The sequence below is a fragment of the Manacus candei genome, unplaced genomic scaffold (genome assembly GCF_025592945.1).
Source record: "Manacus candei isolate 608988 ecotype Guabito, Panama unplaced genomic scaffold, ASM2559294v1 h1tg000046l, whole genome shotgun sequence".
NCBI lineage: Eukaryota > Metazoa > Chordata > Aves > Passeriformes > Pipridae > Manacus > Manacus candei.
The window spans coordinates 12,755,036-12,827,124 of NW_026138094.1; the positions used below are offsets into that span (position 1 = coordinate 12,755,036).

Genomic DNA, 72,089 nt, shown 5'->3' on the forward strand with positions numbered 1-72,089 from the left:
TTATAATTTTTAATAAAAACAGTAACACTTTATGATAACTGGACATCATTTAATACTCAATTACTATGAAATTCCTTTGGAAATATATATTAAGCACAGTAGCTCTGTATTTATATCAGGAGGGTTCCTGGAGATTGATTTTATTACAGGGAACACTAGAGGAATGTCAAGTCCAACACCAGTGCATTCAATATTCCTGCCCTCTGGGTCAGGTATCCTTTCCTCTCCCACCCTGACATTTGAGATGAGTCCTTATCTATGTGGAGAGGAACAACATAAATTACATACATCTTGTATTTAAAAAAAAAATAAAAAGGAATTTTGCAACACAGGCTGGCAAGGCCTTCTGCATTGATTAACTGAGACATTTTTTAATAACAATACAAAAAGGTACAGATCCTAAACAGGCAATTTTCTCTTGAATGCCAAGAGGTTTCTGAACCCCAGTGTTTATAAAACAAGCATTATCCCAGATAAAGCACAAAACCCTTACACCAGAACTAACCTCAACTTACTGAAGATTTCTCCTAGCAAGAAAAATACCATAAGCCTTTTTCCTCTACTTGCAGAAGCTTTTATACTGCAGCATCTTTAACCCTACCTTACCATTAGAGTTCACCACGTAGATCTGAGCCCTCTTAACACGCTCAGCACAGGTGGGCTTAGTTACCCTGGAAAGCAAATGGGATCTCCCTGATCCCCTACAGCTGTCTGCCTCTGTGCTTTCAGCCCCACGTGTTCAGCCTTGACTCTCCACTGCTCTTTCCCAGCAGGCTGTGGGAGAACTTGCTTATCTCAGAGGTATTTTGAGGAAAAGCAAGAGGATGTGACCAGCAGAGCAGACACTGAACCCTGGCAGGGTATGGCTGGGCCCCGCTGAAGTCTGAAACCAGAGACACACATTTTGTTTAGCTACACCCTCTCTGAGCAGCAGAGGCAACAAAAATGGCTGAATTTGGTTTGGAAAATACAGTTTGGGGAGGCAAATCTGAGAGGCCATCTCTTCTCTCTGGATGTATCCACAGCCAGGGCTCTTCCATGAACGTGATCCCTACCTCGACTGCACACAAAATCTGTCACCTGAGGGTGGGATTCACTTGCTTCTGTGCTGCCCTGCTTGCTCTGCAGTGAGGACTAACAAGACTAGGCAAGGTTTGAAGGATGGCAGGTACTAGACACAGGTCACCAGAGTCCTCAGTTTGCAACACCACTCAGATCCAAAGGCAAATTTAAAGGAGTACATCTCTTCCCAGACAATAAATACTATCGGTAGCTCCTTAAGCAGCTTAGGAAAAAGAAAGTTGGAGGAAAGGGGGCATCCTAAAGGCTCCACTACAACTAACATCATTCCATTTAATCATAAATCATGCTTTGCATCCTCTGCTGGAACACTGTTTATCCCAGACCTCTGAGCAGCTTAGACACCTGGCACAATAGCCCATTAATTACTTCAGCATGGGAAATATATTTTAATATCTTTCTCTTTGATGCTCATTACTAAACACTTCACGCATTCCCAAATGCACATCAATGGTTTATTCTTCTTCCTTTTAGATGTAAGAGGCTTTATTTTACAGTTTAACTTTAATCAACATCTCCCCCAACCCTGTGTGGCATGCCATAATGTTACACCCTCATTCTGGGTCACCAGTTCATTTAGGAACCCAGGACAAGGTATTTATATTTTGCTGCACTCATGTTCTCATCCTGTTAAAGGTAATTACAACATCAAGTTTTGTCCAGTGTTTCAGCCTCTGAAGATGAAAGGTGGCATGAGGTACAATGGTAGCAGGTCAGCATTTTCAATAAGCATCCATCCGTAAATAAGTCCCTTAAAATATTGCAGCAGTGTGAGGGGAAGCTGCACCCTAATTGGGCAGAGTGAAAAGCCACAGGGCTTATAAATATAACACGTAGGTGATCTGTCTTGCCAAAAAAGAGGAGGTTCGTTATATGAAGGACACATTATCCTTTTCTCTTCCTATGATTCAGCATGGTAAGTAGTCATTCCTAATTGGCTTACAGCTTAGTATGAAATATTAGGATGCCACACAATGTGATGACACAGCTGGATTCCTAAGGGAAGCCGAAGAGTGATCTGAGAACAGAAGAGGGACAAGAGCAGATGCGAGCCTGAAAAAAAATAGTTGTAACTTACAGAGTAGCATGTCATTCTTTATCCTCCTCCTCCTGCGTGCAGCATGCTGTGTACAGCACACTGCTTGCCTGCTAGAAAGGCAAGAGACCTGTCATTTCACAGTTCCTAAATAAAACGTGGGGGGGGGAGAAAATGTGATTGCTGGGCCTATTGAAACAGGAAGAGCCAAGCAGGCTGAATAAATCCGGGCAATAGCTGCCTCATCATGAAAAATACACAGCACAAATTTCACCTCTCTGTGCGTCAAATGATGATTTCCTCAAATTTATTCTCGACTGGAAAGGATTTGCCAAATTACCGAGTCAAACAATCCGTGGGTCACTCACAGAAGTCAGGCATTCGGGAGACAAGCTGTTCGAGCCGGCACCCAGGTCTGTGCTGGGAGCTTGTTTCCTGATCCTGGCCTTGATTCAGGAAGGTAATTAAACAGCTGCCTACCTGAAGTCAATAGGGCTATTCACATGCACTTAAGTGCTGCTGACGCCAGGCCGAGGGGAATAGACTTCTCAGGGGGAGATTTTTGCTGCAAATACCAGTGCTAATTCAAAATTCACTTTTTACAGAGTCCTTCCCCTGCAGTCAGCTGAAATTAGCTATATCCACTGTGGTGCTTGCCAGGAAACTTGATAGAATATCGCCTAAAGTGAACATAAAGGAGAAATAAACACAGCAGAAATTAATAACAGGAGTTCAGACCGGTAGGTTGCAGAAGATGTGTTATAAATTTCATCCAGCTGTAATGCAAATTCTGCCAAATGACTGGGAACATCTCCCTTTTTATATCACTGTTTCACTACATATTAATAGCAACCAGTTACTGATGCGGCACTAAAATATTAATGATATGGTCATAAACCTGAATCAGTGCCTAACTTGGCAGAACAACGTTGGGCAACTTTTCAATCATGTGTGAACAAACCCAGTTAGCAGAAACCATTTTGTTACCGTGGGACCATGTGAGCAGAAGTAATTGCAGGGCTATTTTAGGCACAAAAAAAATTGTTAGTCTTCCTTGGAAGATCGACAGCCCCGTTGAGGTGTGCAGCATGGGTGCCCAGGTCTCTATGCAAGGCTGAGGGAATCTCAAACCAGGCAGAAACAAAGTTCATGCAACTAATTAGCAAGATTTCTTCTGTGATTTCATCTGCAGCTGGTATGACTGACTTTTATCTGCACATTAGAGGCAGAAGCCTCCAGCCCCTGGGGACGGATTGTTTCAGCGGGATTTTGCCCTTTGTTCTGGACTCAGCTGGAATATGGTCACCAAGAGAGGCAAGAAATCCAAAGAAACTTTACAGAATTGCCTGATATAAGAGCAGGTGAATTTATCAACTCTGCATTGTATCATCTGTGACCACAACAGAAATTTGGGGATGTTAAAAGGCTTTAAAAGTCAGAGACTTCTCTTGCACCTTTTAATTCTTCCAGTCAGCTTCCCAAGCCTTGGAAACCTACTCTGATATTCAGGTACCCTTCTCAGGACAACCAGGGGCCACTTCCGGTTAAACAAGGCAGTCCTTGGGATGCTTGGTTGGGTCTGTAAAACAGAAGCACATCTAGAAGTTCTCCTTGCTCCTCACTTCAGTTATGTTCCAACAGAACCGGGCTGGTCCATTTTATTTTTCACTTTTGTCCCTTTTTATGAAGATGGAGCCATATATTTAAGCTCCTTTCACACAGTTGAAGCTACAAATCAAGGGGAGTAAGGACAGACACAGAAGGATTCTGTACAATTCCGAAGAGCAGCCAGCACCCCGGGAAGAGCTGGAATACCAAAAGAGTATTTTATTTCCACATTTCCACAGGACACAGCTAATGGCTCACTCTTCCTCCACCCCACCACAGTCCAAAGGAGGCTCTGGAGAAAACTTATATACAGCCAACATTTTGCATTGATCTATCAATACTAAACCAAGGTCTTTGTTTAAAGGTGTTTCACTGCTTCTTTAAGTCATCAGTGCAGAAATAAGCTGACTTTGGTCATGACTGAGTTTTCAGTTTAGAAGTGCAGGGAACGGCATGAAATTAATTATGTCTGGTTTTCTATTGCAGTTACATAAATGAGGACCCAAAATCCCACTGAGATATCACTTAACAGTGTTAGCACCTGGGAGGCAGGGCTGATCACTAAGACAATGTCTTTATTATTCACTGACCAGAGTCACTGCAGTCACTTACAGCAATGATAATCCTTCTTCATTATATCTCCAAGCAGATGCCGTGGAGGTGTGGCTGACAATCAGCCCTTCCAGAGTAAGTGATCAGAGGGTTTCCATTGCTCCCACATCTATTGGCTCCTTGTTTATTAAAAACACAGTTGAAATTTTAGTGTTGCTTCTGCTCAGGTGGAAGAAAACAAACATTTATTTGACTGACACCTGTCATTACAAAAGTTTCTCCTACAACTGAAGCAGCAAATAAATAATACAGTCTGACTGCAAATCAAGTTGCTAAAACAAAGACTTTTTTTTGGTTTACAAGTTACCAGAGCAGGAGGAAAACTGCCCATGTTTTGAAACTTGTTCTAGCAAGACAGTGGAAATCTCCCACATCTAAAGTCTACTCTAAAAACCAGAAAAAAATCATCTCTTGGAAGAAGACAAGTCAAACATAACTCATTCCTTTATTCTTTTTCTCTCTTACCATGCTTTACAGATAATTGTTTCATCTTGTTCTTCTGTTTCCAAGAAAGACCTTTCTAAATCCTCAGGCAATATTCAGAGCAGGCAGATTTTTCTTTGAGTGTTCAAGGCTGATCTGATCAATTTTAAAAAAGAAGAAGGTTACAGTACATTTTAAACCAAATACCCCATAGTATAAAATCTCAGAGGTCATTCTAAAGAAAAATATATTTTGTTAGCAAGTAAATGCAAAGAAATTATAAAAGGATTAGGTACAACCCCCTTTCTCATGTGTCCTCTGGGATTTTCTGCATTGTTCTCTCTGTTTAAAGGGTTTAAAATGCAAGGGTAAGGCTGCTGAAGTCCCGGACATGTGAGTTCTGTTCTCTGGATGGAAACATAGTGCCGTGGATCACACAAAATTCTTCCCAGCTGTTTTGTCCCACACACACATTTTTGTCCTTTTTCACTCAGAAAAGCTATGAATTCTCTCCAGTCACAGACTTTCTCCCAGCATGTGATGCACCACAACCTTCTCTGAGGCTGTTGGGGCCCAGCTGCAATATAAACAGTCTTCACCACTGGGACAGGGTTAAGAGTCTCTCTTTGCAACAGCAAATTTCCAGTGAAGTAGAACTCATTCCTCAAGGTGAGCGTTCCCCGAGGCCTCAGGAATCAGAGCTGGCATAACATGAAATTTGCTTCCCCCTTTACAAACTCTGGCTACATAAACTCGTCTTCCATACAGCAGGACACACTTCATTTTCCTGTCCTTCATTCTCTTCTCCCTCTTGTTGATTCCAAAAGGAGACCGCATAGACCAACCATCACGGCCAATTTGATTTCCAATTTTCTGAGTAGCTCAGCAATCACGTTCCCTTTGTCACCTGAATGCAGTATTGAATTTGCAGCCCAGGTGTGAATGACTTCTGGAATTATCTCCCCTGGACAAGACACCAAAGCAATTCAAAAGTAAGTAAACAGAATGCAGAAATACCTCTGAACACGATTATGTCAGGTTTCTAAATCCTAACCATGTTTCTTCAGTCCCATTCACTCTCTTCTTCCCTTCTGGTCAATGTTTTCCTACACAGAACTCAGTTCACATGGCCACAACAATCAAATATATTCTGTAAAGTTACTGGGTCTGTATGAACCTCTAGAGCTTGGCAAGCTGTGTTGTAACACCAAAATATGTTCTTGACAACCAGTGACCCCAAAAGCTGATGTGATCAAACACATCCCCCCATGAAAGAAAGAATAAGGCTGTAATCAGTTTTACAACTTTAGGGAAAATAAACCCTAATCCTTTGCCGTTCCGTGGTATTCCTCTAATTGCTGTTTCCTTACACATTCAAACATTCACAATTTGGTTCCGTTGTCTGAACGTCACTTGGAATCAAATCAGTGTTGCGGATACGACGTCTTTGAACCTTTTAGTCCAGCTGTGAACTTTGGGCTTAATTCTTTAGGGCGCCCCTGTCTAGCAAGCTTTAATGTATATTAAATTTTCTAAAAGGAGAGGGAAAGTGGTCAAAGCGAGATAGTGAAAGGTTCTGTGTTTCATAAATTAATAAGCATCACCAACTGCATTGCTTGACCCTTTAAACTCTGTGAAATTAATATAAGTAGACAACCAAAGTGCACTTGGCCCCCGAAGAGCCTTGGAAGTTCACTTAAGCAATCCAAGTTTCCTTAAAGTTTTATAAGCCAGCTTTTAAAGCAAGTCCTTTGTACTTATTACTGGTGACAGTGAGCATTACAACAGCCAATGAACCTTTGCTGACTTCCGACCCCAATATGGTAGAGCACGGTTATCAAGGGAAATATCAGAATCAAAGCTTGTATATTACATTGAGGTCCTGACTCCTGCAAGAGCCCCCCATAGACTCCTCAGAGTATGTCAGAGAAATAAACAGCTAATATTCTCAGACATCTACTTGTGATGTATGGATATGATTGTTTACTTAAGCACTTTTGGCATACTAACACCCCCACCACTCCCCAATAAAAACTAAAGCCTTTCACAATGAAAGATGTGTCCCTTGCAAGATGACAAAATTTTAAGATCTTTTATTTAACCTGGATAAACCCTCCTCTTGGTGGTGGTGAGTCAAGCAACACTAAGTGTTCATCTTAAGCGATTAATGGATTTAAATTATTAAGTGGCACTAGGTAGGCACGGTGAGGAATACACAGTCTTCTCTCAGCTCTCCACACAGGCTGAGACTGCCTTGAACAAAGAGGACAATGTGTATCCACACCTTCAGCGTTCTGGCATTAATTCTGCAGTCACTTGTAATACTTGAGTTAGCATCCTGTAGAAATAAGATATCTCAGTGCTGCCAGCTGATTATATTTTTCATAATGTAAAAGGTTCTTGCTGAATTATTCAGGTGTTTTTCCCACTGCTTAGAAGGAAAAGAAAAAAAAAAGAAAAAAGAGCAAGACAAAACCACTAAGGCAGACAAGTATCTGGGAATAAACAGGCTGACAGGCAGTGGTGCCCAGTATTAGTAGTTATTATTGGACTATAAAGCCCAATTAATGATGATGTTTGAGATAAACTTTTCAAAAGGGCAAGCAGATATTCAAAAACCAGACAGGTTTTTTGATGCAACGAGAAATCACAAGATTATCTGCTGAAGGACATCAAACTCTATTGCATGTGTCCCCCTCCAGCAGTGAAGTCAGGGAGGGCACATGTTATCTGTTCTCTCCACCTGCTTAGAACATTTGGGTGAAGCTTTTGGGAACATTTAATGACACTGGTTTCCATTTGTTCATCTCATTTTTCTGTCTAGATCTGGACGTGGACAGAGACAATAATACCACGGCATGAAGGAAATAAATATATAAACATAGATACATATTTTATATACACACCATGCTCTATCGTACATAAGAAATAAAACCCAAAGAAAAAGCAGAACTCAAGTACTAGGAAATAATTGACGAAATTTCTTAGCAGAAACACAGATAACAAGAGACAGATGGAAAAAGGAGGTGCTTTCGAGGAATGTGGCTCACAGCTTCCACGGAAAGCGAATGTTACCAGGGACAGGCTGGTGACAGGGTCACAGTCCCTGCCAGGCAGATTCTGCTCTGAGAACAGTGAAGTTCATTTAGCAACTGCCTGATTATTAAATGTAAATTGGACTATAAGTGAACCTTGAAATACTTTGGGTCTATTCTGACACATGTTGCTCCAATTTGGATTTTTTGTGAGTGTAACCAAGCAACAATTACTGAAAACGGAATCACATTAATTGATCATTATCAACAGAACAGCCAATTTGAGTGTGTGTGTGTGTGTATATATATATATATATATATATGCCTATGGCATCTACAGTGGTATTAGTGTATGGCTGCATGGGCCAATACTGGAGAAAATGAAAGTATGTTCAAATGAACCCCATGCACTGATGGACAGTGCCTAAGGGGCGACCCCCGAGCAGCATGAGGAAGCAAATAACAAAATTGCTGACATGAGAGAAAACAATTTCTACATTCAGGACTCCTTTATTTGGAAACCAGTCACTTGTGCCTGCTGGCTTTTCCTCAGAGCTATCCATCTTCCTACTCGTAAGTGGATCACCAGCTGGTGCCAGGAGGAGATGTCCACAAGGAATAGAACAGGACATTTTTTAAGGGGTGTTACAAAAGGGGTCTGCGTTTCCTTCCAGGAAAGGAAAGCCAACTTTTCAAATCCCAAATCTTCAACACCAACCTCAGAAGGCAGCTCTGGTAAATGCTCATTTAGCACTGGAAAAATAGGATCTACCTAAGAAAGGCAGACTCTAAGTCCTGACTACCTCTCCTTTTGAGAAAGCTCTGTGTAACAGAGTAGAAGCAAGGCAGATGTGTCCCAGAAATGAAAGTTGTTTTCCTTACTTGGAACAGTTCAGTCCTGGACAACCTATAGGAGCTTCAAGATGAGACACTAATTTGTTTTCCACCTTTCCCTGGGAGACTTCCAGGCTTCTTGATGAATGAGCTCTGTCTTCCCAGCTCTCATATCCAGTCAGGCTTGTGACACATCTTTGTTTTTTTTTGTTCCTTGGATCAGAAAAGTTTGCTGAGGCTGGGGGAGTCTCAGAACTGCCATCCAAGTCACTGAGGCCTTCTGCAGACCACTTTTGATTAGCCAGCTGGAAAAGAAAAGCGCCTTTTATCAAATCCCCTGGGGCTAACTCATATTGAAAATAACTTGTTCTTAACACTTTTAGAGGCCGGGCTTCAAATGATGAATGAAGAAGAATATTCTCTGTCACAGGATTTTCTTTGTTTTTTTAAGTCCTTAGAGGGAGTTTGTGATCTTTGAAACTCTGGGACTAAGAGCACTGTCGTTTTCCACTGAACTTGCCACCGCTTCCTTCTGGAGAAGGCTGGCTATGTCTTCCAAAATAAAAGAACATATTTATTTGTTATCCTGAGAACGTGGTCAGAAGATTTCCATAACTAAAGTAATTAATCTGGGGCAAAGATTCTACCTTTTTCTTTCTTTCTTTCTTCAGACAGCACCTAGTACCAAACATTCAATCCTGACTGTCTATGAACATTCCTGCCCTACAAATGGCTTTGATAACAATGGGAAATAGCCAGGGTATGTCTAACTTCACCAGGTGGTTTTCTGTTTTATTTTAAATTTCTGATACACTTGCTCTTTGAAACATCTGAGGGTTTTACTTTTTTAAAGTTTTGGTGTGTTTTTTCTTCTTTCAGTTAAGCAAATTTTCAAGTGCCCTTAGTTATTTCTCAGGACGAACAGAGTCAGGCTCTGAAATGTAATTAAAATTTTTATAGTTTCTAGGCAGATTTTCTTAAATACAAAAAAATTAAAATGGAAACATGAAAAGAGGTTTTGATCAAGTGCTCAAAAATTTTCAGTGGATAAAAAATGCCAGTGTTATTAACAGCTTTGAAGTTCTTGAAATCTTCAGCAGAATCCAGTATAACTTTTATAAAGCAACAAATGCTTTTCTGACAATTTTATCAGTGAAGCTTATAAAAGAAAAATCTAACAGACAATGCGTGAGAAAAATGCTCTAATGAGACTATCAATTAAAACCACAAATACTGTACTTGGCTCAGAAAATTCCATTTCCACAGCGAGTAGATATTAATTTCAAGGATACAACCTAGTAGCTACAAATAGCGTTATATGAATCATAGAATATCCAGAGTTGGAAGGGATCCACAAGGATCATCGAGTTCAACTCCTGGCCCTGCACTGTACAAACAAGTTCTAATGAGGACAAACACTGCTGGTCCAGTCCCACCAAGGCAACCAGACACAGAACTCTACTGATTTCCCTTGAACCACCTCCCTGAAAGGGGAAAGATTTAGATTCCCTCAAACTGAAAGAGTGTGGATTTAGAATGGATATTGGGAATAAATTCTTCCCTGTGAGAGTGGGGAGGCCCTGGCACGGGTTGCCCCATCCCTGGAAGTGTTCAAGGCCAGGATGGACAGGGCTTGGAGCAACCTGGGACAGTGGAAGGTGTCCCTGCCCATGGCAGGAGGTTGGAACTAGGAGATGATCTTTAGGTCACTTCCAACCCAAACCATTCCAGGATTCCTGCCTTGCAGCCAGAGGAAATTATGCTCCAACTTCTCCACCTACCAACGAAGATGATTCCAGCCTCCTGCCTCCAGAAGAGGCAAAAGGAGAAATCCTGCCTAACTATCTGTGACCACATTGGAAAGCAATGGCCATCTTTCACTCTTAACAAAAAAAGTGTTTCTCTTCATGTGGCTTTGGTTTGGGGGTGCATCTCCCTGAGGGAATGTTCTGGGACTTCAGCTTCCCTGTGTGTAGGGTGGAAATGACCTGGGGGTAACCTGGGTGATTCTTTTCCAGCAGGTAAGGGAAGGTTTAAAATGGGAAAAATTGAGATTGGACCTTAACATGTCCCTAAGTGTGGACACCAAAGCAAAAGAGACACACGGGGAAGATCACCGAGAGGCTAAAACTTCAATCACCAGAAGAAGGTCTGGCATTAGCTATAAACTCTGTCACACAACATCTAATTAACCCAATTCTGCCCAGGCAGGCATTCACCCCAGTGCTCCATTTGGCATACTGACACTGCAGCAAATTAAATACCGAGTTAGCCCCCAAAAGAAACCCCTCCCACACAGACCAAACACATGCTACATCCCCCACAAAGGAAGGATACTTTTCCACAGCTCCAGAAATATTCATTTGACAGTTTCTCCTTCCTTGGCTACAGCTCTAGTAATTGATCTGCTCTATTATTTTTTCCATTCTTTCTCTCTCACATTTAAATATGTCCTTCATACTTCTGGAGCTTTTTTTTTCCCCAGCCTGTATCTCCACTGTTACATTATTTTTTATCTCTCTCCTCCATTCTTCAAGTGTGAAAAGGGTGCTCTGTTCTCTAATATTCATTTTTCTTTTTTTATTCTCCAAGTACTTTCTTTCCCATCTGTAACAGCCCCTAATATGCACCTCCATTCGATTTTACTTACCCAGCTTGAAACCCTCTCATTCTAATTACCTTTTCAGTTTTCTTCTATTTCTCCCTTGAGATGTCTCAATTAGTGTACTTTTTCTTACTGGCTGTCACCTCTGAGCTACAAGGTGGGTCTAACTCCAACTTAAACCATGCAGAAAATAAATGAGGAGCTGTTCGTGGCGGCCCTGCTGAAGGTGGTGTTACTTTACAAACTAGTGCACCTTTAATAGATGATAAATGGGCAGAAAAGTGGCCTTGTTAATGCAGCAGCCCTTGATTTGGTTGCCATGCCGTGTCCTTTCATTACTCAAAGATACAGGAAAGGCAACCTATGCTAAGTCCTGGGTGATGTAATTCCATACAAAGGGAGTGAGTAGAGGCTAATTAACATAGTTCTGGTCAAAGCCTGAAATTAACTCTTGTCTTTAAAGACCAAAGCTAAAAATGTCATTTGTCTTGGCCATAATTATGTTTAGAGGTAATTATGGTAGCAGAATAACAGCAGGCAGAACGAGCCTAGGAGTGGGCTTTTCTGCCCTTTCTGTCGCTAGCAGAACTCTGAATTCTATTTCTGTCAAAGAGAACTGGATAAAAATGCAGGTGACATCCACAGTACATTTCTTTGATTAAAATTGCCACCGTCATATTGAAGTTCACACAGAGCTTTCAGAACCTGAGGAGTAAATTCTCCCTCCACTTGTTCCCACAGAATGGAGAAATGAGCACCCTCCCCACCACCACAGGTACTGTGCAGCAAAGGGGAGATGTGTGGCTGATTAAAGTGCCAGGCTTGGAGCCTAAAACCACATCCACAGGGAAGTGTTCTGCCGTATATTAAAGTACCAGGCCCCTTCAAACGACCCAAGATATATCCACAGAGATGCTCTTGTCCTGTATTAGCACAGTGTTACCTCTCAACTGAAGCATTTACTTCCTGCCCATATCATCATTTGTCCAGAGCCAGGATAACTCTCTCAGTGTTCTGCAGAACAGATATGCCCCACACATTTGAACCCACTTATTTAAATTATATTTATGTTAAAATAGATGTTATTGTTATTATTACTGCTGCTATTATTAAAATCCCAATGGCATATGCTGCTGTCACCATTCAGTTGTCCTGAAATCCATCTACCTGCAGTGTCTGCTTCACCACCACCCTCGAAATTTAGGAGCACATTAGCCATCAGTGACTTGGAGGAATTATTTGTGAGGTATATAATGCTAATTTAAAGACTTCAAACTAAACTTCTTTAAACTTGGTATATCCACTTGGATCAAAGCTTGACACTGAAGTGAAACTTCTCCCAAGGGTTTATTACTGAAAGAAAATTCAAATATCTGGTAGACCTAGAGCTATATATATGTATACACTCATATTTCCAATTACTGCATTTATCTAGGGTGGCAAAAACATTTAGATTTCTACTGCACTGAGCCTGAAGGGGATGTACAAACACTGGGTGTGCATTACTGGATGGGCTGCTGGCAAATGCCAAGGTCTGTGACACAACTGTATGCAGAGCATATTCACTGGGTCCAAATTTGTCTGTTTCTGAAATTATTACACTTTACAGTGTAAATTCAGTGAATTCACCCAAGGGCCCATAATATCATCTTTGGTACAAGTACAAACTAAGCTATAGCCACGATTTCACAGAGATGACAATACCATATAAAACATGTCATAGCAACTTTTATGAAGTTCTAGAAGAGAAAAGATCACCTGTGCAGACTTTTCTAATGGAACACCTCTGCCATTTTTACTAGTATCCTTCATGCTAGCAGGGAACCAGGGAAAACTTCCCCTGAAGGATCAGCTCTAGGGGTCCCAAAGGCATTCCTCCATCTTGCCCCAAAGAGATCTTAGTCAGTCTTTGGAGATCAGCTCCAACAGAGCATCAATTTTTAAGCACCAATTTAAGGACAGGGTACAGGAGTTTTGCTTCAAAAAACCGCCCAAAACCACAGAACCCTTTTGAAAGTCTCACTGTGATATCAAAGGTGAATTTTCAAAGATCTGTATAGCCCTCGAGCTGTGTTTTTTCAGAACTCCAGAAAACTTGCAGAAAGCAGGACTCCTGTCCGTAAAAGTTCATGTTTTTTTCCCAACTATATCAGTTACCCAATAAAATACGTCCCTCCTCCCTATAGATATTGCCTCACATACCTCTTAGGCCTTCCCAGCTCTTGTATTACTAACACTACTTTTACAAGTGGCAAAAGTACTTTTATGGTGACATCTGCCAGTATCACCTGACAAACACAAGCACCAAAGCCCATCTGGAAAAGCTGCCTCTTCCCATAATATTTCTGTATCCTTCATGAGATTTTCTTGCAAAATTTTTAATGATTTGTTCAAACACAAAAAAAAAAAAAAAAAAAAAAAAAAAAAGCTTAAGAGTTACATGTTACTCTGACATCTGTTACATTCAAACTCTTTGGGTTTCATTCCTGACTAGGTGGACCTCTAGAGATGCAAACTTTGCTATGTTCCCATTTATGGGACCTTCACTGATGTTACAGGTTCTAAGAGCAAAGACACTTCTGTGAAACCTGGCTTGTCCTCCCAGTGGAAAGTGCAAAGCACAGAGAGGACAAAACAGAAAACCCGATGACTTACAGACATGAAACAAGGGTTTCAGTAACCCTGAAACTAAACCATCTTCTGCCCCTGCCTGGCACAGCACAGAACCATCAGAAGGCCATTCCACCAGCAGTGACACCTAGATCCACAGTTCCCAAACTGTACTACACATACCACTGCACAAAGCCATTGCAAGTTGTCTTGCTGCCACAAAAGGGCTCACTGTCTTTCCATTCACATTATTTGGGCATGACTGAAACCGGCTCCTGACCCTGAGCTCACAGGACCATGATATTCCTCTCCTTAACATCAATGAAATATCTAAAATGGTAAAATAATTTTACAGAAGCCTTCAACTCCTACTGAAAACAAAGATGTGTACTGAAGGGGAAAAGAGAGGGTAGGAGCAGAGAACCCAGTTTGTGCTCAGCATCCAGCAGGATGAACCCATCCACGCTGCTTGGCTTCCAGTTGTTAATTTAAGTGAATAAACTCTTATCCTCTGTGGAAACCTTAAATCAGCAGGAACTCATCTGTTACAACTGCTTCCCTGTCTGTACTGTATTTTGAGAGCACCTTGGTCTTTGCAGAGCTGCACAAACCAACACAGACAACTCTAAAATGTCTCACATGGCAGCTCCAAATGCTTACAGTTTATGTAAAGCCATGGAGCCAGCATGATAAGATCTAATTACCAAGCAAATTAGTAAAAAAACAGCTGCAAGGTTTGCAGAAATGTCTGGAAGTGCAGAGTAAATGGCCACAATTGATAGAGTTATTGCACAGGCATCCTGAGGGCACAGACTGCAGCGCTCGAGTCCTAACCAAAATCACTGTCAACAGTTGTTGTTTTCTCCATTCTGTTAAATGAAAAGAGCATGAAAATGATCCTGCAAACAGCCATTTAATATTCTCATGCACGTGAACTGCAATTATCAGCAGCAGCAACAACAAACTCTGCTGTAATGTGTTCATGGTTAATCAATTCAATTGATCACTGTTTATTAAATAAAAACCTGCTCTCTAAACAGTTCTTTTCTAAATGGCATGTTTTGGGGCTTGGAGGTTTTTTCCTAGCTTTCTCTTTCTTTCTTTTTTTTTTTTTAAACACTGCTGGGAGAATCAGGAGACCAATCAACGGTTTTAATTTAAATCCAAGCTAAGAGAAATGTTAGCAACATATAGTGCCTTTACAAAAGCATTAGCTTAGAAGGGGTTTGAATCAGCCTAGCCACTCCCTGGAAAAGCTGCACTGGATCTGATTCGTTCCTATTCCAAAGGCTTTCAAGGCATGTTAGCAAAAGCCAGAGTATTTATCTGTGTAGGAGACAGTCATGACCAGGTCAGCTCAGGATATCAGAAGTGGGCTGTTGTTAATGCAGATTAGGGGACACACTTTATTCACATCAGCACTGTAGCATTGATCACCCCTATTCTGCACCTTTACAAAGCAGATTGGAAATCAATGAATCCCAGGCTGGAGAGATGCTGTGGATAACAGAAATCCTCTATAGCCAGTTATCTCCCTACAAGGAATAACGATCCTGCACAGAATTGAATGCTTTAAATGCACGAAGAATATCCACTACATCCCAAGCTCAATGGAGATTGATACCAGGCAGGCTGAGGGTGTGGGTGTACCCAACTCCAGCACTGGAACCCTGCACCCAGAACTTCCACCCACGGTGCTGGAGTCCTCCTTGCCCTTCGGCTGCTCCAAATGGTGCAGAAGGGAGGAGAAGGGGAGTGTTGACACACAAAAATAACCTCGTGGGATTTAATTAAGACTACTGAACCTGTGTCACTTGTAATTTATGGCAGATTTGAACCCCTGCCTCCAGAGGGAGAAAATGAAGGCATTTCCAGTACATTAGCTGACTTCAATAGCAAAGTCAAATCTGACGTCCTGTGACCCTCGAGTGAACGAAGACTAAGGAGTCCCTGTTATCCCAATTATTTCTGACTAGATTTGTGAGATGTTTGCACTACCATGGAATCCAGCAACAACCAGGTACCTGCCCTAATGGGGGAAGTGCAAAGCCTCCTCATGCCACAAAACCCTTGTAAGAGCATTAGAAACCTCCAGCAAAATTGGGTCATTAATGGCATGGTTCCATGGAGAAAAAGGGGTGTGGGGCATATTCCCTCCCCTGCCAGCAGACACCTGGCCTCCACAGGAGCTAAGAGAAGGCTTGCAAATAAAGCTGTGCAAATAAACCAGCTTTGCCTCTTATGGCCAAAGTGAAAAAATAAACTCAAAAAAAATGCTTTAGGTCAAGTAAATGTTTTGTTCAGTCTCATATCAGGTGTTTCACCTTTGATCCTTTGGGAGACTGGGGGAAGGGTGAGAATGGGCTTTATTTACTGGTCAAAATGAGGCATATTTTGCCATAGAAAATGTTAACATTATTGTTAATTTTCTTTTAATTCTTTATTTTTCAACCAGAATTAATTGCTAACTACGCAACCAACTTCCAAACAGGTTCACCTGACCCAAAATCACTGGTCTCTTTAGGGGTAGGAGGAAAAAAATCACTGAAATCCTTCACTCAGAATAACTTCTACAGAGGTATTTCAGGGAACAGCAAAGCAGAGATACCTTCTTTTTTGAGTGCCCCAATAAAATAATACTAAAAGGAAAACTTTTCCCCAAGATGAGACAGATGTCTTGCCTGACTGACCAGCCCTGAAACCAATAACAACACCGCCAGCGAGGCTGAAAGCTCCAGCAGCAGCAGCAGCCTCTCTAGTCTGACCTGTTTGAGAGAAAAGGGATTATTAGGGAATAAAATTAAATCCTTTCGTTATAGGTTCCACAGCCAGTGAGTTTAGCACACAGCTGTCTAGTGACTGTGTTAAATCCATCTTTACCCCCAGGCTTGGTAGGCAGCATCAGCTAAATGAATTCCTGACGCTGCTGATAAGAAGCTGACAGCCTTGCTGGGGAGAGGAGGGAGGCAGGTACATCCACTTGGAAAGGTGCCGTGGGGGACCCTGCCCAGACCAGCAGAAATGTCCCCAAACTGTGCCTAAAACGCCGTCCCTGTTCTGGGTGCTGGCAGGAACACGCCCCTGAAGGGAGGGGGGTTTCCCCGTAGGAAATTGGCATCTGAAGTTGGGGTAGAAGCAATGCCGCATCAAAGTGCTTCATAATGAGCTACAAATTTTGCTTGTAGTTCAGCAATTTATACGGATTAGCAGCCGCTGACCTTCCCAAGGCCCCCAGACGCCGGCAGGCTCCATCCCTGGTCACAGAGTGACCTCTAGTGTTGCCGAGAGCCGTGCGGATTAGGCAGAGTCCCAGGGCTGTGACCAAGATTCCCAGCTGGGCTACGCTGGGATATTCCCGCTGACCTTACTGGAGCCCTGTTTATTTAAGTCAGTTGACGACACAACTCCTAGAGGTTGTTCCAGCTGTGCTGCAAGATGCTGGAGAAGTACCCAAAAATCTGAAGCTGTTGACTTTAATCATAGAAAAATAGACTGGTTTGGGTTGGAAGGTACCTTAAAGATCATCTAATTCCAGGCAGGGACATCTTCCACTAGACCAGGGTGCTCAAATCCCCATCCAACCTGGCTTTGAACACTCCTTCCTACATCTTCTGCTTCCCCACTTCTGAGAGCAATCTGCTTCTCTTACCAGTTGGCACACAGTTTTAATGAATTTTTAAAACCCTGAAGAATGTTAGTGTGGAAAGGTAAAACAGAGAACTGAGCACACAGGTTTGGATCTATTTCCTACAGAGCCCAGGTGTCTGTAAGCAACTCAAGAGACCTGCTGTTCAACAGCAGGGGTTCAGCACCATCCTCCAAAAGCTACTTAATTCTATGTCTTTTTAAATCCAATCTGGAAACCCAGGAGCTGTGGCACACTGCCAGGAGGGGACAGACCCATGGCATCTCTGAAGCCTGGCTTTCCCTTTGAGCCTGGATGAGCACTGAGCACAGTCAAATCAAAGCAAGCCTACCCAAGATGTGAAGGTCATTGAATCACTGCACAGTAACAAATGCTGGGAGTGAACATCATTTGTCAGGCACCTTCTATCAATCATTCCTGAAGCAAGCCTAGCACAGGATCTCCATGTCCACCTCTTAGTGATGTGCAGCAAGACTTCACCTCTCCAGCCCCACAAGGTTCAAATCCCTTCCCTAAAAGCAATAGTCCGGACTAGCAAAAGTTGAACAAGTTATAAGTGAGGGGCCAGTAAATGCCAAAGGCAAATGGGAATGGGAAGAATTAGTATAAAGGTGAGGGTAGAGAGGAACCAAAAGCTCACAGGAGAAGAGGAAAGAGCTGGAGATCAGTGGACAGGATGTTGCCAAACTGGCTATTACTGTGATTACGGAATCTTACAACTTCAGTTTTCCTTGTAATGAAAATGAATGCAGGTATTTTGACATGGATGAGGGACGGAGGTAATGCAGATTTTCACTGCTGGAATGAAGTCAGGGTTTACAGATGCTTCTCTGGCATTTCTGATTCCTCTCTGCTTTTAGCTATTCCCTTGTCTCTCTTTTACCCACATCTACAAGCACATCTCACACCACACTTCAGTCACAGGCAGCCTTCCACCTTCCACAGACCAACAGCCTGTGATACACATCTCTTCCCCTACATCATGGAATGAAGAGAACATTGCCTAAGATTTAATACATAAACAAAAACATTTAATTTTAAAACCTTGCATGATGCCTTTCACCTACACAAAAGAGTTGAAGGGACAATGCCTATTTTAAGCAGGGAAGGCCAGAAAGTCCACTGACAGCTGACACGGTGGCTTTTCCAGACAGAATGAAGACATGAGCTGGAATGGCATGAACATCAGGGTTAGCATTCCTTGCAGGCCATGATTATCACTTATTAAATTACCCATGAGCAGAACAAGCCAAATGGAGCAGCACATCACACTGACACACACCAAACCAAGAACCAAGGCCTGCAGGTAGATTCAGAACTCCCTGTCCTCGCTGGGGGGAAGAAATTTTGTAGTTGGGCATGAGAGAATGACTCAGTGTTCAAAACTACCTGTTCTCATCTTAGAATTATAAAAGTCAGAATAGGAACCCACTGCTCAAGAAAAAAAAAACCATATATTCTGATAACTACAGGGATGAGGAATAGAATAGAAGAAGGGTTAAGGAAGTGGCAGCCTGGGAATACAGCTGGTTATTGTTTGGTTCAGTCTTCTCAGGGACTGGCCCAATTGTCCCTGGAATCTTGGAGCAGTTTCCATCAACTGCAGCAAGCACTTAACACACAGCCAGTCTGACAGATGGATCTCCACCATAACTCAGGTACCATTGCACCCGGAAAAAATCTCAGCTGAAAGAGAAAGCAGGTTTGATGAAGGCTGAAATTAAGACTTGTTCAATACAGGGCACTGAGTTCAAGTAGGAGACAGAAAAATCAAGGATGTCTGAAGGCTCCATGACAAGACACAGATTCTGGAATAACAGTGCAAACATTCTGCATCCATTTCCAAAGGGCAAAGGAGCTTCCATGGAGTGATAATCCAGAGTTATTCCTAATTGATATCCCCTCCTGCAGACAAACACTCACTTGTTAAAAGTTGCAGTGTATTGACAGGAATAAACTGTAGAACAAACAGATACATTTGTCAGGGCTAAGAGAAGTGTAAACCTCGAGGATAAAATTAGGGAAAGTGTCTAGTTGTAACTTGTTGAGGACCAAGGGAGGAAGTGAAAATCAAACAGTACCAGACAGACAACTATCAGTAACCCAAACAACAGAGAGGTACAACAGGGCAGAGAAATAGCAGCCCAGATGGTGGTCATGTGAAAAAACACATTCCACAGATTGCAAAGTACTTAACTTATTTATGAATACATGAGACAGAGAAGGATGGCAAAGTTAAAAAAGAAATTAGCTCAGGCCATATCATCACAGGCATGTGCCCATTGTGCACCTCCCCAGTGCTGACCCATTGTTTCTTGGCTTATTTTTCCAGCAAGATACCTTTGATGTTTTAGATATGTCTAGAGGAAAAAAAAAAATCTCGTGAGAAAATTTACAGTATTTCATACCAAAGCACTGCAGGAAAGAGTGATTTTATTGAGAGATAGAAATTCTAGAAAATGTTGAGCTGGTCAACAGTTTCTTGCCACAGATCTCCCCAAGAAAAAAACTAATCTCAGTCTGATGAGTGAAGTGATAATATTGCAGCTTCTGCCAGTACTGCCTGAGCATCAGTGCCCTAACAAGAGAGAAGAATAACCGTGTCAGGAACACCTCTTCTCTTTGTCTTCATTAATTTACATTTTTGGCTGCACACCCCAGAGGTGAGCAGCAGAGAAGAATGTGCAGACTCCAAAGGGCTCAGCTGGAACTGCAGCCCAGTTCTGCCAGAAAATGACTCAAACTTCATTAAATAAAACAAACCTGTTGTGGCCCAAGGATTGACTGAGCTGCAGTTTCCTCTGCTCCTGGGTTAATGCAGCAGAGTTGGCACTTTGATAGAACACTCAGCAGGACAATGGGGTTTGCTGAATTCAAATGAGCCTTCAAGGCTGGTAGGACTTTGCCAGGGACTCCATACATAGTCTGCAGCTTGGAGGAAGGGAACAGAATGCAGATAAAAAAGGAAGAAAAATGTAAAAAACTGCAGTTGCACACTGACATAGATTTGTCACATAAAATAGAGGATCTTGAAGACCTTGAAGTGACTGCAAACTGGAAAAGACCATAAATTCTACTTTGGAGTTTAGATTAAGAGGCTCTTCTGATTTAGGTATGTCTGACTATGGGTCAGCTCCTTATAAAAATTAACAGTCCATGCATCTCAATGGGAAATCGTCAGAAACTCTACAACAACACACACCTGGAAAACCAAATCATGTAGCAAATCAGTGACTACCAGAATGTGTGACTGCCTTGGATACACCCACGTGCTCAGTTCACAGCTCAGCTGCACATCCTGCTACACAGGAGATGTGAGGCATCAGCCACAGAGCTGGTGGTGTGAGGCTGTGACACCTCCCAGGTGTTTATAAGGTGGAGCCTGTCCATGACATCCTAGTGCCCATCTGCTGGAGGTTTCTGCTGGTAGAACAACTACCAGCTACTGCTCCAGGAGTGCTGGAAGTCAGAATATACAGTGGATGGCCCATTAACCCAAGGCCTTCTGACAAAAGCAATCAGGACATCTTTCCAAATCTTGATTCTGGTTTCAAATCAGTCAGGCCAGTGCTCAAGAACGGGACTTAAGCATTGGGCTGTCCAGGTTTAACTAAAATGCAGAATATTGAGCAAAGGCTCGTGTCTGTGCACTGTTGGCAGAGACTTGACGAGGAAACACGAGAGCCAGGACAGGAATGCCAAGGAAGAGCACACAGCTGAAACCTGGGCTCTTTGCACAGTCACACAGGAGGCACCTCTGTGAAACCTTTATCCAGGCTTGAAGCTGATTCCTACCATCAGCAGATAGGCAGGTGGGGCTGTGACTCCAGGGAGGATGACACGGGGACTGACTGCCAAGGCAGCAGATCTCATGGGAGTAGGAACTGGCTTTCAGGAGGAAAAGCCTTTTTCAGGGAAAAGCTTAATCCATTTTGGCACAAATTATATACAGAAGCAGAAAAAAAAAAAGAAAAGAAAAGAAAAGAAAAGAAAAGAAAAGAGATTCTGGAAGAAAAATTTAGGCTTTGAGAAAGAAAATTGGAGACAACAAGTATTCTCTGAAAACACTCCCAGTAAATCCATGAAGGATTAGAAAGACAAGCAAAAAAGCCAAGGTTTAATACCTGGCTGAGAAGAAGGTTGAAAGAGCAGATTTGTCAGGAACTGAGGACACTTCTGGAAGAGAGGAGGCCCATGCCAGAGGGACAGATGTCTCTGATGCATTGCCCAAGAGCATTAAGGGCATTTAAAACCAGGAAAGTTGCAAGCAGGCTTTTACACTGGAGAGCAGAGGGAAGCAAACAAGTGCAGAGGCACAAACAGCTTTGGCTGATGCTTCTTTGAGGACAAAGCCATGGAAATCATGTATCCCCACATAGAGGACACACCAAGGAACAGAACAAGTCAGAGAGAAGGACAGAAAACAGAGTAGGTGCCATTTGTGCAAAGAACTATGAGAACCAAAACAATGATACAAAATGCCAAAAATCTAATAAGTGAGAAATCTGGAATGTCTTCATGAGGTGAGGAAATCAACTAAATGTGTATTTCAGAGAGTTGGAGGGCAGAAGACAACCCGAGAGATTCTCCCCACATACCATCCACTCCATTTATGCCCAAATCAGATTAATATGGGGTGGGTTTCTCTATGTACAAGAGAAGACATTCTGAGAGGAATGCCCAATGGCTAATATTTGCTCCATGCTAGATGCATCAACAGTGCTCTGGCTGTAGAGTTAAGGCACAAAAGCAGGGTTTGTGCCTGGGTGCACTCAGTGCCTCCCTTGGGAGATGCTGCCACCTTTAACTAGCATTTGGGTCATGTTCAGCATGCACGGGTTGGCACTGCTGAATGCAACACATTTGCTATGCTATCAGGAGAGCAAAGGCTAAATGCAAGTGTTTTGAGCTGGAGAAGAGACTCTGACAGTTTTGGAGAGGCATTAATTCCATAAACCAGAAATAATACACTAGGTAAGAAGTTAACACACCAAGGTGGGCAATATGTTATTGAAAGGTTACCAGTCAGCAGGTGTCCTGCCCCAGGAGATGAGGAAGCAGTACTTGAAATGGTGACTGGCATGGGGAACTGAGAGTCTACAAGTTCACACCTCTGCACAGCCTTGTCTTTACACCTCTCCCTGTGCCAACAAGAAAAACTGTTCTCTTTTGAGGAGCTTCTCCACTCCGTCTCCTTGGTTTCTGCATCCCCTGATGTCCAGCAGTCCCATCACTCAGGGCCAGCTGTCCCTGTTTAGTTCCTCTGGGATTGTGCACACTGTGTTATCTCTGATAACCAGATCTGGCACCTGTGCCACGAGCTGAGAGTGGCTGTGTCTGAAGTGTGGAACTGAGCAGAGGTGACCTGGCCTCTGCTGGGACAGCTCTGTTTTTATTGTGTTTAACATTAAAGATTCACAGGTTTTAAGTGACCTCATGTGGGGTCACACAGTTCTTCCTCTTGGCTCAAGACAGGATCTGCATCACTCCTGAGAAAGGAACTATGAGGAGAAAATATTCTGAGAGCAGAAAAACAATCGCTTAAACACCACTTCATTTTAATGCCTATCAGCTTTCAATCTGTATCTGTGTCAGCGTGGGGGTGTTTAACACAGGATTGGACAATTCCTAGAGTAATTTCAAGAACAAATTGTACCAGAGCCCCAGAAAGAGAGAGAGTTCCCTAGGAGGTATTTGGGTAACATAATCAATTCATACAGAGAGCGGGTGTGTGTATGCAGGCGAGGACAAGAAAAGCACATGGACACACACACCCACACATCACACCAGGATGCTGCAGAATCCCACAGACATCAGCAGCACGAAAGCCTGCTTTTTCCTGCATTATTTCTGAAATTTCTCGAGCCTTCCTGTTTTGCAAAACAGAATTATTTAAAACCAGCATAGAGAAGCAGGATTGCACTATAAAGAAGAAGGGAAAAAAACCCCAACATTACCTTTATTTGAGCAAACCAGACTTTGTTTCATACTCACAAATAAAAGTTTATAATCCTGACTTCATCTCACCCAGAGCTGCAATTTTCCAGCTCACAGGATGACAAAACTAAGTTGAAACATATATCTGAAAACACTGACAGCAGTCTGACCCCGGCTTCAGTTAAACTGATTTTTATATCTAAAAAAACAGTGATTTTTTGTTTCATCTCAAGTAGCGTGGGGGGGGACAACAGTGTGAGGAATGTCACAACATGGGGTGCTACAGACTGGAAGCAGCAGCTCCTTGCTGGGGTTCCCTGGTCTCTGGTGTGCCCCTGGTAAAACAATCTAAGTGGTTCTGGACCATTGCCATGAGCCCTTTTCTCTGCTGTATGTGCAGAGAAATGTGTTACAGCATTATGAACATGTCACTGGCACTGTTAGCAGGGCAGAGATAAAACCTCACTAATCTTCAGTGCAGCAAGCAGGAAAGGATCATTCCTTTAATTATTAAGCATAAGTGAGCTATCCTCCCAAAGACAGTTTACACTGGATTGTGCCCTGCAGACTCAGCGCTCATGAGTTGATGTTGCAGAGCTTTAAAAACATTTTGCTCTCTTTCTGTAGCTGTTTCTCACTTTATTTTTACTTTTTGTTTTCTCCCTTGAACTCCCAAGCCCTCAGAATCTGAGGACAGCACAAGTGAACTCTGAACAAAGCTGGCAGCAATCCTTCCTCTCCAATCATACTTCCTCCTGCATGGAGCCCTGCCAAGCTCGGGGAGGTTTGTTAAGTCCTGCACCTCTCACCTGAGATGTGCCCATCACTCTCCCAGGAATGGAATGTGTTGTGTCCCTCAGGAAACCATATCTCAGGAACAATTTCTCCAGCAAACACATCTCCACTGGTACATCAATTCCTCAGCCTGGGCTGTAGGTCCAGGAGCCAGGGGAGGATCTGTGAAATAAAAGGGACAAGATCTGAGTTTTGGTTGGAAGACCCTTTAAATTTTCAATGCCACCTGGGAAGATCTGTCCTCTCCACCACTTGGCTCCTCTGGGCTATTTGTCCACTGTGAATAAACCTACTCACTCCTTTGGAGGTCAGAAGGAACAGCACTATATGACAGAAGGCCAGATTCAAAATAAAAAGGAAACTAAAATTAATCCTTGGAATAGAGGCCAGCCTGAATCTTGATATCTGTATAATGAATCAGGCAACGTCAACTACACTAAAAGAACTGAGTGTTTAGGCTCTGGTTTAGTTTCTCTGACTGGGTGTCAAACCCTGTGCTCCTTCCAGATCACATGTTGCCATCTGTCTCTGCCTCACCAACTCCTTTTGGCCACATGCCACTCTAGGGCATATGGATGGATAAGCCAGTGAAGAGGAACATTACCTGAAGTTTTCTTTTCCCCGTACTCTTTTTGTGCTTCCTCAAGGTAACTGAGACTCACCTCTCCCACCCCTCATAAACACGATGCTGAATCTGAACTAACTCCAAGTCTGGGGCAGTTCAGGATAGAGGAGAAGCAGCTCCAGTGCAGGCAGTGCAAGACAAGAGAACCTTTGTTTTAGGAGAGATAACTGTGGAAAAAGCGGAGGAACAAATTCATCAACATCTACTGTCTGGCACGTGAAACTGGATATTGCTTCAAGTAAGAGTGGTGCAACTGGGCTGCTGAAAACAATCACTAGAAGACAGAGGAATGCCCTGTATCTAGGTGGATATGGATGTTCAGATCCCAAAACTTGGCTCAAGATCATCTAAGTACAGAGTACAAACACAGTAACAGCTATGCCAGTTTGTGCAGCTTTAAATGACAGTTGAATCCCAGAAATTTCAGGAGCTCAGAGCAGACCCTAGGCACTGCACAACTTTCCCTGGTGGGGCTTTCCTCCTACTCACCCCCAGGCCTTTAACCACCTTGCAAATGTAAAGCTGAGCCTTAGACACAGGGAGAACTCCCTACCAACCCCATCCTCTCCATGCAGCCTTCGAACATCTCCTCACACCTCCTTTTCCCCTCTTGGCTCATTTGCTGCCTGAGTTTGCTCTGTGCCCTCCATATGGCAGTGCCTCCCCTGCCAGGCAGGACACCATGGGGGCTGTGTTACCCCCGGCTGCAGGGCAGTGCTGGGGGCACAGAAACACCCTGGGGTGGGTCTGTAGCTGATCCCTGTCAACTTGCATCACTCCAGCCACTGAGTTATCTGCTACTGCAAACTGTCCTCAGAGAGCCCCTCACGTCATCCTTCTGCCAGCTGCCAGCCACAGGACAGCTCCTGTTCACTGCTGCAACACACAGCCAGACCTGGAACCCTCTTGTTATATGACAGAGCTGGTCCAAGCTATTCCATGGCTTGGACTAAACCAACACATCCCTTTTGTTATTCCTTTTAAGCTCAGTCCTGTGTTTCTCTGCATATGTTAAACTGGGGGGTGAAGAGAAAGATTAATACAGTGTCTGTACTGGATTTTTCACTCTCTCAGTCTGTGCTGAGCAAAGGGAGGAGGCAGATGCTTAACCCTCAGCAGGAACACATCACTGAAATCAGCTTGGCAACCTCCTCTTCCTTGCCAACGTTCCTGTGAAGATCCTGCAGGCAATCTGCACAGAGCAGGCTCTGGCTCACCTGCAGTCACTTGCATCTGCGAGATCAGCTGCTTGGTGGCATCTCATCACTGTGAAGGGCTGGAGCTGCTTCATCTCAGCTCCTGCTGGGTTCTGAGGTCAGCAGAAGTTGTGAGTCTCTGCTACATGGGGAAGCACTGTGAGTAGCAGGGTCTCACAGCCTCTGCTCAGATGAGAATGCAGCTGGAGATGTAAGACAGGAGCCCCTGCCTATTACCAGAGACAGGATTTTGCTTGCATGAAAGGCAGACACTCCTCCTTCCCATCTCCTACTTAGCTAGGAACCATATTCTCCTCTTAAGCAGTGCTTATACCTAAGCCTTTCACTGCCTGCTAGTGATATTCATAGCTGGATCCACACAGCTCAGCTTTGTGCTCCTCTCTGTGCTGAACCCCACTGAGCATTAACCACCTTGTACAGGGCTGAGGGCAGCCTGTGGAAAGCATCTTACATATCATGGATACTATTGCCAAGAGAAGAAACAGAGCGAGGACCAAAATCAGCCTTCAGGATTTCAATCAGTGCACAGAAGACAACAAATGCAAATCAATTTTTGCACTCTAGAAAGCTTTTCTTTGCTGCCAAAAAGCTTTATGGAGGCTTCTATGGGGTGGGGGCAGGGAGTATTTCAGAAACAAGAGGTACAGTGCCCCATGATTTTTTCTTCAAGAGGAAAACAGTGCTTTAAGATATTTCTTTGTATTTCTGAGCCCAGGCACACCTGCCTTTTATTGATCTACTGTACAACTGGAAGGGAGCCAACACACTCCCACAGAGCAAGACCCCACAGCACAGCACGATGCTCCATCAAACACTGGCCACCTACCCATTGTCATGTATCCTCTGGTTGTCACTAGCCCAGATCAATCCCATGCTGTTCAGCACATTTTAGGAACTCAGGCTAATAAATCATTTAAGTGCCTCTCACTTCACAGATGGTAAGTGCAGTTCAATGAAGGTAATTATAAAAAAAATTACTTCTGGAGCAAAAAAATCAAAACATGGGAATATCTGTCTAATAGAAAAGGCCTGCAAAGAGATTTGGGAGTTCTAATAATTCTGAGGAGCAGGTTAAAGGTCTCAGAGTCTGACAGTAGGTTTTCCCTCTGATTGACTGAATCGATCCTGTCCTCATGTAACAGCTCTGGGCCCCTGTATCTACCAGATTTCAGGTCCTGAAAACAGTGTTGAGAAAAAAAAAATACACTTGGCTTCCTCTCACTATAATGTGGTTGTTTTTTCCTCTGTGCAAATGTAATATCCATCACTAAGAAGACAAGATGATGGGGAGGTGCAGGTCCTGCAGGGAGCAGGGAACATACTAAAGCAAGACCCAAACTCCAGTAACAGTGGTAGATTCAAAGGGGACTCCCAAATTTCATCTGACTTTTGTTCCTGGGTTTTGACATGACATGTTGTGGTTGTGCCATTTCAACCCACTGTTTACACTGATCTTTCTAACATGCCAGAATAAAACTCTTTAGTTCTTGGATTATACATATAAAGGGAAGATGCCCTTCTCAGCCAGCATCACTGAAGATATATTTACAGATGGTCAAACCACTCCCTCCAGCTGAGAGGCCACAGTAAGCAAAGCCACTTTTGTCTATCCATGTCTCCTAGTTCCAGCTTCAGATCTAAGCACAGAGATGGGCTGTGTTACATTTTCCAGCCCTCTCTATGTAGCAAAGCCAGTTCTGACAAACTTAGGGTTGTTACAGAATCAGTGCTCCCAATACTGCTGAGATATAAAACCAAATATTAAATTGTTGGATTTTTTAATATACATAGCATGGCAAGAAATAATTCAGCAACAGGCAAAATCCCTCCAGAGTTCAAAGCAAATTCAAAACAAAGACTCAATCAGTTTACCATTTTCCTTCTTTCTTTTTTCACCTCAGTGAGACAAATTCATGTCCTTCAAGGAGTTTACAAAGTTCATCTTCTTACTCCACTTACTTTGCATTAAATCGTACACCCAGTTTTAACAAACAAACTAATTTCAAAAAAAACCCCACACAAGTCCTTCACAAAAAGCTTCAGAGCTTCACATACAGCTTCATACAAAGCTTTCAGAGTAAGGGGTGTTCACCTGTCCCTTTTACTACCTAGTAAGTTGTGATCTCCATCATCATTTAAAGACATTATGTTGACTACCCCAAGGGTAAAACTTTGTTTACAAAGCACCAGTTGAGCATAAGTGGCTCTGTCTCCTCCTTACAGAGCTCAGAAAAAGTAACATTTTTTTTGATTGCAGTTACGATTTGAAGAGCGTGACATTTAGTGATGCATTCTGAGTGACCTTAAATCATTATGTAAAGTAAGATGTAAAAGCCAAATGTGAGATATGATTCCAGGAACTGTTAAGAGACTAGAGATATGAATAAGTAAATCTGTTGAATAGCTTCCTTGGACCTTAGAATTTCAGCTGGCTCTCAACAGCAGACAAAACAAAGGCCTTTTGATTGTGCAGAGTGCTAAGAGCAGCATGAGACATGAAATGCAGCCACAAAAAAAGAGTTAAAGTGAGGACAGTTTTGGTGAAATTTGTCACTGTGCTGAAGGCAGGAAGGACAATCTCTATACCCAAGACCTTGGAACTGCTACTGTTTTTACACACTCCTGGAGACTCAAGAGATCTTACCTAAGATCCATCCCTGGCATTTGAGGATTCATGCCAACTGAACCAATAAGGCTTTGAGAATTATCTATTAGGAGTTAGCATAAGTTCTGTGATTTCATAAGTGTCTGAAGTTTTCCTGTTCAGCTTCACTGAAGTCATCAATTAAAGCAGTGTATAAACTAGGTAGCCCTGAACTCTCACTCCCTCTCCCACTTCAACAACTTCCATTTAATTAGCACCTCATCAGGCTGAGACATCTCAAGGGGCTTTATGAAAGCTGTCCAGTCTTATAATCTGCAGTGCCAAGGCAACAAACAAAATCAAGAAAGAAAAAAATACAAGAAAAGCCTCCATTTAGATTTACAGAACAAAAGGGTAGCAAAGCACAAAACAGGATGGATTCTCAGCAGGCAAATATCAGGGGCTGGGCTCTGTTCTCCATCTGCTGATACTCCACTACACCAATTCCAGGAAAAGTTTCTCCTTTTACCTAAGTAATGTTTCATATTCACATTTCTACGCATTAGGATTTTTTTTGTAAGTACCTAAGAAAGAAAATCTGGAAACAAAGTTTTGACATTGCTGACTGGTAACTCCTTATTCCCCTCTAAACCAAGCTCCAGAAGATTCCGTGTGTCAGCACTATGATAAGTGAGGCTGATACTGGAGATGACACTCTTCAAAGGAAAAATTAAAAACTCATCCAATATGGATTTCTCCTGATGATCCAGAGGGACACTAAAGGGCACACAACACTCTTCACAAAGCATGGGGGACAACGCTGCTGTCCAAACCATACTGGGAACAGCAGGGTTTTATGTCCTGTATCCCATAAAACAGGTGCTGGTTTCCTTTAAAGCACTATTAACATCACTACTCTGGGTCATGGGGCACACCCTGATGTTCCTACTCAGATTCTGTTCAGGTGAAACATCCAGTAAACGCTGTGGATTTCCCCTTGCCCTTACCTGATTCATTATCCTACTAAAACCCCCGTTTCTGGAGGCTATTGCAGTCAGAACATGTTCAAGCACTGCCTTCAGCAGGAAGGCAGCTGAAGCTGAAAGACCACAAGATATTAGAACTAAGGTTTAAATTGAGGAGTACACTCAAGCTTGTCAGTTGTGCCAAACTGTTATTAGAAACACTGATAAGGAAATAAATAGATACTTTTAAAAATCACATTTCAAATGCCTTCTCTCATAAAATTCTTTGCTAGGCATTGACCTCACTGAATTTTATTATATGTTGCATCCAGCTACATTAATAAAAGTGATGTCTAATGTATTAAATTCATGTCAAAAGAAATGATAACTTTAAGAAAATCTTTTCTAAGGGGAAAATGCAATTTTAATGACATCAAAGCATAGATTCATAAGAAGAACATGCGCTCTGGTTTGATGACAAGAAGATAATCAAGAGCTCAGGCATCTTCCTGATGTACAACAATGAACCAAATAAATTATACATTTGGAGAAAAAAAAAAGAAAAAAACCAACAACCCAAAGGAGGACTAAGATTAGAAAATTAAAATCACAGTCTAATGTCAGTATTATTTCTGAATAGTCAGGGTTAGTGAACACACATTACTGGAAAAGATTCCAAGGCAACAGGGAGAGAACAGTTAAAAATCAATTAGTAAGAATCATTCTGCTTTAAATATACAAAGTATGTACAAAATGAAACAATGTCATAAAGAAAAAAAAATTAAAAGACCACAGGAAGTTATAGTTTCAACAGAGCTTCACTGATATCAGAACTGTGTTTTTAAACACAGATTTCTCCTCTCTTCAAGGATAATATTCAAGAGCTCACGGTTTGTGGCTGTAGAAAAAAAAACATCCTTGAACACCTTTTCACATTATTCCCTTTTCTCCCTCTTGGCTTCTGTGATGCCAATAAAACCAGGATGTACTTCAGTTCAGAAAGATCTACTGGCCTGTCAACTTTCAAAATATCCATCAAGCCATTTTTGTAACACATTGGGGCGAGGAAAGGGGAAACCAGATTTGAAGGTCTTGTCAGAGCTCATAGTAATTTATGATGTGAATGCAAAGTGCCTCTGACAGCAAGAAACTGCTTGCCATGAAACCACTTTGCAGTGAAATAAATACTACAAACCAAACTGGGATGCCAAACTTCTTGGCACATCCTGCCAGGGGCTGTGCAATCCACTGCCCTCTTTCGTCCCTGATTTTGGCTACCTCTGAAAGAAGATTGTGAGAATCCTGACTCTGAAGAGCTTATCAATGTTAACCAGTGGAACACTCTCAAGGAAAGGCAAAGCCATCTTCACTTTTCACCCTTTACTAAAAGCACACCCCATCCTGCCTTATTTAAGCACTGCTCAGGTTACCACAGCACACAGAAGAACCAACAGCAGAAATTCTGTTGAGTTTGGTACCACACACATCATGAGAGAGGGGAGGTGTAAAGGCTTGAGAAATCATCTTCTAATATCACCAGATGACACAGGAATTCTTTCTGTCCCTCATTTCAGGGTCAAGAACTGAGAGTGCTCAATTTCTGGCAAAGGTGGGAGTTGAGACAAGTCTTCCAAGTGCCTTAGTTATAATTTGAATTAAGTAGGACTAAAACATCACACATAGCAACAAATATTAGCAAGTAAATAAAGCCTACAGATATAGATAAAGTAGAACTGGCTAAAAATTTCCCATGTTGGATGTGGAAGAGTTCTGTGGAGATTTGGGGTTTAATAAAAGAAAGCTTTAATAGAAATGTCCTTTTCCTGGGGAAAAAAAAAAGATGGTGTGGATAACATCACAAATAAATAGCTTCTAGCTCTGATAAATAGCCAGTCACAACACTACATTTGGCAAAGCCTCTGCAGAGAACACATTACTTTATTACTGTTGTTATTTCTACAGAAATAGGTTTGTATCAGCACTGTCACGGAGCAGTCTAATCTTCCCCTGGATTTTTGGGTCAGAAATGAATGTACAGTACAGATGTTCCAGCAAGGAGTGCTGGGCAAGTCAGGGAAGCAAAGCAGTGGAAACACAAGGCTGTGATGCAAGGAGAGGGCACTTCAAAACAGGAAAATACAACCCAACATGGAGGGAACAACCAAGCAGCTCAGAGCCAGACTGCTGAGATAATGTGAGTAGTGGGCTCTGAAGAAGCAGAGACCGAAAAGGACAGCTGAATACAGTGTTTTGGGAACTAAGACCTCACAGAACTTCTAATAATTGGCAATGAGCTCCTACTAATTGGCAATCTTTTCAGCACAGTGTTCAGAGTACGCAGAATAAATGAGACAGACGATGTGTTTTCCTGTCTTACCCCAAGACTGAAGGATGGTTGAGGAAATTGAAACACCTCCATGCCTGGTGAAGTGGAAAAGGGGTTACAACAGCTGCTGTAACTCCATACAAGTATTACCCAGCCAGCACTGAAAAGAATTCAGAAGAAGAGTCAAGATCAGGTGCCTCACAGAGCAGCCTAAATCACCAACCTGTGGATTGTCCCCAAACACAACTGAGACTGGAAAAGAATTCAGCTGTGAGGAAAAAAAGTCAGAAATTCCTTTTGTAAGCCCAGTGGCATGGGGCTGATTAGAATTGCAGGCAGCAGTTTGGGGCATTGTTTGTTCATGTTTTGTCCCTAAATCTGAAATCTGCAATAACATTTCAAACTCCCAAAGAAGATTCAGAAGCAGAGAAAAGATAGTCAGGGTGATCCATATAATGACCTTTTATTCCTTATCTCTCTCTCATTTAATCAGGGAAGGTTATTAATGGAAACAACCCCAGGTTTTATTGGCCCTTAATGCCAGGGTTGCTTTTCAAAATTATTCAAGAGATGTCATCTTATTCAGCTAAGTAAGAGTGAGACTAACTTCCCGTGCTAGTAGTAAAGCTAAAAAATTGTCTTTGCCATGAAAACTTCAAGTTTTAAATAGTGAACATTATTTTAGGCTATGCCTTTATTTTCAAGTTTCAGCTATTTATCTTTTTAATTGTGCCAGAATTCAATTTTTAAACTGAGTTCGATCGGGTTTGGATTATTTTATGTATTTGTCAGCCCAAGGTCAGAGTTTGGATGAGTGCCTTATTAGTTTAAGGGTTTTAACAAGTAGCATAGGAGCTGGGGATTCCATTAGTAGCAGACAAGCCAGAGTCTTTTAATACTTAGGATGTTTTTTGGGATCCAAATGTGTTTTGGTTGCTATGGAATGAAGTCTCCCGTAGAAAAAAAAACACCCTGGGGCACTAAGTCCACATTCTGGGGATGTGCTGGCAGCAGAAAAATAACATTGTGCCAGTTGTAGGCTTTTGCATTTTTACAGTGTTTTGTGTGCAAAGGGATGGAACCAAGATAAATGGTTGCAGATGGCTAAAACCAGAGTTCAGAAAACAAACTGAGTTTACCTTGTGCATTGCACAGCCACACTGCAGATGCTCCTTGGTTAGCAGGGCCTGCTGAAACAATTCTAAAGGATTGCTTGTAAAACTGGCTCAGGGATGAAACCTGCTAAGGCCATCAGTATATCCCAATTTAAAAAACATCATCAGCTCCAGCTCATTTTCAAGGCTTTGTGATCATGATGTAATTGGAGCTTTTGCCTTCATCTTCCTTTGGGTTGTCTCTGTTTCCTAAAACACTGATGAAGAATAACCTAGTGAGGGTTATCCCTCATCACCAACACAGGACTCTTCAGAACACAAAGGCAGACATGCAGATATTAGAGGGGACATCCTTAGAATTAAAACCCACAAGAAGAGGATCCCACCTTTTCTCCAATGATGACAATTCTTGTCAGAAAGGGGTCTAATAGAATAGGAAAAGATTCAGAGAGACAGTATGGAAAACCTGTATGAGGAGGGCTCCTACAGGCTCTTTAGGACTTGTTTAACTAGTTAGAAGGTAATTCAGTAACAGAGAAAAAAAAAATTTAAAAAAAGTAGAATTCTCCACTAAACTTAAGATTTATCCCTGTAAATTCAGAAGGCAGAAACTGTGGGGTTCATAATTCTGCACATACATAGAGTCAAAGCCAACATTCCCAGGGTATTTTCATGTACAAGAGTTCACGACCAAAATGGAGCATAACCTGGTACTGTTCATCACTGAGAGACTCCAGTCAGGTTATTCAAGGCTTCCTACAATAAGATTAATAACAAGGGACACACTGAGCCTGGAGCAAAACAGCATCTAGGTCAGGGCAGGATAACTTCCACTCTATCACAATGGCTTCATGAACTTCCGAAGAGCTCAAGTAGATGCAGAGAGGTACTGAATAACTCAAAGTTGTCAACAGTTACTCAACACAGCATGTATTTAGGAATTCAAAAGGGCATTTTCATTATGGAACTCAGGGGAAATGGCTTATTGTTCACTTCAAGAGGAACATTGTGCACTCATTGGAAGGTACCTTTTGCTGCACAGAATTTCTCAGTAATGTAGTGACAGAGAGGGGATGTTTAGTGTAGATCACGTAGGGGCAAAAAAATGTTCTTGCACTAAAGAGACAACAGTAGGTTTTGGAACATCATATTTGCCCCAATTCATGCTCGGCGGGGCACAAAGTCCATTGACCTTCCTGTCAAAGCAACACGTGCCTCAAGTTTCAGAACAAAACAAATTCCCCTTAACATATGTTGTGCTACACAAAAAAAAAAAAGAGAAAAAAAAAGAGAGGCAGGACCAAGAAACAATGGCAGAGAGAAGAGACAGAGATACTTCTGTATGAGCAACTTTTTCCGAAGATCAGCAATCTCACTAAACAGATATTCACCCACAGCATTTGCTTCCGTAACCTCCTGTGACAGCAAGTTCCTGTGCTGTGTGAGAAAGTGTTTCTTTTTTGCTGCCCCATGTTCACTGCCATTGATTTCATTGACTGACCCTTTTAAATCAGTCAGTGCAAATATATAAAGGGCATCTGATAGGGTTCCAGAGTGACATAACTGGACATAATATAGCCTAGTGTGACAAGCTGCTGAAGTTTGAAGAAGATATTCCCGGTTCCAGACAGGTATCAAGGGTGAACTGAGACAATCCCAGGTCCTTTGTTCAGACCTGTGTGATGTGGCACCACCTCGCCAACTTCTCTCCCGCTGCTGTCCTTCACTAACTTCCAGGTGGAAGATGAAGGGGGGAATTGATCACTTTAATATTTACCTTGAATGGCAAGGTCTTTGATGGTTTGTGCAACTGCTGAAAACCTGTGGGGAGGAAGTTCCAACGCTCCAAAGTCTCACCCATCTTCCACCTGTGGCATTCCCAGTGCCCACACCATGGGGCTGGAGAACATTGAGTAAACACTTACACTGCCATTGGAGTGGAGGTGTAAGGACAGCTGCTTTTTAAGTACAAGCACATGGTGCTCTGTGGGTTTTCACAGCTCCTCCAGCACATGGAGCACATGCTGCTCCCTCAGTTGCAGTTGCTGACAGAAGCTGATGTTTTCACAGGTTGTTTTCTTTCTGGAACGAGGTCAAGGCTTGAAGGGCCGCCAGGAAATGAGAAGGATCCTGTCCTTCCTGCATAACTCTTAATGTTTTTTTTTTAAGTATGACATCATACCTTACAAATCAAGAGAGCTTGTGATTGCACGTGCAAAGGTGGTTTCATTGTGTGACACACTGTAGTCAGCAATGCAGGCACTGAGCAGCCACTGATGTGGGAGATTAACAACTTCAAACAAAGCCTGATGTGCTTTCTTCATTGAAACCCCTCATTCTCTTCACCAAATTCCCTTTGTAATTAGATGAATGTTTCAGTCTCTTCAGACAGATGTGGTGGGGACAGATACAACTGAAAGATGGAGGCATGGGCACCACCTAAATTTAGCAGGACTGTAGGTGTCTCACCTGGGTGATTGCATTCATTAACTAAGAGTGGAAAGACATTGGCTTTTTCAAAGTGTGACTTAAGACCTGATATTAAAAGCAAGTTCAGCTTTCTCCATTGATTATATAGGAAGCAAAGAGGAACTCCCCTTCTAACCTAATCATTTACAGGCAGTGTCAATAGTCTCAGTGTGTCACAGAATTATAGCAACAATTTGTGTTTGTTTATAAGAGTGATTTCCTGCACAGAAAAGAAACAAGAAGGTGGAGAACTGTTTGCATAACATCAGTTTAGAGATCCCAGTGCATCATCATGGGTTACATGCACTCACACAGCACTGTACAACAAAGTGGGGACAAGACAACAGGTTTTACCACTTTGTCAGAAGTTTGCAAGAAAATTCTCTGTCAGTGAAAAGTGCACACTTACAACTTATGTTTTAGCAACAGTAAGTCTAGAGACATAAAAGAAATAAATAGAAGCAAATTCAAGAATGCACCAAGCTAGATGGCTTCTTTTATGTCATCTGTCTAGATTGTCAAGGTTCCTACAAAATCCTCATATGAAAACTGTAGAAGAAAGAAAAGACACAGCTAGACAATCCTGCTGATGCAGATGATAAGGTAGTTCAGTACTTCTGAAAGCAAAGGCTCCATTTAGGAGTATGGAATTTATTATGTAAAATCCCTTTCCAGCACCAGGTAAGCAGGAGAGTGGAGGGACCATTGCATTTCACACATCTTACCCTTCCTGCATTACCACATGCAGAGCAAATCCCAGCAGTCTGCCCTCCTTGTGGTTTCTGGGCTGGGAATTAAACTAGACAAAACTCCCCAATTTTAGCATCCCAGCAAGAAAAGGGAACCCTATCTCTTGCCTACTCATTTGTAACGTACATTACAGGAATAAAAGTAGATACTTAAATCCTAAATTATCCTTCATCCTTATTCTTTTCCACAGGAAAATCTTTCCCACCACCCAAGCCTTCCTACTGCTATTCCCAAAGTGTAAAGAGGAAATGAACACAAGATGTTACATTTGCCCTGCAGGTGCCCAGCTGAGCTGGAATCTGTTCCTCTCCATCTGCTCAGGTTTTCTGCTGTATGTGACACATAAAGGTACAAGAGTAAGGACCATCTACTGTTATTTTAACTGTAAGAAGGCTGGTTGAGATCACCTGGAGTGAAAGGTATCAGACTTTTAGGAACCTATGCAGACAAACACAGTAATTCTACAAGAACAGTTTTGCATACGGAAACTCAGAGTGGGATTCATTACATCCCAATAGCATTCCTCTTTTCTCTTCCTAGAGCTCACCAGAGAAGCTCTAACTTGCTCCTACTTTTAAGGTTCTGGCAGGGCAGCTTCCTCAAAACACTTTTTCTCTGTTAAAATTTCCATTGGTGTGATGGACGTTTCTTGCATTCAGTGAAAAACCCCTATTCTGAAAGTCAGGTGCCTCACTGCCTTCCAGGAAGGCACACAGAGGGGCATTTTTGGGGTATCCAGGTGTTCTTGAACTTGGCTTCTGTGACCCTCTTTGAGCCTTGGACTTCTCAACCAGCTGCACGATTGATGCTCCTTGTCCTGGCAGAGCTGATTCAAAGTCTCTCCAGAGCCTCTGTCAGATCCACAAATCTTTGTTGTGCAAGATCATCCTTCCAAACAAATCCAGTTCCAGAAACACTGGTAAAATCTGGTAGATAACACAGACATCCCTTCCAAAATGAACCGAACAAATTTTTGTCTGTGTTATTTTTCCCTTTCCCGTGCTATCCATCACCTCCCGTTCCATGCACCAAAAGCCACAAAGCCATACATCTGTCTCCAGAATTACAATTTTGCACATTTGGAACGCCGAAAACCACATCTTAAACTTTAACAAAGGCTCTAGAAAATAAAATGCTAGAGGACTATTTGTGATGATTGGTCATACGTCCCTGCAGCAGCTCCCTCTCCATTTCTGCTTGGCTTATGATCACCTAAACAATGGCATGACCAAAACCTGTGCTGAGTCACAGCACCAGGTAGACATTTCCATAAGTACATCAGTACCCCAGGTACTGCTTTCACAGTTTAAAGGGACTTTTGAAGGCCAAGGATTTTTCCTGGTTGGCCAAAGTATATTTTATTTAAATTTAAATAGTGAAAATTATGATTCTGTTGCCATGTGCTTTGCATGTTTATAACTCCTGGGTTTTTTACTTGCAACTTGAAGAGATAACACATACTGAGTTTATTTTAAATGGTTTCCTATTCAACCCCCCTAATCCACAGTATCCAGTACTGAGGTTAAATTCTCCCCTTCAGAATAAACAAGCCTTAAAGCTCTCATTTCTCTCTGACTTATCTCTGATCTGTTTGAAAAAACCTGACCAGATCCTTCTTTTCGTCTCACAAAAATTCACGCCAAGAGAAGTAACATCATCACAACCTGTCAACACTTAGAGGCTAAACAAAGAAAGGAACAGATCAAGAAAACGGGGATGAAAAGCTTTTGTGCCCCTCTTCCCAAACTAATATTCCCAAAATGTGTTTGGCAAGAGGGGGGAGGGCCCATTGTTTGAGCTAACACATCGGCTCATGTGATTATTTAACTAACTATCTCCATCCCCAGACATATCAAACGGAAGGCAATGCCAGCTGAAAGTATTATGTAGCCTTCAGTGATGTGAAACATCTAAGCTCCAAGGCATACGGTTTGGCTGGAGACTCCAGCTGGCACTGGTAGTTTTATTGTGCTGTGAAAAACATTAAAGTCCTCAGATGCCCTGCTGATCATGGGATCTGAGAAACTTTCCCTTCCCCGCCTGACATGTGCTCACACTGCAATTAACACACTCCTCCCTCTCTTTTCCCTCTCTGCAGATGAACACACACACACACACACACACACACACACACGTGCACTGCCAAAGTTATTTTGTCCTGGAATGCTTGTGCTGGGAGTCCCTGCTCTGTTGTGGTTGGGAGGGGGGAGCTTTGTCCAAGTGCTAAAAAAATCTGGTACCTCAACTTTCACTTGAAGGCGGCTGCAGCACATGTAGAGACCATTAAGGGTTGTGTTTTGCTTCCTAACTTTTCACACGTTTTCCTCCCTTTATGACATGTTTATTGGCCTAGAAGGGCGAGGAGGGGTAACAGAGGAAACCAAAGTTCTCCGTTCAGCTCTGACTCAACTATTGTACACCTCAGCCTCATTTAAGGGCAAGTTGCACTGGGCACGGTGGGTAGGCAGTGTGAGCAACTGGAACCATTAATCCCTGTTCACATCTGATTTTCGGCAAAATCTAAACCAGTGGGCCCAAGGTAGTTAAATGTGCAGCTTGGGCAATTAAAAAAAAAAAAAAGGTTACAGATGAATATAACTGGGTTTGAAAACAAATCTGCAAGGGGTTTTGGAGGCTAGTGCCTTGAGGATTAGAGCTTATTTGTGGAGCTTTTACAGGAAACTGCTAATTATGACACCTGCACAACTTTCCTTGAATTAGGCCCTGGGGATGCATTGCCTTGCCTATAGATGTTGGCCAAGGCCTCAGGCTCTTAATCCACAGCCATCACCTAAAGTGAGAACAGAACAGCCACAGGGCATTTGCAATGTTATTTAAGAAAGGGTATTGCACCGTTTAAACTGGATTTTTCCTTCCAACACAAACTACTTGAGTTTTGAATACTCTTCCAAGGAGTTTTACCCTTCAGGCTCCTGTGAAATCAGCAGGCTGATCCATTAAAATGGCTCCCACTCGAAGTGAATATGTATGCAGCACTACAAAAGTGTTGGCAAAACAGTTTGGAACTATAGGAATCAAAGCAAATAAACTAATGGATATGACTGTAAAACAAGGGAAATTCACACAGAACCAGCGTATCACAGACTCTCCATTCCAGTTTAAAATGGACATGTGTTTCTCAAGCCTTGCCTCGGTCCTGTAGCTGAGATGAATACTAATTTCCAGACTTTAACAAATACAATTTTAGAAGCATTTTCTAGAGCTGCTCTGCTAGCACAGTCCATGCTTTACAGTGCACAGCGTTCACCATGTGAAGACAAAAGCCAGGAATTTGTTCAAGAAAGCTTGACTTGAGGGTTTAAGACTTGAGGGTTTAAGTTAGGCAGTGGTTTACACAAGATGAACTTGCAAAAATCAGACGGGTTTGCACGTCTCACAAAATTAAGGTTCTAAAAACTGCATGACCAGCCACGTCCTGAGTGAGTTTTTGGGAACAATCTGCCATGATTTCTACAGGCTCTTCTACACTGCCCACTGGTTTTGTGGCAATGAAGCCGGTGCCAAACAGGCTGGTGCGTCTACACAGCATGATCAGCACCTCCTGAGCTGAGCCAATGTGTTAACCCTCCTCCTCCTCAGCAATTATCAGCCCGTTAGCCTGTGTGTGGATCTGGGACACAGCAACAGGCTGACACAGCTCTATGATCCTGGTCCAGTGCTACACTGGATATATCTGCATGGTGCTTTATACCCTGAAAATACATACTGAAACCACCAGCACGGAGCATGTGATAGAGGAGATGGCTGCAGTGATACAGGAGATGGCTGCACTAGGAATCCAGTCAACCCACAGCATCGAGAAAGCCTCCTGCACAATTCTCCAGCAAGTTTCCTCCTGAAGTGCAACACACACAGACAGAAGCTATCCTGATGGCAAATAATGACTAGGACATTTTTTGCTTTGAAGTCAAGCTGGTCAGTGGCAAGGACCACTGACACTGCCCTCACCCTGGTGGCTGTAACAGCCACTCTGGAAGCCTCTCTCAAAGCAGGCTCTCATTTTATTGACAGAAACATGCCCAAGGTAATAACTGATCCCTAGGTCTTACACGGTGTTTCTGATCAGCAGACTGTGAAGTTGTCTCCAAAAATAACCTGTCAGTGCCATGCTCAGACAGCAAAGTCCAAGCCAGAACCAAACCTCTCATCTCTGAAGGTCCTGACACTCCCATGTAACATCACAGTGTGCCTCCCTCTCTGACTTGTGGATTTGCTGCAAGTCTGCTCTGACCTTACTGAAAGAGCAATATTCAAACAATGATGAAGCACTGCAGCATTTTTTTCTTCTTGGGGCAGCCAGGGTTGACAAGTGGGTGGCAGGACAAGGTTAAGCAATGCATTCACCAGAAAGCACTCACGGGCTTATTTCCTTCCCTCTATCAATGACTTTTTCCAAATGTCTGAGCTCCTTTTTGTCTCAAACTGCTTAAGACATGGGAGCGTTCCAAGTAATAATAAACTCCTCGTCTTTAATTTATAACTCCTAAAATTGACAGAAGCCCATAACACTTTTTTAAGCCTGAAAAGGTGGTGGAGACGCATATTGTGTTCCCAGCACAAGAACTTCTGTGGCTGCAAGGAGAGAGAGCTGCCAATGTGCCTGCAGAAATAGCAGCAGTATTTTATTTATCCCCGTAAAGCTCGGCCAGTCTATTTTGCACGAGGGAGCAGATTTACCAGGAGGAGAGGGAAGTGCAGCCTCCATCCCTTTTAACATTGTTCAGCGTGGAGCCCATCCCAGCCCTGGGCTGTGAGCCTTCCCAGTGTTTCCAACTCTACAGCAGGAGCACTGGGAAGGGATGCTACATCAGGTGCCCTGAACCCTCCTGCTTGAGTTTACAGCCCAGAGCCTGTGTCTCCTCTCCTCCCCAGCTTTCCTATGGCTAAATCTGGGAACCAAACATCAGTCAATCCCATGGCACCCTCTTGTCCTTCCAAAGGCTTCTGCACATCTATTGGAGCAGAGGCATGGGAAGCAGGGGTTTAGGATGGGGGGGGAAATGCATCCACCAAACCCTCCATCTGCAGCCCAAAGGAACAACGTTTTTGGGCAGGAAAGGGAGAGGGAATGTGGTGCACAGAGCAATACAAAAAGGAGGTTTTGTGCCAGGCTCATCAGTGTGGCAGGGTAATAAGGTCAATGTGAAAACAACTGGAAGGCACATTCCCCAGTAAACATGTGCTGAGTGAAAACGGCCCGACCTTATGTTGTAGAATCCAAACCCATTGAGTCAATTGCCAGAAAACATGACATGACCTTTCAGATTCAGTGAGCATCAGTTCCAAGAGCAGGCTGCCGTGCTCTTTTCCATTTCACTGCTGCCCCCGGAGGGCCTCAAGTCACCTGAAATAATAGCTCGGGCTCAAAATCTGCACTCCTTTAATGAAAAAAAAAAATACACATGGCATCAAGTCTGACCCTGGTGGCAGATTTTTTTATATGCTTACCTCAATTTCTTTAAACTTAACAACTGTGCTTTGTTTTGCTTGCTTTTTTTTTTCTTAATTTATTTTTTAAATCTTCCCAGAGCTCAGGTTTTCCCACTGACAACCCATTTTTGGGAATGGAGGAAACTTCTTGGTTTTGTGAATGAGGAAAATAATTAATAGCTAATGAGGTGCTTCTTCCAACCCACAGCCTTCCCTCCCCAAACAAGTAAAGAAAAAACTATTCCAGCTGGAACATATTCTCTTCACTTTCTAGACTGAGAAACACATAAAGACGTATTTTCACCCACAAACCTTCAGAATCTTATTTTAATCCTCAGAACTCAAGCTGCCCATGAGAGGAGTAAAGCTGTGCAATGTTCCAAGCACCAGCAAGATGAGAGCTTGTGATATTAAGTGCAATTCAAACTACTTTCCCTCCCACTGAATTGCTTTCCCTGCTAAATCCTGATTAAAATTTTTCTCCCCTTTTACTGTCTCCCTGACAGACTGATGGGGCTGAGATCTGAAATCAATTCAGCTTTTAGGTGAAATATTTATTTTGGGGGCCAAACAAGAAGTTTTTTTGGATACTATTCAGATTTTCCCCTCCTCTGCCAAAATAAATAAATAAATAAATAAAAGCAGAAAGGAGAGGCAAGGATCCGAACCGTCTGGAAATTGTATTTATTTTGACTTGAGCTCTGCCAACCTGCAGTATACAAATACTCAGTCAAAACTGCCTCCCATCTGTGTTTATTGTGGAGGAATAGCAACATCCAATGGCCAGTTCAATGCAGGTTAATTGCAGGCGTGTATTGAATTCCCTGGAGAGCCAAGTACACAGTTAGCTCCCCTGGTGTAATCTCTTTCTGTTCCATGAAGGAAATCAAAAAGAGGAAGAACAACAATGCCAACCCACAGCAGAGCTTGATGCCTCTCTGCACAGAGGGGGGGATCTGCAGGGAACAATGAGAGTCTATTAAATTCTTTCATTGGCACCGGAGAAGTAAAATGAACATAAATTAATCAGCCACAAAAGATGGGACAAGTGTTGGTGCAACTCTATTGAAGTTGGTGGAGTTGTGGAAAGGATAAATTTAACCCAGGATCTTGCAATGTCTGCATTGAAAACTGGCTTGTTGAAAAAATGGGGCATTCTCAGAAAAGAAAAAAGGAGTGGGAGAGGCTCCCTGAGAAATGCCACCCTTTAATATCCCTGAACACTCACATTTTCACCATATTGACATTTGCCATCTTATTTCCTTGCATTTATAAAGCCATTTAGCCAAGATCTTCGAAAGCACTGACACACTGTGGGCATCAAAATTTGAGTTTAAAAGACCCAGACTGACAACAGCTGCACTGAAAATGAGTGCCCTGCAGAGGTGACTCAGGCTGGGCAGGACCAGGTGCAGATGCCGTGGTGCATTTTTGGATGAAGGAGAGGGGCAGCCTCTGGTCCATGTGAACCAGAGCAAACACACCAGTTCTGGAGAAGGAGCGGGGAAAAGGGATCTCCAGATTTGTTACAGTCACAGCCTAGAAAATCCATATCAAAAAGGCACACAAAAGTTCAGGGTCCTCAGGTCAACTTTAGCCTCCTCCTAACAGCTGATGTTCTATACTATGCATCACATGTAGCCTAAGAAGAGCCACAAAATACTTTAAAAAAAAAAAGGGAAGAAAAACATGCTGTTTGTGGTGTACCCAAAGGACAGAAAAACTCTGGGTGGTGCCAGAAGGGGAGCAGAGTTCCCAAGGCCTCTCCAGTGAATGTCTTTGTACATGCACACTTCCAGGCCCCACAACACAATGGGGGTGAGCATCTCTCTCAAAGCACCAAATCAGATTTAGAGCTTTAAGACTAGGACCAGATTCTCCTCACCAGGTGGGGTGAAGAGAAAGGGAAGGAGGCACTCAAGGTTGACTGCAGTATCACACACAATAGAGGAAAGGCACTGCCTTGGCACATCTTCCCCATGAACACACGCACATCCAGACCTGGAAGGCAGCAGGACCAGGGTTAGTCAGCCAGGACAGAGAGAGCTCCAGGGCAGAGCCCTGGATGAGATGAGAACAATACTTCAGGTGCAGAGTAAATTGGTACCACAAACAGCCACATTATTTTCTTGACATCCCCTTTTGCTCTGGGAGTAGGAATACACTTTAGCCTTAAAATACCTACTTCCCACCTCTCTAGCAAGTCCCATGGCCAGCACAGAGCCCTGACACAAGTGTGACCCCCCTCCTCCCACCGAAGGAAAAGCTACACCAGCTCCAGAGGGGCTTAATGGGGCAGTCGGTGCTCGCTGCCTCCCCCCCCGTGTGTGCTCAGAATTTCAGCCTCTGAACTGTCAGCCTTGGGGGGGTTAATGCAGTTTTCTCCTTCCTTTCCACATTGCCAGTGGCGATGTCCTTCTCACAGACCCATATTCTTAGGGGCATTTTCAGCTCTTCCTCCCTCTTCTCCCAGACGTCAAAGCTCCCATTAAATCCGCCTGCCCAATTTATAATGCTGAAGCCTTTCAGCCAAGGCTCACTCATCTCACGCCTCATCTCACTGAAGCTTTCTCCCCTCCAGGCTTCTGCCCTCATCCCCTCCAGTCCATTTATCCAGAGTCACCTACCTTCTCTGCCATCCTCAGATCCTTCTGCTTCCCAGCCAATGTTCATCACATCAAAGCTTATTGTTTTCACATTCAGCACCTTGCACAACTTCTTTTTTTTTCTCTCTCTCCACTTCCCCCTATTTTCCCTTTCATCCTGGCCCTCCTCAGCTCTCTCAGGAGACAATTTGTTCATGACTTTCTTCCAGTCTCATACCAGAGTTTCTTGTATATGCCAGAAACCTGATCAGGCTACAGTGCTCTACCAGGTCAGATCCATATCTCATATGTCTATGAGTAAGTTTAGTTCTTCCTCACTTTGAAACATTAAAATAACCATTACCACCATGAAAAATAAAATTAATGCTACACTTTTCTGCTTCCTTCAGTTACATCCCAGCCTTGTGCTCACAGTGGCTTCAGGTGACAAGTTGTTCTTCTCAGGCCCCACACCTTCTGGGCCTAACATTAGGGTTATACATGATACTATGTATTAACCACCCCCTGAAAATCTCCCTGAAATCTGCTTCCTCTTACATGTCACCCAAAACTATTCTAGTTCCCTATTTTGAAAAAATATCTAAACATATATTTCCACATAATACAGCACTTAAAATGAAATATTTGCAAGGATTCTTAAAAAGCACGAGCCGGTATGGCTTTGTTGATATCCGTGGAGGATAACTGGCTTTATTAAAACGTGTTGAGTAACATCAGATGGCAAGTTGGCCCCACAACTGAACATTTGAATAGACTCAACTCACTGATTCCAAGTTTAATTCAAAAGGCACCACTGCACCCTTGGGACTTTACGTTGCCAAATCTCCTTCAGAAACTAAAGAGTAAGAGCACGTTTCTCTTCACACCGATTTCTCAGCTCAGAACAAGCTCTGGGCAGAGGCTCCACATATGCTGTTGTTCAAACTGCTGAGCATTTCAGCCTCAAGCTGACACCCATGGCCATGACCCACGGTGCCCTCATTTACCTCTTGAATTAAAACGGAGCACAGCAACATATTTCCTGTCTCACTCCTTGGGTAGTCTCTCACACAAGGCTTCAGACTGCAAAGTTCATCATTAAACGCAGATTTTCACCCCCAGGAAGTTCCAGAGGCCCAGAGAAAGATGCTACAAGCCTGAGATCCTACAGTGGATTCAATTACAGCATGCAAGGGACATTTAAACAAGCTTCCCTTCGATAGATAAATGAGAGAAAAGAGCCAGCACACTCAGCATGAGTAAAATAAAAAGCAATCTTCAGCTGGTGCTAGCCATGCATATTTTGAAAACCATCCCCTTCAGCCATTACCAACAAAAAGTCAGCAAAAACTTATTTTAGAATCTGAAAAGACAGAAATTTAAAGCATTTGGCGGCACAATCTGTTACTTAGGGACAAGCTCATTAAAAATGCAGCACTATTTACTGAAGGCAAAATGCAGACATGCACTTTTGCATGTAAAGCAAGCACTTATGGAGTGATTGGAACACCTTTCCTCCTGATTGGAATGGAAAGGAGAGCTGGTTAATTGTTGTGATGGATGGCTCTCTGAATGAAGGTAATAATTGGAGAAGCCAGTCCAAAACCTCATGCAAACCCAAAAGGCCAACGAGTAAGAGACTGGATTCAACAAGAAATGAGCCACAGGGAGTTAAAAGGAGCTTAGGAAGAGCTGTGGAATCACCCCTGGGCTGCAGGTACACTGGGGGAGAGCAAGGGTGAACTCAGGGAACAGCCTGAGCTGATAACTCTGTGTCTTTGGGATAAGAAGGGAGAAGAGGGATGAGGGAACTGAGTTGCAAAGGCAAACGTCAACAAATGCAGAAGTAGGAGTGGGGGAACCAGAAATCAGGAGAAGCAACACGGTGGGAAGATGAGACTCAGGGAGAACATTGTGATTGTCAACCCAAACCAGAGAGAAAGGAGGGAGGAAGGACCCAGAGCAGAATCCTTTTCCCACTGAAATGATTCCTTTTTCCTGGCTGGGTCCTGCAGATCTCAGTTAAAGCTTGTTGGGAAAACTCAGCTGATTGAGCCAGTGACTGATCTTGCCATGGATTTACACTGCCATGAATCTCTGACTGAAATCAAGTAGTTACTCCTCACCTTGACAGATAAGGAGCAAGCCCTTGGGAGCAAAAGGTGCTATAAGGGAATGAAGCATTTTCTTAAAACACAAAGACCCTGAGCACAAAAAAACACTTGAAGTTCACAACTATGAATTCCATTGCTATATGAAACCATATATGAGCCATTCCTATGATATATTCCTGATATATTCCTCAAGACAACATATTAGACACATTGCATATGCTCTGTAAAACATCTGAAATTAAATAAAATAACCACTAAAATAATCATTACCAGGCTAACACTCTCTGAACCTTCCTAGGTCTTTTATATGACGGTTTTAATCTCTGGTCTTCAGAGCCCTGGGTATCCACAGCTTCCTTGGAAACAAGCTATGAAATTTAACTTGGAAAAAAACAACAACAACAACAACAACAACAAAAACCAAAGAAAGCAAGAGAGCTGTCAAAAGGCTTGAACTCGAGGGTTCCTGTCCAAGAAGAAAAAGAGGACAATTGGCATATTAAAAAGGGTTAAAACTTTGAGAGGTTTGCAAAATGATTATACCAGGCTGCTACAACTCCATGGCAACAGTGTATTTCCTCACGTGGGAAAGGAGGAGGGGTAGAAGACAGTTTCCCAGTAAAATAATATCTTTTTCTGGTCAAAGAATTTACTGTGCCAGATCTCCACCATCCCATGTGATTCAGAAGAATGCACATCATTCCAAACTGCTCTGGCTTCCCCAAAAACATCTCCAGAAAAAGGAGATTTGCAACCCCAAGACCTGACCCACTTGGCTACTAAACACTGCTCCCAAGCTTCCAAACTGGCAGCTTCAGAAGCTTCTTCTCTATTGGACAACTGGAGACATATACTAAGATTAATTAATTCAACATTAGGCTAAGACAAAGTAGAGATTTATAAAGAAGTCGGTCTCTTCCAGATTGTTTGTTTTGCTCCTTTGAATTTTCCCAATCTGGCAAATAAACAAACAAAAAAATGTTTCCTCTGTATCAATATTTGATGTAATAAATAATTAGAATGATTTTTTAAAAAGATAATCCAAAAAGCTCTTATTTCTATATATTTGGTTTTTGTCTTACCCTCCACTCCCTGTTCTGCTCCCTTTATATAAAAAATAACATTACATTAAATTTTTTTAAAAAGTGTTTAACACAGACTGCATGGAAAGTGAATGGAAAGGAAATAAAAGAATCAGTATTCCTGGTGAATAATTTGGCTAGAGGAAAAAGACAGATACAGATCAGATTCTTTTGATATGTTAAAAGCATCCCAAAATGCCTACGCTCTGGATGCTTTTACACAAATTATCTTTCATCATAAAAGTACAAAATACATATAATGGACAGCTCATCTCTCTCCAATGAATACGTAGCCACGAGCTGATAAGATAATAGACTAAACAGTGACCTGTCACAGACTTGACAATCATGAAAGTAGAGTTTAAAAAGTTGGTTCTCACATCTCAGGCATTTAATGGGCAGACACTAAGATCTGCTTCCAATCTTCAAATTCTTTTCATACTGTTCTGCCTTAATAAGCACAGGCATAACCCTCAAAACTGGTTGTATTTGAAGAAAGACACTGTTTGTACATATACTTCTCCTACAACCTCAGCTCCCAGGAACTAACTCCTTCCCACTTAACCTTAGAACGACTTCAGTGTCACGTAGTTGCTCCAAAACAGATTAAAAATCTCTTTATTGAGTGCAGCAGCCCAATTTGCTTTATAGTCGAATCTCAAGAGGCACCTGAGGCACCAGTTGAAGGATAGGCTCCTAATAAACAATAATTATTATTTTTGCAATGTGCAAAGCAGCTGAACTGTTGAGAACAGAGTCTCAGACCTGGAAATTCTTTGCTGGTGGCCTTCTCTGAGTGCCCCATCTCACCATGGCACCCAAGCCTGCTCTCTTCACAGTGCCCACGAGAGCCAAGCTCATCTCCTTCCCCCAGCACTTCTTCCAAGGCAGCAAAGACATTGTATTTTTGGCCTTAATAATTAACCTAAGAGGCACCTTTGCACACGAACATGCACTGCACATATCTGCTACTTTTCCCCCCTACACTGCATCTGACAGCCCAACTGTCCTTCCCTTTTCTCAGTATCTCCCTTTGGAAGAGTTCACCCATGGATAGAAAATCCTCTTCTCTGTACACAAAAGAGCAGGTGGATTTGTTTGAACTGGGCAGCACTCATTATGGATTGCTTTTACACAGCTCACCCTCCTGCAAGATGCCTCATTAGCATTGCCCAGTTATTGGTAATTATTGTATTTTAAATCAACAGCCAGCCTGAAAAGAAACAGCATGTGGAGCTCAGACCTCAGAAATGATGGCCTGGGTTCTTACTACAGTCCTACAACAGTCCCACTGTGGGATCTCTGGAAAGTCACTGACCCCCACTATCACTACTCTAAACCCTGCTAAACAGGAAGATTAGCTGAAAAAAATGATAAGTTATTAATGTAGCCCTAGCAGCAGTCTCATACAGGCACCATCATCTCTTCTGATTAAATTAATAGAAGCTCATCTCTTCAAAGGAATTTAGGGGCTTATTTTCACTATAAAAGCCAAAAGTCCAGGAAAGTAAGTACACTTGAACACCTCCTGGGGGAACAGAACCTGCATCTCTCAAGGCTTTTCTTTTTCTCCCAAGTTCACATCAATACGGCTTGTGGGACACCTAACACTCATTAAAACCAATATTTATTGATTGATTTAGGCACTTTTACAGTCACAGAAGAGCTTTCCATTCTTCCTTAGTACTATGTAGACAGAGCAGCAGCTTTTAGATGACAAAAATGCAAAAGCTGCAAGCACTCAGGATGAAGGCGGGCCAGTGCATACAGGTATTACAGTGTAAAGTGGTGAGCTCCTCCCTGAGGAACAGGCTCATGTATATGGCAGATATCTCACTTTTATTTAACCTGAATATAGTTTTTCTTATTCTCCCACACTTAGAGCAGGCTCTGAGTATCAACTGTTTTCATTCTGCAAAGTCAGTCGAGCACTTGTGGTTTTCCCTTCAGGAGGCTGTGACGAGAAAAGGGGTTGCCTTTATTTTTTCCTGTTTATTGTACTCAGGAGTTATCACAGTGTGACTCCAAATCTCTCCCCTCTGGGTTAAGAAAAACAGCATGTGATTCATCTAGGCAGTGTTAGGAAAAAACACTCTGGGAGTGCAAAACCAAGGTTTTAATTATTTTGGGGCAAGTAATCAGAAAGCACAATACGCCTGAAACCACCTTTTAGCAGCCTTCTGGAATATATAAGAACCTGGTCAAGCTTGGGCTGCCTGGGAGCCAGGTGAGAGCTTACAGGATCACACCATGGCTTGTTAAGACACTTTCACAAAGGCTTTTTGATTTCACTTGCACCAGCAGCCTCATGCTGAAAGGTTAGACTTGCAATCAAAGAGAATCTATGAGCGCAATGCACCATGAGCCATTTCTTAGTCACAGAAAGAAAAAGACAAAGATTTTCCCCCAGAACCAGTGGGGTATCATTCAGCATAGAATGGGAACCTGAATACAGCATTAATAAGAGTATCAGGTACATTGATCTATAGTTGGTGGGTTTGTGGAGCTCTGTGAAGCCCAAACCCAAGAGAAATGAAAAGGCAGACAAAGGGATGAAGCTGTGGTCTTTCTACACCAGAATATACAGAGGTATATTCACCCTTGGGAACCAGTTTCTTTGAAGGACAGAAGATTTTCTTGATGCTGTACAAGAAATTAGCAGCGAGGCAGGAGCTGGCTTTGTGTCTCCATGACTGTACCTGGTGTTGCCCATTCCTATCACACAGCTGTGGCAGGGGCCACTTCCCTGCTGCTCTCCATTTCAGGGACATGATTCCAGCCAAACAATCTCTCTGCCTTAAGTCAGCCTCTACAGATGAATTAATGCAATCCAAACTGGAAATTATGACAGGAAAGTCCAGTCTAGAAATGCATCACCTTTCTTTATAATGGTGCTAGGCAGTCTGGACAGTCCCACCAGTGACTGGTAACCTCTGGTGGTTTAAAAGGATGGAGGTCTAATGGTAGGTACTTTGGAACTCATTCTCTCCGGTTTTCTGCCAGGCCCTCAATTGCAGAGCTTCCTGTAAGCACTGAAATGCTAATCTTTCCCATTGCATCCATGTGGGCAGGGATGGGGATGTGGAACCCACGTGTTTTGCCACAGGGTTAATTATGGTGGCTTATGCATCACTGTACTGTCATGAAAGCAGGCTGATACTTCATGTTTCACACTGTACAATTCCACCATTGTCAAACATCAAATCCCCAAAACATAACACAGCCCTGTAAAGAAAGGGAATTAAATGATGTAATACATGGAGTACAAGCAATGCCCAAGAAAGGATAAGGAAAAGCCTAAGGAGCACAATCTTCCCTTGAGGCCTGAAACCCACACTAAGCAGCAACCCAAAGTGGTCACTCAGAGAAAGAACAGAGAAGCACATCAGGCCTGGAGTGCTGCTTCTTCCACCTTCCAGCTCCTGGCAATCTGCCATGAGGGGATTTCCTGAGCCAGAGGTTGCATCTGCATCAGTGTGTTTAACAGCCCCTGCTGGACCTATTTTCCATGAATTTGTCTAATTGCTTCTTGAATCCATATCTGTCAGCAATAAGTTCCACAACTGAATTATGCCCTGTGTGAAAAAGCACTTCTATTTGTTCTGGTCTCAAGTAGCTGCCTTAAAATTCCCTTCACTGCCCCTTTACTCCTACATTGTAACAGGGAATAGTCATTTCCAGTTCATTTTTCCCATGCCATTTATGACTTTACACACACCTGTATTACTTGTCTCTCTTCCAAACTGAACTGGCCTGTTTTATTTAATCCTCTCAGAAAGTAATTTTAGAACTCTGCACATCCTCGTTGCCCTCCTCTGTATCTTCTCTTTTTCCATCATGTCCTTTTTGGGAGAGGATGACCAGCACTTTGTGCTCCTTCAAGACATGGGTGGATCAGAACTTTGCAACCTGCATAAGGCCATTTTCTATTTTGTTAACTTACAGGAAATAGTCACACTGGCCACATACCTGTAGGATTAATCCCAGAACTGCATTCTGCATACAAAGGATGGGTAGGGAATACAAATGACAGAAATCATACAGATAAGAGTAAACATTTCTGGTTTAGTAAAGTGCTAAAGTGCAATTCATAGGGAAAAATCCATTATGAGCAATTAATAATTGCTCCAAAGTTCCATTTCTGCCTCAGGAAATCCTGAGCCCCTGCTAACTTCTGCCAGAGGAATGTACCATGGATTAGTACATAGTTTTATCCTTCTCAGAAGCTCTGAGTTGACCACTGTTGATAACAGATAAAGGAAGAGATAAATTTTTGGTTTCACATACCATCCTGCCTGTCTATGTGTTACAATTTCAGTGATTTTAATCACAGTTGCATCCCATAGAGCCCACTGCTTTCAAACCCAGGCTTGAGGCAGCTGCAATTTGAATTCATTTCATTCTAAGGTGGCACAAAAAGATCCAGATTTTGTGCACTGTGGCCAAATACAGTTCATGTTTGCTACAGAATTACACTCATCATTGCATCTAAATGTTCTCAGCCACCTCTTTCATACCCAGCATTATCTGTACCCCCTACCCCTTATCTCCAGCACCCCCAGACTCTGTATCTGTACTTTGGAGAGCACTTGCAAACAGATTCTGAATTATTTTTTAGAACAGATTAGCTAAAATGCATTGAATATCTATGTGGACTCATTCAGAATTAAAGCAGGCCTAATTCAATTTAACTTACTTCACTTCCAAAGTGAATTAAGTAAATGTAATTGAAGCTACTTAAATTCTGATTAAGAGTCTTGACATCTGCTGCAAGTGAAGCTCTATTATCCACAGGGAGTTAATTCACCACCATAAGTGTGGAAACACAACCAACTGCATAGCAGGAAAGCTGGAGAAAAAGGAAATCGTTAGTCCCTGAATTGCAATAATCACCACAGTGTATTTATGCTAAATGCCTATTTAATTTGGGGAGGCAACATTCTTGCATGACAAAAAAGGGAAATAGACTTACCTCACTTAGAAGAACAATCCTATAAAATTTTCCAGTAACTTCTTTTTTTTTTTTATTTTTGTAACAGAATTATAATTGTGTCAGAATTCCAGAGAAGTTGGTTAAGGAAAAAGGAGATGAACTTTCATCACAAGAAGTGCAACAGTAATCAAATTTTCTTTGCTAACTCATTGTTGTGCAAGTATCCATCTTTATGTGGGAATAGTAAAAATGGCTTAGAAAATTACCTCAGTTTTACATGGTACATCACAGAAAACCTCTCTTTGCCCCACTGTGCTTGTCTTCTCCCTGTCAATTTGATGTTTAATGCATTTGTTGTCACCTGATGGCAGAATCACAGAAACCTCAAGCTCTTGCTGCCTTGACACTGAACCTGTTTCAGGCCACATCTATGGATAACTCTACTGCTATTGACAGTGACAGAGAGGCATGTGGGTGTCCTGTTTCTTCATGATCTGCTTTTACTATCTCTCAAGAGTCCTGCTATTTGAAAAAAATCAAGGTTTATTACACTTTGTGCAATATTCAGTTCATCCCATGCCATCATTATGCTGATTTTTTGTGTACAGCAGCAGTTATTTACAACTGAACTTGAATCTAAAAAGCACTTTTTTCAGCTTATTCTTCACTTCCCTGCTGACAAGCACAGTAAAAGTAGAATTGCTGGGGTTACTGGTCCAACCTGGGCTTAGGAAGATCAGCAATACCTGAATATAGAGTGCAGCTCCAAGCAGCAAAATGTTGCCTGAGAGCAAAACAAGGTAGTAGTGGCCAAGAGAACAGGTACCTTCTTGAGACTTACACAGCCTAGAAATCCTCCCCAGCTCTCTCCAGGTATCTGAGTCCTTGTTTCTGTGGGTATCTGAAGTCCTTGTGGTCCAAGGCTCTTGTTGTCCAAGTCCCAATTCATGGTGGTCTATATGATTCTAGAGATAAATAAGAAATAAAGCTGAGACCCTTCCCATGAAAAAAATCTAAGACCTTTTCTCTACCAGCCTCACACCCAGTAATGAAGGACTAAAGGTCATTTTCTGTCATAAATATATGCATTTTTCCTAACTTTATCTTTTAAAACTTTACAAGGTTTGACACTTTGTCATGGTTTGAGATAGCCTTCCTGTACATCCCATCCCAACAGCTGCACTGCCAGGGGTAATTTCTCCATATTCTTTAATATTAACACTACATGTTGAAAATGTGGGTTTCAGCCAAGAAACTTGCTTCTTTTCCCTTCCTTCTGTTGGATTTCATTCAGATAGAATTGCACCATATAATCAAGGGTAATTTCATAGGCTTTTGTGAGAAATTTTCAGTAGAAATCTGAAGGCTTCTTGTTTTTCCTGATGGGATAACATGGAGCAAGTTCTACACCAGCTCTCCTTGTCTACCCCATAGAAAGAGTGTCAAGGATATGCCTCTCCCTGTATACTACTCTCCTCCACAAATTCCCCAACACAGTCCAGCTTATTTTCAGGTTGTACTGGAACCTTCAAACTTGTTAACTTGCTTTAATTATCTTTCACTAACAATCAGACTAACAATCAGAATAATTGTTCTATTTTAAAAAGTACTGCCTGAAATAGAAACACAAAAAAGTTGACTAAAATGGGGGGGAGAGGGGTGGGAGAATTCATATCTGAGACTAAACCATTTTGTTCTGAAAATTCCCTTTACAAAGTACATATTGACACCAAGGGAGAAGAGGGGAAAAGGTGCTACATGATATTTCTGAGAGATTTATTCCTCTGAGAAAATGTTTGCTGGCAAAGACAGGGGAGAAGAAAAAAAAAAGGGTGGAAAAAAGCCACACAAAAAACCCCAACCCAAACCCCAGAAAGAAGTGGGGAAGAATATTTAAGTGACATAAACATTCAAGACCTTCCTACCTCATCCCCAAATCATTTCAGAGCAGGACTAATAATATGATTTTAATGACACTTGTGTAGGAATCAGTTTTCCCACCTGGAATTTCCTGCCTGACAAAATGATCAAGGCCTCGGCCTCAGGTAACTCATAGAGAAATAATATGTGAGAAAAATATAATTGTAATGTCTTCTACCAAAACCAATGACCAGCTGTGCCCTCTCTACTGGTGTATTAGTTCACTCCTCTCAGATAATGGGGAAGTAGCTTTGCTGTGTGGTCGTAAATGAAGTAGACTGGAGTAGTTAGTTCAAAAGTGACAGAAAAAAGAATTCCAAGAACTCAACTGAGAAGCTTACTGGAAAAGTGGGGCTGAAGATCTAAATGCAGGAGGTGGATGATTCAGTAATGAATGGAAGGCTCATTTTGACAGCTTGGGCTGCCATCCAAGCTAATTTGTTTCCAAGCCTTCAGTTTGCCAACTGAAGTGGTTGAGGAATAATAGGCCCCAAAAATATTTCTAAGGAAACACAATGCCCATTATCACTGAAAGAGAAAGAATCTGCACGTTTCAAAGAGGCAAAAGAAATTTGAGATCTGCCAACTTTGGCCAGTTCCAAATGACACAGGAAGGAGCAGTTACAATGTACTGAAAGGAAAGAAATAGAGCATTGTTAAATAAAGTAAATTCAAAGTAAAAGTCGTCATAAAAAACAGACACAATAAATAGAAGGATGATTCTTTTAGAGAGAGATGATTTTATGGCTGAGCCCATGCAAGCAGCCTATGAAAAAGAAAAGAGGGGCATAGGAAAAAATTGAAAAGAAACTGGTAAAGAGAAGTAGTATATAGTAAAATGAAGAATAATGAAGCAGTACCTTTATGTTCAACTTGGTCATCATAGTATTTCATATAAACTCGCCTGGATATTTTAAAAACATTAGAAACTTTAAAAATTCCCACACACAAACATTTTGTAGCTCTCACTAAAGTCAACAACAGCAAGAAGCGTCTTGCAGTTGTCAGCACAGGTTAAGCCTGTCCTTATCCTTCCAGTTTCTGTGCAGAAACACCCACCTTACCCCCGTGGCACAGGAAATATCTATGGAGGTTGTATACTCCTTTCCACCACAGACTTCACTTCTTCAGTGAAGAACAGGTGAAGAGGCTAGACATGGCTGGTGTATATATAAAAAGCTTTTTTTGTTGTTTGTTTTACTTTATGCAAACACATTAAAATGCTTATTACTTGTAAAAATATTTCCTTATTATATTTTTTCTACCTAAGGGTAAAAAAATCCATTTTTCTGCTCTAAGACCTGCTCAGCAAAATACTGGAGTTACCTGTTAGCCTTCAGCTTAGGTTTTCCTAACAATCAGCAGCTGCAAAACTCACCTTTCTCACCTGCTACTCACTTGATGCTACAAACAGACCTTTTTCGTGCACAAAAGGAAAGTAGCATTTTACTAAGAGACTTACCAGCCTTTTAGATGATACCACCTCTGTGATGCCCCATCAACACCTGACTATAAAAACGGCTTTCTCATCCTCCTAAACACCTTTCTGATCTGAAACCTTTTTTTTCCTGCATTTTTAAATGAATGGAGAAAGAATGAAACTACTGTAATTGTCTTGCACTAGACAGATTTCTAAGCTTCAGGTGGTTTTAGATGCACATTTCATGGTCAGTGTTATTGAGGACCGTTCCTAATAAATTTATACATGTGCTCACCACCTCCATTTCCACTGAGAAGGGAATCTAGCACTGAAGGTTACTTTTCCTATTTATAATACAATTGCACTACCAGGCCACTTAATTAAATGGGCACTCAAAGCTAACTGTGTTCCCTCAGGGTAACTCTAAATTGCAATGGGAAGGTACGACTGCGATTTTAGTAGTTGTACCAAGCCCAACTTCCACCCCAGGAGGATCAGTAGCAACAAAGCTACACCTGAGCAGGTTTCACTGCAGGCTGAATCACTGCACACATATTCACACACAACTCTGTGTGTTTTACAGCAGTTAGATTAAAACCAGCTACAGCAGAACCAGGGCCAGCACTGGAGTCAAGAAATATCTGAGAAGACAAGAGATGGACTCCCTTCCCCTTCCCAGTGAATTTCTACCTAAATTAATTTCAGAGCCCTTGTAACTGTCCTGTTGGTTGTCCCTAAAGCCAACAGTGTTTCCACGTGCTCATTTGCAGCAAAGGTGCACTTTTAATGAGTATACACTGCCATACCTTGCATTTTTTTCATGTCAGTGGCTTTCATGGGTGGTCACCTCTCCACAGCATAGCCCAAGGACTTACTCAATACCTTGCAAATTGATTCTTCCTCATGAGAGGGTACTGGCTGGATGCCACCGAAACAGAAATAACCATGTTTCCAGAGGTAAGATTGTTTGTGTTTACTCAATAAGCTGCATATTCACAAAATTCTATCATTGGAAAATCCAAGTATTTTAAGAAACTAACCTTTCAATGGAATTCTGACAAGGCAGGATGTTTTGATGATAGATGAACAGTATCCTGCCACAGTTAAACAGATTACTATTTGTGAATTTTGACATGATTACTGATTTCCTCAACAGATTTAAAGTCTAAGTTTATCTTCATGTTAATCCAATTTCATGCCTAGAACAGAGCAAGCACAACAGAATGTCTTTCGTAACCTTCTGATATCATTAATTATTGCTACATTGGGAGTTACAGCATGGAACAAACAGGTTTTTAAATGGAAATCATTTGTCTCTCAGCAGGGAGACTCAACAGTTTTATTTCCTTCAACACCAAGCTGCATTCAAGTAATCTTGTTTCATGGTGATCCTCCTTCGACAACCTGCAAGTCAGTGGTGAAATGCCATTTATTTTGTCCCTGGATTGGTCAAATATGCTGCCCATAAGGGGAGGTGTCTATTTCCTCTCCTAATTGTGGAGGAAGGGTTTTCTATATGTTAAGGCCACGCTTTCCCCAAGGTGTGGGCATTTGGTCAGGTTTCCTGGTGATTTTCCACAAAAGGAAATCCCCTAACTCATTAAAAAAAAAAATAGATTAATTGACCGGTTCAGTAACAAGCTGCCCCAGGACCCAATAAACTTTACAAAGGGTACATTCCAATTATGACTGGGCTCAGCATGAACCTGATAAGTAAGCCAGCAGAGTCCTTCTCCAGCATTAAGAGTGGGTTTTTTTCTCTTTTTCCTCCATTAATTTAACTCTTTCTTGGCACTTGTGGATTGACCAACTCTTTGTTTTCCCTCTCCCTGTGAATGTTAACCCTGCTAAAGAACTCCCAGCAATGAGATCTAATGGGCTCAATAAAGCCAAGCCTTGGTCTCCAGTCACTTTCTTGGCACTGCTGTGGCCTTGTCAGAAGGGTCAGCTACAGTGCTGTCTCCTTCCACCCTTTGCCTGGTGTCATAAAATGAACCCAGCTCTCAGACCAGGACAGGGAAGAGGGAAAAAGTGATTTTCTCTCAACAGAAACATCTAGTGAAGCAACTGGAACTACCTGCTAGCAGAGCAGAGCTACAAGCCTGCCTTCCCTGTGTGAGAGGGGTGGGAGGGGTACAGGGGCTTTTGGTAACAGCCATAATTGCAGCAGCAGGAGAAGGAAATGCAAGGCAGGTATCAAGCTGGGGAGACAAAACCAAAGGTTTCTGGCTACAAAACATTGTTTTACATTCTCACATGTTAGTCCATCATGGCATTAGTTGATACAGACACACAAGAACATCTAAGACTCAAGTACTCCTGACCCTTTTGTGCCCACCCCTGTTCTTGGCAGCAAAAAAGCCCGATCTTGGTAGCATGTACCTGTCAGATGTGAGTAAGCCTGGTCAGCCAAAAAGAAGAGCTCTTGGTTTCAGGTCTTTGCAGCAGTTCCCCACCTGAGGCACCAAGCTGAGTGAAGATACAGAAGACCACACAGATCAACTCTGTCTCCTCCCTGCCTATGAGGAACACTGTGGAAGCTCAGGCTGAGCACAGGGTTGTCCTCAGGTACAAAAGAAATCATTTGACCAATCTGGCAACATCTGGATTTGTCTCAAACAATCATCAAGCATCTCCTCCAGAGACAGCACATGAAGGTCAGGTGGCAGTGCCCCATGAACTGTATTTTCTCTGCAGAACCCCCAGCCTGAGCCTTCTGCCACACAGCCCAACCGGGGTGCGAGGCAGCCTTTATTCACAGAGGCTTCTTTAGCTGGCTAGCCATGTAAAGCAAATCTACACACCTGCCTTGTAACTACTGTTACTTTAAACACATAAAAATGCACAGAAATTTGTATAGAAGACACTTAAACTGTTTGGACCTGCATCTACTTCTGCTCAGATTTTGAATATCATTTTCATACATTTATTATGCCTAGCCTGCACCGTATTTCTTATAGGAGCAAGAATAGCTGTAATTATTGTTGTCAATCAAAGTTTCTCTGAAGTCCTCAGCTTTACTGTTTCAATAACTCATTTTAACCGGTGGCAAATGTCTTCAACAAGCACTAGAGCCTAATTTGCAGTCTGGTTCCCTTGTCATTTTCTGAGTCATCTTGGTGGAATGCTGTGAGGCAAGAGATTAGTTTTAGGACTTTTTTTCATCTCCTTTTTCTTTACATCTGAGAGCTGTTAAGAAGTTTGGTTTCAATAGCTCAGACATATCCAAGGCGTACTAGGGGTACCCAAGGTGCAATGAAATACAAAGTTTATTCTACTTCACTACAAAGAAGATACCTGATAAACTGTTTCAAAGTCAGGCTTAGCACATGCAGGTGCAGCTGTTATTGGTTTCACTGGAATTACAGTTGCTTACAACTGGTGCTGGATTTAGCCCCTTACAAGTAAACTCTTCAGCATCACCGGGAGCTCAACTGTGATTGCACGCAGTTGATTTACATTGTTGGTGTAAATCAGAAGTAATTCTACCAATGATACACAACCCTCGAGGTAAACATCAACCTCCCAAAATAGCTAAGATGCCAAAAATAAACATGATACAATACTGATGGATTTATAGGCAACTGACAGTTTCCTCCTCAGGTTCTTAATCAGGTCTCACCGAGAGGTGCTAATATAATTAGGGATGAGATATGGATTAATAGGAAGAAAATATCATAACCTCCCTCTTACAATAAAACAATTCGTACACTGTACTTACCTGCAAACTGCTCCATTCTTCTGGTAGCATGACATTTGCTAAGGCAAAAGCCTGTTGATAATTCTCTATAGTCCTATATAGCACTCAGCCATGGCTGCTCTTCAAAAGGCCATATTTATCCCCTGGGAAATATAGCTGTATTAATATGACATTTTGTCACAAATTAATCTTAAACAGGGTAATATTTTTGACACTGAGTTGAAACTGGAACTAAAAGGCAGTTCAGGTGGTTAAAGTGGCAATATCCTGTAGCAGACTTATATTCCCTGAGATAATACTGTTATGGTGTAAGTACCAATGTACTGGGATGTACAAAGGGGGAGAACTGTGCAAGTCTTTCTTCATTTTAACAACATACAGGATCGTTGGCCTTCTACTCTTTATTACAGCTGGCACTGTAGTAATGCCCACTGATCCCAAACACCAGAGCCTGTGGTGCCAGGTGCAGGATAGAATAACAAACCTTGTGATCAGAAAAAGCAGCCAAGACAGATAATTAGCACCTCATCTCCCATCATGATGGGCTGCACTGCTAGAAGAAGACAGACAGTTTAACAAAGATTATCTTTTTTAAAAAAGTAATTTCTCATTAAAGCGATTAAAAGTGGTCTGGTCTGGTTTTTAATTGAAGTCCCGTGGCACAAGTCAGTTGTGACGAAAGGGATTCTCTGTGATGTGCTCTCTTTCCTGCTGTGGAAGTTCCCAGGCTTTGTACAGTTCATCAATGCCAGGCTAATTAGCACAACGCAATTTTACCACTTACACCCACTTCCCAAGTCATTTGCACATAGTTCCCAGTACTACAGAAATCAGGGTAAATTCATACTACAGATTTCCACATCCTATTGATCCTATTACACAGAGGATGCTGTAAACCTTTTTTTGTTCCATTCCTCCTAACTACACAATGTTGATGGTCACTGAAGATTTGGTGATTTGGTGGACCCCAAATACTACCTTACGGGCACTTCAGTGAACATCTCAGCTGTTCTTCACCAACTGCACGTCATCTGCCTTTAATGGGATCATTTTCATTAAGATTAATGTCTCCTCCCTGGCTGTCCAGCTCAATTCTCTCCTCAGCCTGAAGGCTGCAGCCACAGGCCATGCAGATATTTGTGTTACACACAGACAGGAATACCCACACTCCTGATCTGTTCAATATCAGTCCTGGAGATGTGACGCGAAGCCCGCTGACCACTAACAGTCATTAAAGATCCTATGACACTTTTTGCAAGAGCAGAGGGTGTTATTAACTCCAGGATCCTGGCCATGTTCCAGTTTGGATAATTACATTCTACCACACTAAACTTCCCCCCACGGTTTCAGATGGGGAACTTCTGTTCTTCGCTTCCTCTTGTAACAACCAGAGCAAAGTGTCGCTGGCGCTGAAATGCCAACACGTCCCGGCCCCGAGCTGGGCACAGGGCTCAGCCCGTGGCTACAATGTGCATTCTGCAAAACGCCCTGGGACTCGTTAGTAAAGACAAAGAAAACCATAAAAACACAGCTCCAACCTCGGTGATTCTGCAGGTTGGTCACACACGCACATGTTGCTGCATTTCATTTCTGCCCACATGAAAGGGCTGGGTGTCTACCAGTGCTGTCCTCAGGCTGGACAAAGAGGTTTTGCTAGTGAGTGTTTTATCAAGTGCTCAGGCATAAGAATCAATCCAGCAAAGAGCTGAAATTCAGGCCTGCTTATGCCTTGGTTGTACTCAGTGTCCACGAGTTTTTTAGGTAGCAACTGGATCTTCTGGAAGCAGACAGCAAATATAAGCAGCTCTAATTTCTGTATCAGGGAACACCAGAAAATATTAAACTAAGGACAAAATTTGTTACTTGAACAGGAAACCGTGTGTGTTTATCCAGCGGAGTTGCTTGCTCCTTGTAGGTACTGTGAAATAAGAGTAAAATGCATCCGTAGTGAGGCAACAAAGGCCCACATGGTACCATTATCATGACCTGGAGAGAGAGAAGGAACAGAAGAGACAATGTAAGAGAGGGAAGCACTTCCTGTGACTTTGTCTGGAGAGGCAACTCACCACCTATTTAGTTTTAAAGGCTCGTTTGATTGATTTTCTTACTAAAAACATTCCTGGGAAGTCTAAGTGTGGACTCGGAAATTATGATGGCTGAAGGGACCAAATCACTGAACTATTAAAGAAACTTTGAAAATACTATTTCTGTGTTCATTTGAGAGCAAACAGACAGAAATCTCTTCTCTGAATTCCTCCAGCTTAGCATAAGAAAGATGATGCACTGTAGATTCTGTTGCTCCAGGCAACTGATGAGGAACATCTTTGATGTGCTTTGATTAATGTTGGCTTCTTTGATTCAATGATATTTGGTTCCAGCTCCACTTTAAAAATAAAAAATCCTTACTACCACAGGGAAAAATATTAAGGACACTTGCTTGGAAAACACTTGGGCTTATGTTAAGAGTTCTTATTCAAGATCAGAAAGTTTTCCTGCCTGTATTGTTCTCTCTCCTTTGAGCTGGTCACCTTGACTGCAAACCTGGACACCAGGTACACTCTCCTGGGGTAAAACTTTCCATCTTTTAGGACAATAAAAAACAGGAGTGAAAGGGACTGCCAAAGACCATGTCACTCCCTTTCCCTCCCAAATCACCTGGTTGTTTCTAGCAGACATCTGTCTGTCTCTGTGATGGAGGTTTCGTGCTCCCCTGGAGTGATCTATTTTGGGATTTAACTATCCTACCCACTCACTCCTTCAGACAAAGGGATGCTGTCAGGAAACATCAGACCTCCAGAGAAATACAGCCATTTCTGTAGTAAACTGTGGAAGCTGTATAAAAATAGAGAGAGCAAATAGCTTTAGTGATGTTTGATTACAAAAATGAAAACGGATTATGTATCCAAACTGGGTGGAAAGGGATTCACTCAGAATCAGAACAGTAGGAATCTACCCGGTTTTCCTGGTTATTCCACAACTTTGAGACTTTATCATTTTGAGTCTAGCAGCTTTGGATTAATCAGACCAGACCACAATACCCAGCTATCTCAGTCTGACATCCAGTTAACAGTAGAAGGAACAGAGCCAGGAAGCAGAAGGAGGAAAAGAGGGACCACCTATCATGTTTCATTCACTGGGCAGACATCCTCCAACTCACAGTCCAAGAAAACTCCCACTTGTTTCTGAACGAGCTGTTCAAAAGCAGCATTTTCCTGAATGGATCAGCACAGCTCCCAGACTAAAGGCTATTCTAGAATAAGTCAATGGCATTTTTATCCTGCTCTGAGTTAATATTAGTCCACAATGCAGTGTGTATCCTGATAGTGGTTTAAGATTTTTTTTAATTTTTTTTTTTTTTTTTTTAGGAAATGTGAATTCCCGTATGCCCTACTTTGGTAGCTTAAAGATTGTAGGAGGTCAAAAAAAATAGGTCAGTGAAAATAACATTGCAACAAGAAATTAATTGCAAAGAACGTTTAATATGACAGGGGACTACATAAAATCCTATTATATTTCTTCACTATTCTACTCAGTAGTCTGTACTATTGCTATACTCAAAGGCCAGGGCAGTCTCCCAGGGTAAATTGCTACATTAGTTTGACATTTCTGGCTCCAATTAACCTTATATTTGAGCTATTTTCCGAGGGTTTTTTTAAAAAAGTCTGTGATAAGGTTATGTTTTTCTATTAGAGTTTCAATTGCTTAATGGTCTGTTCCTGATGCCAATCCCTCTTTAAACACACTCTCAGTAAGAAAATTAGGCCATAGTTTGACAATACATTGCTTTTGGCAGCAGGACCAGCCTAAGGTCTTCCAAGCTCTCCCTCCTTGGCCCTGTCCTCACAGGACAACTCACTATCCCCTCCTTTGCTCTTCCTCAGGACTAAATGCTTCACTGCAATCCAGGAACTACAGCTTCAAAAGCTTTGCCAAATCCCCCTGTCTTACCCAGTCTGGGCTGGGAAGGAATTAGAACATTGAGGATCTGATTTCTTCATGGAAAGAGTCATTAAGCATTGGGAGGGGTTGCCCAGGAAGGTGGTGGAGTTACCACCCCTGAAGGTGTTCAAGGAATGACTGGAAACGCCACTTTGCGGACAAGGTGGTGATGGGTCAAAGGTTGGACTCGATGATCTTGGAGATCTTTCCCAACCTAAATGATTCCAGCTAGGAGCTGGACTCTATGATCCTTGTGGGCCCCTTCCAATTTGGCATATTCTGTGATTCTTTGAATGGCATAAGCTGGATTAGAGAGGTGTTCCATGTGCAAAGCAACCTTGATAGAGAAGACACAAGATTCACCTCCCAATCTATATATTAAATGAAAAGAACATGGAAACAAGCAATGCAAACAATTGTCTCAACAAGGAAAGAGCAGGACTAAGGTCTTGCTTATACCTTAAGCACAGACTAGAAGTACATTTGCTCTGGTGCTCCTTGCAGCTCTTCCTGGCATTTTGAACAGATGATTCCAATGCAGCAAACGCTGCCAAGAACACGCAAACATTTGTTGAGAACCAATGAACTCTGCCCACAGCTGCAGATCCAGCCAGATCAGTACCTTACGGGGAAGAAGTCAAAGAGAAACAAGATGAAATTCAAGAAAGCTTTCTCTATGGCCATTTGCCAAAATAATATTCAGTGAAAGACACCAGTAGTGAAATTATCTTCCTCCCGTTCCACAGACATAAACATATATTCATTATTTGAGCTTCACCAGAAAGTAATTCTTGGGAGAAAGTCTTGGCCTGTAATTTTCTGGCAAGCAGTTCGCTCCAAGTATGAAATTTTCAAAACATGAAATTCAAGCTCTATGACCTACAGTCTGGCAGACGAGTCGATTTTAATGCTTTAATCACGATCCTGCTATAAATGCTTACATTTATGAATGCAAATTCATTAGCTACGAGCACTTGCCAAAAAAAATACGTATTTTTGAAACATTCCCAATGTCAAGTCTGCTTATTTTAATGTTTCCGGAATAGAATTACTTGGGAAGTGAAACATCTTAGATTTTATTTTTATTTTCGTATTAATGTGTTTCAAATGGAAAGAATAATAGCCAGATTTTGCAGCTCCATCGAGCTCCAGTATTAGGTGAGGGGGTAATAATACTGCACAAAGCATCATAGAGACAACTACAGAAGTGGGAGAGCTGAGATATGGTTGGCAAGGAAACCACAACTGACAATAGCCTGGATTTTCACATGCAGAACCCACAGCTCTGTGATGTTAATTATGTACAGCTCTGCTGCTGAACTCACCCCATTGCCTGCCACATGAGCCAAACTAAGCAAATACTTCATCACCTCACTGGATTTCTCTGATAGACCCAACGGAAGCAAATGATAAAATCTTCCTTTATTTCCGTGGACAAAGATCAGGATCTTTGGCCTTATTTTATTTATTTCAATCCATTCTTAATATTATTTACCTTCCAAACTCAACGATATGGTAAAATCCATATGATGCAATTCTGTCCTCTACTCAAAAAACAAACAGATTTTTCTCACGCAGAGTGAGAAAATAATCATGGCTAAGATTTTTGAAAGATCGATACTTCAGTGAGGCAACTTAATAAGTCATGGTATGGTCTTTAACAGCACAGGAGCTCTTGAAAGCACATAACAAAAATGAAGACACTTTTTTAAAGTGTCTAAAGACAGTGACTAAAGAAAGTTCAGGTCAGTTTAGTAACCATCAAAAAATCTCAATACTAAAATGATAATTCTGAACTATAATAATCAATCCCTTCAATCCAGAAAACATGGTCAATATGTTGTTAAAATAAGGCATATATAGAAATTATTAAACCAGATTAAAGCCACTACTGAAACACAAATCCCAAGTGTGATTTGCAGCCTCTGTGGAGCTGCACAGACTTGCAGCAGACTTCAGGGAAGTTTCAGCTCCATTTCCACAGAGAAACTGGCTGTTGCTCTGTCCCCTCCTCTCGGGACCAAAGAGCTCAACCCCAAAATAAATAAGCCTCACGTGGAAGAAACCTTTCCAAACTTTAACTCTACAGCACCTATTGATAGTGCATTTTGAACCCAGAGGTCTGAGACACAGATCCTGTACAAAGCTAAGGTCAGGAGAGGTCCTGCCCTCTGTGCCAGCTTGTGTGCTCCGGAGCTAATCCCTGACAGGACATTCCTGCCAAGGCAGGAGGAGCTGCAGGGCTGTGAAACCCTGCACTGGACCCAGAATTCCCCTCACCCCTCCCTGCTCACTGCTGCCCAAAACCAGCAGAGCCAACCATTAAGTCATCTTCTGCCAATTTGCATTGGAAATGTCCTGTGAGCACCACTTTATCCACCGGGAGGTTCCTGGCGTATCATTTATTTATTGTGTTGTCTAAAAATTACCTTCAGAAATATAAATGCTAATTTGACTGTAAAAAAGATTGCACCGAGGCAGAGATTCAGGCTGGGGGATGTTTTCTACATTCATTAATGCAAAATAAACTGCTCTGGTTTTCGGGAGCGAAGGATCAAGGACTGTCTTTTACATAATTAAAAATCTGAAATTTTCCCATTATCTTCCCTGCACAAGATTCCGAATTCAGAAAACACCTCTGTGAGTATTAATTGTGCAGAATAATATGGCTGACTGTCTGTATGATCTCTCCATCCTTTGATGTTTAAATTGATCCTGGTATTCTGGAGACAGCTTCTGCAGAACCGATTGCCTTGTCTTTATTTTAGCTAGGTTCATTCAAAGGGCAAAATATCTAAGCATTCAGCTTTTGACCCTACTAGCAAATATTTAATGTATGAATTAAACTGGACAGGGCTTTGCCAGAAGCTCTCTTCATGTTTTATTTCTGAAGCTATTTTTACCAACATTTAATCGCTTAAATGTAAGGAGATAAAGACATCCCTGACAAACTGTGTTTATTGAGCTAAATGCCATCAAGGAAAGCCCTTTTATTTTTTTATAATGGGTTCAGTGCACTTTGTATCTATGGCTTTATCCTGGAACACACTGTTACCATCCTGGAGGATGATACAGTACCTAATATACTCCTAAATAAATGCACAAGTGGATGGGCACAGGAGGCAGCTTGACAAAGAGACGGATGGATAAACTTGAAACCATCTTTAATAGGCTCCCAGGAAATAAAAGAGTGGTTACAATCTCCAGTTACTCTCCTGCCCTTTCTGTATATATTTACAAGGGACCATTCTGTAAAAACCATCAGCAAGCAAACAACAGCCAGACACCTGATTAAAGGTCACACCGGCAGTGACAAAGCACAAATTAAAAGGGAAAACCCTGATTTTCACTCCCCCTCCCCTATCAACCAGGAGGCATTAGAGACCAGACTGCTGTGAGTCAGCAAAATCCAAAAGAATTTTGGGTATCCAATTTTTGGATATTAATGATGACCTTTGGATGGCCAGGAAGAGGAGGAAGGTAGTGAAGAGGGAAGGGTTTTAAGAACAAATAGCCAAGAGGTGGAGAGGGCGAGAGCAGAACTGGAGAATGACAAAACCAGGCCACTGCCAGGTGGAAAGGGCTTTGGGAGAGAATGTGACTGAGTAATTAGCAGGTGGAAGGGGAAGTTGAGGGTCAAAATCAATCTGTCAGGGGCAGCAGGGAGGAATTATCACTGCAACTGGCTCTTGCCTGGCTGATGCAGGGGGGTCTGCAGGATGCTGGAGAAAATCACGGCCAAAGCTTTGCCTCAACTCTGCAGTGGCTACAGCACATTTCAGAACAGCCCACCATCGCTGCCTGTGCTGCACTAGTTCATCTTTGAGGGGCAAAGAGGACCTCACTTAGCCCCCAGTAGCTAAATCAGGAACAGGCAGTGTGCTGTGATAACCTGGTCTTCGTTTGTCTAAACAGGGTGACAGACATTCCCAAACTAATTCCAGTCTACAAACCATTTTAATGCAAGTAATGACAGATAATGGTCCCTTCCCTTCTCAGCTATATTGGACCCCAACTTGTTCCTGTTAAATTATTTTTATTAGGGCTTTTCATGGCAAAAGGAGAAATACAATACAAACAGCAAACATGAACTAGACCCGTGGGGGATGTTTTTCCCCCCACAAGATGAGGGGAATTTATATACTTCTCTGATATCAACAACACAACTATGTCTCTGTTTTCCTGAACATCCTTTGATGTTCAAATCCATCTTTGAGGACTGGACAGAGCACTGCAGAAGTGACTTCCTTGCCTTTATTTTCTGTAAGGTTCATTCACAGGTCAAAAATCCAAGTATTAAGCTCTTGACCCTAACTAATCTGCTGGGCAGTACCACAGACAGGAAAACTGTCCATAGGAAGAAGACAGAATGGCAAGTGCTGAGCCAAACTTCCCCACCACACATCCTACAGAACAGACTGCTGACAAATGCCCATTTACTGACAGGGAGAGAGCAGTGCTGTAGCAGGTGAAGCCCTGCACCACTGCCCAGTCACCCTTTGGTGCCCCTGCAGAGGCCAATAATGCTGCTGATTTTTGTTCCGGAGCAGTGATCTGTAATTTAAGTGGAGACATTCATCATTCAGGAGTCACAGTTGAACAAGCTGCTCAATGATGACCTGAGGGCACTCCCAGTCATGCAACCAGCCTCAAACAGCAAGTGGGGGTATAAACGCTCGTGTTTAGGGATGAGTGTTTACATCCTGTCCCTCTCACTACTGTTGTTTAATAAATGGGATTAGACATCATGTGATGTCCTTCAAGAGTCTATCAAGACCTACACAACTTCCAGCAATTACTAGTCCACACCAATGTGTCACTTGCGTTCATCATAAATGCCAAAACAATTAAGTGTTCAAAATTCTGAATGCCAAATACACTGCTTTATTGCACAAATCCTGAATGCCAAGTACTCTGCTTTATTGCACATAGGTGCATTAATCAACTGTTCTCCCACTTCCTCAGCAGCCCGTTCCCAAATACTACTATTTCAACAGCAACTGCAGACTCCAGGAAAAAGAAATAAAAAGGGGAAAAAAAACCAAACAAGGGTGGGAGAAGTGAAATCTTTCCCCCAAGACCCTCTAAATCCATTTTCAGGCAGGACCCAGCAGGAACGCTGAGATTTTGCATCAAGAAGGGCTGGAAGTCAATAAAATTTGGAGAACATTTCACAGCCAGCACACCATACAAGGGATGTTTGTGAGTAGATGATCAGGCATCTTTATGACTGTCTAGTTACCATGCCCATCTAATTACCTATTGGAAAAATTCTATCCATCATCTCCTGACTACCTTCAGTGAGAACAATGCAAGTGTCCGCTCCAGTTTCCCAGTCAGAGCAGACTGCCAGGAACAGCAGCAATAATGACATCCCCTTCTGTCCTCCAGGAACTGAACACAGAAAATATAGCTGCTGGGATTCTTCTGCACACTTCTGCCAACTCTCTTGCCAGGATCTAGCTGTAAGACAGACTGGATCCAGAGATGGCTTCATAAAGGGAAAAACAAACAAACAAACAAACCCACACCAAAAAATCCCAATGACCAGATGTGACCACTGATGGAGAAAACAGCCCCTTTCTCTCTCATGCAGCTGCAAGAAACTTGCAGCATCATGCAAGAAACAGCTTTGGCTAAAATATAAAATAGGACACCAGAACTCTCAGGATTTTGCTCCTGATCCTTGTGTGATTCACTTCAGTCTTCTGTGCCTTGGTCTCCCTTGTCTAAATGAGGATGACAGTACTTTCCCATGCCTTGGTGGTTTTGTGAGGTTTAACCCTTATTAACATTTGCAAAGCAGATTGGGACCATTGAATGTAAGGCTGAATAGAATTTTCAAAGCTTTATTACTTGAGAGAAAAAATATTGGGGGGAAAAAATATCCCAGTCAGGGGCAGGAGACTCTGCTCCCCTTCTCAGGGTGGCAGCACTAACTCTGTGGGACCAGTTTAACCCAGCTCTGTAAGGCCATTCCCTGGCTCAGCTGACTCTGAAGAATCACGCTCTGCAACCACCTCTTTTCATCCCCTTTACAAAAGGTGAGCAATATTTATTGGTTCAAGCAGGGCCAAGGGCTGACATTAAGCAAATTTCAAGGGTTATTTGAAGTTAATTGAGTTTAATCATGTAATGATTTTATAATTAGTCATAGTTCCCAGTCTCGTACTGAAAAAGCCACACTTAAGAATTATTTAAAAGAAAATTAAAGCCAATCTAGAATAAGCAGGAGGAAACTCCAGCAGTGATTCGTGGGGCTGGGTGAGGGAGCAGAAAGTGCTGGTTAAATGCACTTAGTGCAGTGAGCTGAGGTCCCAGCTGGGGATGTGCATCAAGGACAAGGACAGCAGCAGGTTTCTGAATGTTGGTCATGAGGACTTGGTGGTGTTTCTCACTGGCAAAGAGTTGCTCCAGGGGAAAAGAAACTCCAGAGTTTTTCCTCCTCAGTGGAGCCAGGTCCACCCAGGTAACTCAAAAGCAGAGATCAGGAAATTGGGTTTACACACCCTTAAGACAGGACTTGCCAGTGGAAAATTATACTCCTTAGTTCTATAGAAGGTAAGTCTTATCACCCTGCACAGAAACATAATTATTTTTAAAACTATATTTCTCATCACCCACTGATAATTCTTCTGTAACTGTCTTGCTTATTTTTATCAAATTACAGAACTGATGTGTTCCCAGCCACTTGGCAATGATGATCCACAAGCAAGACTAGATGGGACAATTTTTTTTTTCTTTCAAATGCTCAAATTGTGTGGAAAATTCAGCCAAGGAGAAATAAACAGACGAACACAAATTCAAAGCAAAAATAAAGTAGAACACTAACTACAATATATTAAAAATTAATTTGATTTTTCCCTTCGGAAATAAGATTATTCAAGTGATACCTTCCTAACTTTGTTTACAAACACATATTATAAATGTGTATATTCCAGCTGGAAATGACTATTTCTGGTTTTAGTGGTGGAGAGAGGATTTCAGTGATGAAGCTGTGAGACAAGACTTTCAGAACAGCCCAGGAAATATCAGGGCTTCATCCTCATAAGCAAAGGCCTGACTTGGAGTCAGTGCTCCACGTGTAAGGCCTGACAACGTTGTGGTGCCTTCCCAGGACAGCACTACCACCCCAAACACCACGATGCTGAGGGCTCCTGACACCAGACTTTTGGTCCTTCCTGACAGAAAAATCAGGGACACGAGGGACAAGTCCTGAGACAGGACTGTGCTCAGCTGGAGCAAACATTGGGACACCTGATGTGCCCAGTGGACAGCAGGATCAGAGACAGACAACTTGGTCCTAATTCATTCAGAGGAAATCATAGAATTGATCTGAAGGGACCTTAAAGATCATCCAGTTCCAAATCCTAGTTCCACTCACTAGATCAGGCTGCTCAGGGCCCCATCCAACCTGGCCTGGAACTCTTCTAGGGATGGGGCATCCAAATCCATGCCCCAGGACAGTTTCCAAAAGCTCATTCCATAAGTTCAGAAGGCAGTGTTTTAAATGATGAGCCCCACAAAGGCTTCTTTTCATTTTAAACACAGTCTCATCCACAATATTCTTACCCTCTCCCTACAGCCATAAATAATACCAGTGTATTACTTAATGATATGACTTATTTATTATTTAAATGATTTATGTAGAGCCTATAACCTTAACAACTATAATGATAACGATTCAAAAACCAGAAGCAACTTGAAAAGGAGATGCTTAAATAATTAAAAGACTCCCTCCTTTCCCGAAACAGAGCTGAGGAGCAGTGTGTTTTTCTTCCTTTAGGTTTCTAGTTCTCCTACACATGAAAGGGCACAGTGCCATTGGCTAATGCTGGCTTAGCAAAGGAAAACCAATAAATCAGGACACCCATTGTTACTGCAGCACTTGTCTAGCCTTTCCCATCCACACATCTCAGAGGAGGGTAAGTACCACAGGACCTGTTTTGCAGAAAGTGAAGCTGAGGACAAGGAGGTGATATATAAATGGTCCATGGGCATCCAGAAGTTCACATGCAAAGTTGGGAATAAATCTCTTCTTCCATCTGCTAGACCAGATCTCATCCACCAACTTCCCTCTTCCTGATTTTTGTTCCCTTCACGATTCTCTGCCTTTTCAGCATTCCCCATGTTTCTTCTCTCTCCTCCAGTGCCTCTGTTCTCAACCCCAAGCATTCCTCCTCCCCTGGTAGTCCTTCCCTCCAGGTTTACCCCTTCTGGCATTCCCTTTTTACCCATTTTTTTTCCAAATGGGTTTTATCCTCTGCAAGTAGGCAAACACTTGGCAACTCACAGCCCAAGTGGGTAATTGAGCACAGTTGTAAGTGGATTATCATGGAAATGACTGATTTTACCCAATGCAGAAAGCTCAAGGCAGCAACAGGGTGCTTTGCAATTTAAACATTGTAAAGAGTGGGGAAATATATCCAGGTTTCATTTTAAAACTTTCTAAATGCAAAAATGGAAGCTCATTCCCCAATGGCAAGGCATAAATACACACTGTAAACTCAAATCACCACGTTTGCCTAGTTCTATTAAGGGGAGCAGATGAATTACCAGAATCAGACTTTACAGAGCAGCTGGAGCAGTAAAAAATAAAATAAAAGTTTAAAAGATATTCTGGACTACTCTTCAAACAAGCCAAAAAGACAGAAGTTCCTTGACATCAATCTT

General features: G+C 42.3%; 1 long non-coding RNA gene across 1 annotated transcript; it reads right to left on the bottom strand.

Moving 5' to 3' along the window:
• Positions 1-8,340: 8,340 nt before the first annotated feature.
• LOC127475195 (uncharacterized) lies at positions 8,341-56,700 on the bottom strand. Its single transcript, XR_007906129.1, has 4 exons — positions 56,584-56,700; positions 53,279-53,402; positions 24,236-24,383; positions 8,341-8,933 (listed from the first exon to the last, which is right to left on the bottom strand). It is a non-coding gene; the product is annotated as an uncharacterized LOC127475195 (long non-coding RNA).
• Positions 56,701-72,089: the final 15,389 nt, after the last annotated feature.